The sequence below is a fragment of the Hemibagrus wyckioides genome, linkage group LG22, assembly GCF_019097595.1.
Source record: "Hemibagrus wyckioides isolate EC202008001 linkage group LG22, SWU_Hwy_1.0, whole genome shotgun sequence".
Classification (NCBI taxonomy): Eukaryota; Metazoa; Chordata; class Actinopteri; order Siluriformes; family Bagridae; genus Hemibagrus; species Hemibagrus wyckioides.
This window is the reverse complement of record NC_080731.1, coordinates 13,763,566-13,835,654: the sequence shown is the minus strand read 5'-3', so window position 1 is coordinate 13,835,654 and position 72,089 is coordinate 13,763,566. Positions and strand designations below refer to the sequence as shown.

The 72,089-nt window shown below is 37.5% G+C and overlaps 2 protein-coding genes across 6 annotated transcripts; one reads left to right on the top strand and one right to left on the bottom strand.

The window, feature by feature from the left end:
* The first annotated feature begins 33,337 nt into the window (after positions 1–33,337).
* On the top strand, positions 33,338–48,932 carry LOC131343378 (hemicentin-2). Of its 5 annotated transcripts, XM_058375023.1 has the most exons (20): positions 33,338–33,476; positions 37,719–37,900; positions 40,753–41,025; positions 41,301–41,452; positions 41,751–41,904; positions 42,025–42,214; positions 42,346–42,440; positions 44,308–44,494; positions 44,576–44,673; positions 45,088–45,262; positions 45,350–45,468; positions 45,581–45,742; positions 45,850–45,966; positions 46,077–46,105; positions 46,237–46,303; positions 46,406–46,997; positions 47,062–47,222; positions 47,334–47,403; positions 47,499–47,697; positions 47,864–48,932. In XM_058375023.1, exons 2-20 carry the CDS (start codon positions 37,801–37,803, stop codon positions 48,269–48,271), a joined length of 3,348 nt encoding a protein of 1,115 aa, XP_058231006.1. In that variant the 5' UTR covers positions 33,338–33,476; positions 37,719–37,800; the 3' UTR covers positions 48,272–48,932. The 5 variants fall into 5 exon arrangements, with proteins under 5 accessions (XP_058231006.1, XP_058231005.1, XP_058231004.1 ...); XM_058375022.1 differs by having other exon boundaries at positions 45,088–45,241; positions 46,237–46,997; XM_058375021.1 differs by having other exon boundaries at positions 46,237–46,997.
* A 103-nt stretch (positions 48,933–49,035) lies between these two features.
* Positions 49,036–64,284, bottom strand: ptgs1 (prostaglandin-endoperoxide synthase 1). Its single transcript, XM_058375026.1, has 11 exons — positions 63,965–64,284; positions 63,789–63,884; positions 61,837–61,953; positions 59,490–59,630; positions 57,262–57,405; positions 56,933–57,114; positions 56,725–56,808; positions 55,943–56,189; positions 54,338–54,624; positions 52,968–53,115; positions 49,036–52,287 (listed from the first exon to the last, which is right to left on the bottom strand). Exons 1-11 carry the CDS (start codon positions 63,969–63,971, stop codon positions 51,935–51,937), a joined length of 1,806 nt encoding a protein of 601 aa, XP_058231009.1. The 5' UTR covers positions 63,972–64,284; the 3' UTR covers positions 49,036–51,934.
* Positions 64,285–72,089: the final 7,805 nt, after the last annotated feature.

Genomic DNA, 72,089 nt, shown 5'->3' with positions numbered 1-72,089 from the left:
ATAAATGTAGCATGCAGGACGTCAGCATGCGAGTGTACAAGCACAACAAAAACACGTGTCTGGATGTTTAGCTACTGCTTACTGAACAAGATTATAGCTCATCCCAAACTATTCCAATTCACCATGCACAGATGAAGGCATTGAGAGAAAGTGAGTTTTAAAAAGCACTCTTTTATGCTCTCTTGTCCCAAACCTTTAACTGTGCAAGTCTTGCTCTGGAGCCCCTTCAATTAAGCAGGAAAATTGATGTGTATCATTAATTATGTCAGTAAAACTATAAATCATCTCAGGACGGAGTAATTAATTATTTTACTGGGGTGAGGAACATGACGGAGTGGCGAGATAAATATGGGGGGATGGATAGGGAGGAGAGAGGCAAGAATAAAGGAGTGTTTGGTCATGTGGGACAGGGGCTCACTCACACGCTCTATTTCTCCGGCCACTGGGACGTGACAGAGACGTGGCTGTTCTAGCAAGGACTTTTCCAATGGAGAAGAAAACAATAAAAGCTTGGAACTCACAATTCCTATTTATTTTCTCTCTCTCTCTCTCTCTCTCTCTCTCTCACACACACACACACACATACACACGGAAACATAAAAATATTGGTAAAAAAAGTTCCAAATGTCTTAAACATAAATTGTCTTTTCGTTCTAATTATATATATATAACAATATATTCTTATTAAACAAAAAGTCAAAGTAATTAAAAATAATAATAATACGATAATCTCTGAGGGGAAAAAATGTAATAGTAAAATTAGCATTTTTGTTTACTTTTTAAATGAACTAGTGGAAGTTTTCCTCAAACATAAAAAAATATTTCAATAAAATGCAGAGGAATTTAATTTCTGAGCAGATTCTACAAAAAAAAAGTACAATTACATCACCTATTATGCATTTTATTAATTGTCTTTTTTAAAAACGCACAACTTATAAACTACTACCATATTTCAATCAATAAACCCTTATTATAATTTACAATTATTTTAGATATTACATAAACTAAACAGAAAAGCATAAAATAAATGGCAGTTTTAGTTCCAGAGCCGTGTCAGCACGGGAAAAGAGAGAATTAGCTTGCAGACACACACAGAGCAGAGGTGATGAGAATGGATGCTAACCCCAGACCTTTTCTGTACACACAAACTCGTCCTCCAGAGCTCACACTCCTCACACCACATCACCAGCGAGCTTATCGATCCACTCCGTGGGGAGCTGTGTGCATGTTGTGTGTGTGTGTGTGAGAGAGTGTGTGTGTGTAGGAGGAGAGAAAAAGTAAACACAGCTCAGGATGACAAAACACTGTTCCCACTAGAGACCCAGTGGTCACCCAACTCTCTCCTCCGCAACACACACACACACACACAGTCAGAGTTACAGGAACATAAGCGGGAAAACCTGTGTGTAATATCAAGTGTGCGCTGAGCTGTTTAATCAATAGGATCCCTCTTTTGTTCTCAGGAGGAGTGAGGACTGGTGAAGGACAGGTTAATGCTGAAGGGTCAAGTGATTTCACACCAGCAACGCCAGCCGCTGCCACACTGAGCTCCACAGCGTCTCACCATGATGACATAGTCACTCTGATTTATGGCCTAGAGGACAGCGAGGTGGCAGGAAGGAGTCCACACTGTTATCTTATGGTAATGACATGAAGAAAACACTAGCACAAGACGAAGAGAAGAGACCCAGATCCGCCGTGTGCTTGTTTACATACAGATTATTTTGTGGTTCTAAATATATATTACCTTCTGCATTACTGCTTTAAGTGACCACTGTTACACTGTTATATTAAAATGAATAATAATGAACTAATAATATAATACTCTCATTTTAATACTTTTTTCTGTAATTGAACAGTAACCAGTAAAATATCTCCCCAAAAATTCAATTGTTTTTTTTGGGTTTTTTTTCGCTTGGTCACAAGTGAAAATAAAAAAATGTAATCATATCTAAAAACAACTGGGTCTCTCTCTCTCTCACACACACACACACACACACACGCACACACACACACACACACACACGCACATACACAGGCTGTAATTGTGAAGGAAAAGAGGATGTGTAAAAAGGAAAGCTGAGACAATAGAATTAATGTGGACTCTTATCACTGCACCATTATGTATTGCTTCGCTGTTCCAAACACACACTCCCACATCAAGAAGTGAAACAATGAATAACCGCCACAATGGAATTTACAGTATTGTCTCTAATAGCCACAGGAAATAACCCTGCCATTATCAGTGGGTGGGAATAAAAGACAATGAATAACCCTGATTTTTTTCCCCCCTTCAGGTTTCCTCTACAGTGTGAATGTGGAATTCCTAGTTTTCCAAGTTTTTAATCTTAATACATTTTACTTTACAGTTTTGGGGAAAAAAAATTCTGAGGGTATTTTGAAATACTACTACAAATAATCAGTATAAAGTTTAAATGTTATTTCAATCCAGATGTAAATATTATTTCCATTTCCTATTTAAAACAATCACATGTTTAATAACATATCTCTCATATCAACACGTTTACTAGCCATTAAACTATTAACCATGGCTTGCAGGAATAGATATGGCCTCTTGAAACATGCTCCTGCTCCATAATCCCGAACATTTTAATTCAGAGAATTCTGTTTTAAAGTTAACTTCACATTTTTATATGGTTTACTATATGTTTTGTTTTTGTCTGTGACACGCTGCAGGTGAAGTAGTATGACACACAGCATGATGTTGGTGCTGTATGATCACTCTCTCTGAACGTCAGGAGGAATTCCAGCATCATATCGATCCTGACTCAACGGCTCACTCAGGGGAGAGTCTGTTTTCTTAACCCACTTTACAGTATGCTACGTTTATCAATAGCACTATTCATCCTGGATCCCTGGAATCCCCAATCACACACACACACACACACACACAAACACACACACACTGAGGATCCTCATTTGTGACTGTGCTTTATGAATATTAGCAAGATTCTCCAAAATCTAATGCAAATAACATGGCAGGGACCGAATGTTCTCACAAGTGTAGGACCTTGTGTGGACATTTGGCTGGTTCTCACAAGAAAAACTGTTGTTTTTTTTTGTTTTGTTTTTGTACAATGTGCTTGTATTAAAAAGGAGTTTTATTTAAAAAAACATAGGTAGGGGTTAGATTTAGTTGGAAGCATTGCATTAATTAACTACATTAATAATTATGTCAATGCAAGGATAGTAACATGAACGTGTATATGTGTGTGTGTGTGAGTGTGTGTGTGTGTCTTTATTTTTAGCCCGCTGTGCTAGATGACTAGGCAAACTAATAGGGAAACAATTGCATGTGCAGGATTGTTGTATCTATCATCTTCATATTGTCATCATCAGAAAGCAGAAGTCAGCCCTACATACACACTCTACTCTATTACAGTTAAAACACTGCAGTGTAACAACAGGGCATAACAATCCCCATGACATCACTGTGTAATAATCCTGGACTATTTTCCAGTGGTATGTAATGCTATTTCAATAAGAAAGATTAATGGCCGTTTCATCAATTATTGGAAAAAACAAATGGGTATTAAGAACCGCACAGCTACTGAATGCATCGCAGGTTCTCAGGAAGTGTTAAAAAAAGGCATCAGGGACATTTAAGACGTTTCACTTTTGATGTGCACTTATGACCTGTTTCACAGACAAGCTTATTGATCAAATGAAACCGGCGACAGGGGACCATCTTGAAATGGAGACGTACGAGACCGTCCTGCAAATGCGAGACGATGAAACCACAACATTCGATTTTAACAGGCACGCTTTAAACGGCATTAATAGCCTGGCCAAGCACTCAGTGGATCAATTCCTACTGTTTGTGGAAAGAGAGAGAGAGAGAGAGAGAGAGGAAGTGGAAAAGGATGAGATCCTGGAGAATTCCCCTGGTCTGGACGATGTGTGTTCGTTTTGTCCATCACTGTTTTATTCAGAGGAATCACTCCTCCTTTCCTGCTTGATCTCTAGGTCTAGAAGCACCTAATCTAGCTCTGACTGCAGCTGTGGCCTCTCGCCGGCACTATTAAATTAAAGCACCGCAGCCCATCTATTTAATAAGCACTGTAGCGCATGATTTGAATAAGGACAGTATTAGTATTCCAGCAGAGCCGCGGCTAAAAGCTGCTGACCTTTTCCTCTGCACAGGAGATCCTTGAACACATCCAGCCAAATCACAGTACCCAGTAATAAGCCATCAATGCTAAAGAGTGCTAGCATGTGGGAGGGATTTTTTTTTTCTGCACCCAAACAGCCTGGGCAGTGTACTGTGATCTATCAGCTGGCTCAAATCCAAAAGGTGGAGGGGGGCTCAAAATGGCAGCGTGTAGGATTTATCATGCCATACCCTTTCTCTCTCTCTCTCTCTCTCTCTCTCTCCTCCTGTAGAGTGGGAGGGCTCTTCTTGATACACCATCGATTTATACACACGTGTCGCCGGTGGGAAACTGATCAATGCAGAGAATCAAAATTCCTTGCAAACAATCCCATAACAAATCAGAGCCCTGACCTTTGCTAAGACATATTTAGCCTTTGATGCACACTTGAGGGAAAAAAAAAGTAAGCTTTTTTAACCTGGGCTAAAAACAAACCGGGATTGCTATTGACATTTCCAAAATAGCACTGTTGAGGGCATTAGAGTAGATGAGCTAGTTCTAACTGTTGCCCTTGAATAATAAATTAATAGCAACTTCAGAGGCGCTTGAGAATAAAACCAGTGTTTAAGAAGTGAATGGATCATTTGAGACTTGTTTCGTTTCTTGCGGAGCATTAGCACACTTTTAACACATTCTTGGCTTCGTTCCATGCAGCAATCCTATTCCATCAGTTATGATAAACTATATGGATGACTAATGGCAAGACTGTGATGGGAAATATATATGGGGGATTGGGAAATGGCCAGCTTGGTGTTTTATGGGCTGCTCGCACTGTTGATGAATATTTGTTGGTGTGGAATCATAGCTTAATGTCAGGACACAATTTGTTGCAATTAGCCAGTTGATTTATCGGATTTTCTGGGCCTTGTGCATGGGAACAATTAACACTGTGCACTGTGGCTTTTATTAATGGGGTGCAGCCAGTCTGCATTTTCAACAAAGCCGAGACAAAGCCTGCATACAGCACCGTGAGGTAAGATTCATGATGCGGGATAGCGACTGACCCACACTTGTCATTATGGAATAGACAATTTTCAGTTGTTGCAATCGAGATGATGAGGGTGTGATATTTGAGGAACTGAATGAACAAAAACATTTGTTCAGAAACGATGAGAGATTTTTTTGTTTCAGTGCAGTCATTCTGTGCCTTATATTATATCCCTTATACGTAAGAAATGTATGTACTTATGCTAAGCGATCCAACATGTAGACTAGGAAACTATCTTTAAATAGCATGAAAATGCAGTACAAAAGGCAACAATCACACCAAAGCCCGTCATGCCTTAGCTATAATACAGCATGGCCATTAAAGGCACGCGTTTGTAAAACTATGCAATGAAACAAATAGTTAAAAAGAGCCAAACAGATGTTCAGGCACACAATAACAGGGTTCAAGTGGAGCGGGGTGCCCCTAACTGACTAATAAACGGCCCCAAATGAGTCTGCAATTAAATTTATACACTTGATTGCACTGCTGTCATGTCCAGTACAGTCTTATCGAACACCTGGGAACCATTTCCAAATAAAACCTTGGGAAAAAAATGAAAAAGGACAGGAAAGAGCTGAGCAGAGGAGGCAGACAGGATTCTTTTATAATGCATGGACTACGGGCTAATCTAGACAACCAGGATGGAGAGAAAAAAGGCGTAGAATTGCTTTAACAAAAATGTATAATGCATTTTTAAATGTCTGAAATAGATGGGGTATTGTTAAAAGAAAGAGAGAGACAGAGAGACAGAGAGAGAGAGAGAGAGAGAGAGAGAGAGAGAGAGAGAGAGAGAGAGAATGTCTTCTAATTAATGAATTCAACACCACAGATTTCTGAATGTTTATAATCAGTTCAGATAAATAAAAGAAGAAAAAAAATATACAGAATATACAAAAAATTGATTAAAATTTCATTAAATAAAAAAAATAGTCAAAAGTTAGTCTCATGACCTACCTCAGAATATTATTTAAAATATCATATCAAACATCTAAAACTTCTCTCATGTTTCTTTAAAAATTAAGAAACAGCTTTTTGTCAGTGTTTATAAAACGCGTGCAGCTTCTATTTTAGCTCCTTATCCACAGTATTCTCTCCCCGTCCCCTTAGTGAAAGCTTTCGCTGAGTTGACAGTTTCTCCTTCGCTCAAATATAGCCACTCATGACTCCTCTGTGAAAAGCTGTCTGACTGATCCAGTGTGCTAATAAAGCTCTCTCTGGTCTAACCTTATTCAGTTATAAAACAAAACCCAAAAAATAAAAAATAAAAAAATGTCAGCAGGTTCAGTTGTTTAAGTGGCTGTTTGGTTGTTTACATGTCAAAGCAGGAAATATCAGTCATGTTGTCTAGCACAAGAAGAACAAGATGTAATGTCCGAAAACTAAAACAGTATTGAAAAACATGTTCTTCTTTAACATTTTTTTTTAAACTAGAACATATATTTATTTCAAGGTTATTTAGATTGAATGAAGCTGGATCTCAAATCTCAAAATCAAAATGTGTGTGGTATCTATGTTTAAAACTAAATATATTTGATATATTTACACTTTAATATATTTTATCTAAATATATCTATAATTATCTATTTATGTATACCTATTAGGTTTTTTGTTTGTTTGTTTGTTTTGTTTTGTTTAAAATAAAACTACAAAAATGATCTTATTCAGCTTTTATCCAGTCTGATGACATTTTGGTCTCCCCTCCATCGCTCCCTCTGTATTCTCATATTTTATGATAAATTTAGTAATTTATCATTTTTCATTTAAATTGAGTTTTATATTTAATTTTTTTAGAAATTAAAATTAATAGAATTTATTAATTGTACAGAAAGAATTAATGTCATTTTTATTTAAACATTTTTTTAACTGCCTTTTGTATGAAAAGTGCTATAAAAATAAAAAATAGTAGTAGTAGTAGTAGTAGTAGTAGTAGTAGTAGTAGTTTTATAAATATTTTCTAGATTTTATTTCATCTATGAACTGAACAATTCTGGCTTACTGTATTACTTCACAAACCCCAAAATTTTATTCTGACTTTCATGGGAATTGTTATAGCCAAAAAACTGTGCGCTTTTAGTTCCACCATGAAGAAAGGGCATAAATTACAATGTCAGTGCTCTTATTTGATTATGTTTGCTAATTTTGTGACCTTGTCAAACAATTACCTGGCAATCTTACCTTTTTCTTGAGTTACCTGGTTCACTGAGTAAGTAATGGCATTTTAACTTGGCCAAATTAAGCATTTGTTCTCCAAGTTGCTGCCAAGCAATTGATTCAATATGTGCCATAGCACTAGATACGGCCATTTTCACTCGGTAAAAATAACAACCCAGATTAACAAATAACACATTCAATCCACTTTTCTGTTTAAGGAATATATCTCTAAAAAGCTTTATGTATGAAAAAGACATTTTTACTCAGTCCATGTTTGGCTTCGATCACAGCTTCTTTTTTTTCTCCCCTGACAGATGACTAACAATCATCATTATGGCTGAAATGGTTACCTGTGAGTCAGGCCATAAATCTTGTTAAAATAACCAAAACCGTCTCGCTGCTTTTTTTCCCCCTTAGAAGCAACCTGTCTTGAGTGCAGCCCATCTGTAGGTAGTTAGTGCCGCACTCACCCAGATGGCCGGCAAACACTTTCAAAGTTGTTTCGTCCGCACGTCTAACCTTACAAAGCAAACTAATTAACAGTAAACGCATCGCAGAGGAAGAAGCCATTTGAACAAGGCCCTTTTTTTTTTTGCAAAAGCTCTAATGAGGAGAAGGAGCATGAAGCGAGCTCCGGGTGCCAGAGGTTGTTCCTGGAGCTCAAGGTTTACAGTCTTCTTAAAGAGACAAATAAAAATGTAGGGGTTACCTAGTGCCCTCAGTCTCCGTTAATGCGCCACAAGGTTTTAACAACCGCCTTTGAAAGGTAGAAGGTGGAGCGGGTGGGACCCTAACGTGGGGGTGTTAAGCATGTGTGAGTGAGGTCGAAGGCCTAAGTCACAGGTTTTACTAACTGAATGGTAGATGAGAAAGTTTCAGCCAAAGAAAGATTTATGACTTTGACGAAATGGCATGATTAACTAAATCCTGGCATTAGTAACTGTAAAGATGAAATAAAAATAAACAGGTCAAAATTAACAGCCTTTTTTCTTTTTTTTTTGGAAGATCCAACATTACTTCAATGTTTGTTCAATCAATAAGAAAAACAGCTCTCGGAGAACCTCCCTAACTCAGGAAACTCAATTCACTGAAAGCAGGACGACTCCTTAGAAAGCTAATTAGATAGAACCTTACATGGGCCAACAGGAAATGTGAAACAAGCTCGCTGCCAAAAGTAATAATATTTTCACTGTTTATTTAATTATTTATAAATTTGTTCAGACAGAAGTAGGCTTAATAAAAGCAATCCCAGGGAGAACCACCTGCATTCCAATCTTATCACTGATAGGTCCAGTGGCAAAGTTATTTAATGCACACAATATACACAGCTCCCCAACACAAAATACAATTAATGTGTCCGGTTCAATTCAGTCATTATTGCTGCAGGAATAAACTAGTGTTCTGTGTGGTATATGGCAGAAGGGTCACCTATGATAAACACTGGTCTTAAGGTAGCAAAGACAAAAGCCTATAAATCAACTGATATTCTTGAAACTAGAACACTGAAGTGGCGTGATGTAGTCCATGCCAGGCCTCAGAGACATATTTTAAAAAAATCTTATTTCATTTCCAGGTCTTAGTCACACTTTTCTGATAAATGCTTCACAAAGGCCTAGGCAGCAAAGGAGTGCTGCTTATTCTCTTGACATATTATTTTTCAGTTATTATATATTCTCCCGGCTCACCACTCTGAGAAAATTGAGAGCGTATGCTGTGCAACTGTGTTTCCCTTTCCCTCATTCCATTGAGGGCACTTTTGAGAGAGTGAGGTGAAAAAGGGGGGGAGTGCTGGAGAAAGATAGAAAAACAGAAAGAAGCGGTCTCCGCATGTCGGTTTGCCGGTTTTACATTGACCATAAGTAAGGCGTTCCTTCCTGTTCACCTCTTGAGAGCGAAAGCCCTGCAGCCATATGTAAGCAATCACAGCAAAGACATTCTTTTAGCGTGTTTCCGTAGCAGAGCTATAGAGAGACAGCCGAGGTAAACGTTAACACGTTGTGGGCTTGGAAATCCTCATGAGCTTGTCTCATTAGCAACTAATTGGCACGACTTGCCTCTGTCTTTTGTTCCACGTTCCGTTTGTCTGTCTTTCTTCTTTGGCCTAGCCCCCCTCCCTTCGGGAAGCTAGGGAGTTTGGGGGGTTTCAAGCACATATTTCAGAGCTGGCTAGATGCAGCAGGGGAGTCGATTCCATATTACTGTAACATAAACACTGCTGTCCCACGATTAACCTCGCAAAGCAACCGAGTGCAAAATTGAGCACTCAACCTGCACAACCAAATTAGCTCGGAGATGCAAGGATCTCTCCCCATGCGGTTCTCCCATGGCTTCTCTCAAATGGCTAATACTGGAGAAAAAAAAAAAAAAACATTTCTAAATACTGGACCATTACTATAATTTCCCTGAGTTAGACAGAGCGGTATGACTGGTCAGCTAAAGGCTTGGCATAGTCTCTTAGCTGGATTACAGCTCATATCTACCGGCATCTGATAAATTAAAAGGAAAAAAAAAATCAAGCAACATGTTTTATTAAGGTTTGGGGCCACCACAAACCACCAGAACAGCTTCAGTGTGCCTTGGCAACTGAACTCTACTGGAGAGATGAACAGCATTCTTCCTAAAGATATTCCCTCAGTCTGTGTTTCGATGATGAAGGTGGAGAGCGCTGTCTAACATGTCCGTCTGAAATCTCCCCGAGGTGTTCAACTGGCTTAAGATCTGGTGACTGTGAAGACCATAGCATATCATTTACATCATTTTCATATTCATCAAACCATTCATCCTTGTGAGCTTTTAAACTGTAATATAAAAAGAAATTGTTGAAACTTCTTCTGTTGGTTTTTTTGCAGCTTGAAAAATAAATGAGACAAAAACAAGATACATTTAAGCCAACAACTGAAAATCAGCAGAATAATGTTCTTAGTAGCGTTGCTTAGATTTATTTCCAGCTGTGCAATAGACACATTTAGATGCATCAAGTATCTATTTCAACTAACATGAAAGCACATAGACTATTATTTGTCTGATTTCATACTTTAGATCATCACTTAACATCACCACCAAAGCCCTCTATCCTAGCATATTGTTGTGTGTGTGTGTGTGTGTTCTAACTTACATTTCAACTAAATCGATACCCACAGAAAGTGCTGGTGTTATATTACAACCACTTCCATTGAACAACTCTCGGCCATTCATTGTGAATGTTGACTTTACCTGCATACATGCACTTAAGCGCACATAAAGGAAGGGAAACCCCACAAAGGCTTGTTCAGACCACAGTGACAGCACAGTGTGTCTGTTAGTTTCAACACAAAGATCCTCAAAGAGATTTGATGGTTACAATTACCTACATGCTCTTGAGCGAAAAGCACAGCATTACACGAGGAGGCTTGGGACGAACTCTGACATCGGCGCCTTCATTGCTTTCAAACACCTAAAACAAGCACTGAACCTGAACTCAGTCACCTCGGCCTGAAGAGAAAACAAGGCGAAAAATAAAAAATAAACTGACGACAAAGAGCCAAGGAGCACTGTCTCACCTGCTTCGCGTCTCGCCTTATCAAAATGTGTTTCCCATATTCAAGTAATCAGTTGTGACCAAGAATAACTTTTGATACTTCTAGAGGCATAGAACAGCAGAAATGTGGGTCAGATGGGCCTCAGGGAGATATGAGAAGGTAAGGTAGAGGTTGCACAAATCCACAGTTGTAGCTCGCAAAATCAAGCCCTTGTTCTTAAGTGGTATTGACATTGACCTCGTTGAGTGAAACGGCTCTAACAAGGTATTAACGCAGTAAAAGCTTCCCTCACAGGAAGTGTTAGTACGTATAGTGTGGAGCAAAGAGAGGTCTTCTGTCATTCTTCACTGAAAGGCCAGTCTACACACACAGGCTGCAAACAAAAAAAATGACCTTGTGTTGGATTATAGAGGAAATGTAGGCACTGCTGATTAAAGGATGCTCAGGAGAGTTTTGTGGTTTATCACAAATTCAAGGAAAATTAAGTTAATGTGAGAAGTTCATGTGGAGCGCCAACAATTTATATTATACCAGAACAAGACACAGACTTGCAGGTATTTATAATATGTTCGCTGTTAGTGAATAACTATTTCTGTATAATATCCGTATCTGGATAGCAGGCCTTACTGACACTGTTGACATTTTTCATACACATACATGTACTTCAGCAGCAATATCAACCACAACGATTCCATTCATTGTGTTCCCTGATTGGAACAACATAATTTCCCCAAGAAGGAAATGAGTGTGTATCTAAAAGTTGTGTAAATGTGTGTGTCCAGAGTGTGTGCACACGGTGTCGAGTGTGCAAGGCGCTCATCGAGGAGCCTCATCTGTTCGGCGGCTGCTCAGGGCGGATGACAGGGTGTCACTGCACCAGACAGTGATGGATGCGCCACATTCCATACGCAACTCGGCCAATTGGACACATTAACAAGAGGCACCTGCTTTCCTCCCATGTACAAATCTATTAAAAGATAACAGCAATGGCGGCTTTTGCTCTGTTAGAACATTATAGCTCTGCCTGTAATGTGTGGAGTGAGGCTTATTGCTGAGCAAACAGTGCCATCTAGTGTCCGGAAAAATCTTTCAGTTTACTCAAAAATTGAAAATGGACTACTACTCGTTCTACACTTATTTCATTTCTCATAGTTTTAAATACATGACAGATTATTATTATTATTATTATTTTAGAATATTTTAGCCATATACATGCACACAATGGCAGGTAAAATATAGGCACTTGTCTGTAAAGCAGAGTACATTTGACAGCACATAAACATTACCACAAAACAAGTACGACAAGACCAGAAAGAATCAGCTTGGCTAATGAGTCAAGGACGAAAATAGTGTGACAAAGACTCCAGGCAAAATTTGAATTATTACTCTCTGGAATAAATGTGGAAAATAGTCTTAAAAAAAAAAAAAAAAAAAAAAAAATATATATATATATATATATATATATATATATATATATATATATATATTTATATATATATACATATTAAAGTATTATTAATTATATAGAGTATTATTATTATTATTATTATTATTGATAATAATAATTATAATTATAATAATAATAATAATATAGATAGATAGATAGATAGATAGATAGATAGATAGATAGATAGATAGATAGATAGATAGATAGATAGATAGATAGATTGATTTTTCTTATTTATTAAACTGCAGTCAGGATAAAAACAGTTCTATTTACTTGCCAGTACAATGTCTGCTACAGTTTGAATATTGACAGCACTTACACACAGTGTTGTTCTCTGATTGTAAAAAGCTTTACTGAGTATTATTAGTAAGGTTCTGACACTAATACATTAGTTGAATGTATTAATGTGTTCATGAATGAATGAACCCATGTACTTTAGCATTAAAACAAAATAAGTAAAATCAATAAAAATTAAGTAAAACTTGCACTAACAATAATATTTCTTTTAAATAAAGGAAATAAGCTAAACCAGCAGTTCCATAAACCACATTTATTCCATCAGTGAGTAAAACTGAGTGCACAGTGATGAAAATAAAGCATCATCTTCACTGTTTCAGTTGTTAAGTAGATGAATTCACAATTAAAGCTGAATAAGAAGTTTTAATATTTATTCCAGGAGATGAAAGTTCATTTAGTGAGCACATGCAGTAGGAACACGCCGTAATGTAATTTAACATTTAGGCTGAACAAATTTATTAATGCATGCGTTCACGTACTTTGTCACTTTCTTCTTACTCTTGCTACTTTACTATTCAATTGGATGATTTATTGAAGGTGACATTTATCACGTGGTAATGTTCAATAATGCTGTAAATAATGTTAGTCTTAGCATGAACATTACCCTTTAGTCTATTTAATTATGTGGAATTTATTTGATATGAGAACTGTGAACATTACAGGGCCAAGTCACAAAAACAACACAATACTGCCAGTCTGTGCTGGCCATCAGCTCATTCACTCTCATTCAGCCCCACATTAACATTCTCCTGAAGAAAGACATGTCCTGATTAATGTGGAGATCAGGGCTGTGTTAACTCCTGGTGAGCCGGCCAGATTTCATTTGCACATTCAGATGAAACACACCCACACCTACTTTCCACTCCTTAATCATTCATCACTCATTTGCATGTCTGGATCTAAGCAAGAGGCTTGGACGGTGTATGGATAATATACGAGATTTCAAGTGTTATATTACGTTTTGCTCATATACTCTTGATCTGGTCTATGCAGAAAGTCACCTATAGCCAACTTAAGTAACATAGTGCCACTGTGTTTGTGTATTTCCTCCAAAACAAGCACTTAACAACAGCAGACATAAGTCCAGGTGTTTGTCCGTAGTCGTAAGTGTTTTTTACAGGGACATTGTAAATTTTCCTCCCTCTGGTGGTAATGAAAGGTAAATGATATAAACGCACCCTCGTATAAAAAGAATTAACACTAGGCCAAGGTACTGCACTGCATTTTAAAACAAGTCAAGTGCTGAAGAGTTTTGGAAGACATGCTGGAGGGGTAAATATTGTCATGTCTGACAGTTCGCTTGAGATCTGAGCGTTCTCTTTAATGCAATTTATGGTTGTTTGAGAAGTGACAAAGCACAACAACAGCTTCCTTTTTTCCATGCTCTTCCTTAGCAGTTCTCTATAACCCAGCAGTAAATCTGGTCTTGTATTGCACTGGATGGCTCGAGTTGTCAGATATCACGCAGTGACAACCCTTTTTACCATCATTGTCCTGACAGAAATATGATATGAGGAACTGCGGTGTCACATCACTTAGCGTGATTTACCCCACGTCGCCAGGCGCCATTTTAATCAATCAAACGTGTCACTTTTTTACTGTAATGATCTTAAGGCAGAGAGAACCAGCGTTAAGTGGATGAAGAAAGGCTTATCTGCAACTTGATTTATGGCGGTGCTCCCCAAATGTAGCCGGGGTTCCATCTTCTACCTAGAAACAGCAACTCTATCACACTGGCTAATCACACTGGCTAATGCAGGAAGTCCTTCAGGCCAGAGGGGGAGGGGACACTTTTCTCTTTGTTTGATTAATCGTCAAATCTACAAGCGTCTATAAAATTTTACTGAAAATCACTTCAGTGGCTGATAGAGTAAGCATGCTTTTATTTATTTCATTTATTACATAAAATCTCTATTATATCTAGCTTTTACTTACTGTTCACCTTTGCTTTGCCTTTTCTTTTTCCTGATTTTCCTGCTTGTTGTGTTTTATTTAGCACAACAAAAGTTATAGCAGTAGAATGAAAATTCTATCATTACGGTAACTTAAACAGTATCTGTGGCACCTCTCAGTTCCACCATGTGCATGACTTTTTCTACCTTACGTCTTGAATACTTAAGTCTTCAAGCCTCACAGCGCAAATCTATAGCTTTGTTGCCAGAGTCTCTACTGCATGACCGTTTTTGCTTTATATTTAGCAGTATATGCAAACCTAACCACATTATCTCAGTACATTTATATACAAGAAACAAAGGAAGGTAAATTTCATAATTGAACAACTTTTTCAAATATAGTCCTGAACATATGGGGTGCCAAACGCAGAAAGTTCAATATTTTGTTCTCTCTCTCTCTGTCTTTTCTTTGGTCATTTGAATACATTTAGATACCAATTCATGTCAAATAATAGTTTTCAATTTCTTAAAATGCAGCCTAAAATGCTTTGTTCATTTACTGCCCTATCAAAGGGTTGCCAGGTTTACAACATACAGTGCTAATTTTGGCGCAGGGTTAAAAATATTGGCTTTTTTTGTTGTTGTTGTTGAAAAATCTGTCCTTGGTGACCAAAATCCTACTAATTGATTCAAACCACATGTGCTATGGCAAAGGGAAAATTGAAACATTTTCGTCAGTGTAGATCTATCTACTTATCTAAGTTGTACAGAACTGTTTCCGTTTTCTGTGAAAGTCTAGAAAGACCAAGAAAGGCATTATACGTCTGTAGCACTTATCCTACAAAGGGTTGCAGGGGCACAAACTCATCACAGTACACACAATCACACACTCACACACCCACTATGGACAAAGGAGATGCCAGTCAGCATCTTGAAACGAATATGTTTTCCAGAGGAATCCCCCCAAATCATGAGGAGAACATGCAAACTCTGTCAAAAGGCACTATTACTCATATATGCTATACAGCATGAGTGGGTGTGTTCATTTTTTATTTTAATTGGCAAGTACTGCAGGAGGAAATAGATAGAGCAGTGGTAGAGCTTCTGCTTTCATTTTTCAACGCAAGAATCATGGGCTCCAGCCTGTGCTTGGGAGACATTTTTCATAAATTTCCTCTTTTGGAACCATAAAGTACATCTATCTGTCTATTCTGTAGCTAGCCAAAGTCCAGCTGTTTGTTTGTCAGTGCTATACAAATCCCAAATTAGTGTCCATCAGTTGAGATTGCGACTCAGAAATCCGCAGCTATACTGTCGTGGATACTATAATGATCCTGAACAGATGACCATTTCAGTTGCAGAAATATATTGCAAGAGATGAGTCAGGATGCTCATTTGGACTGCAATATCATCATTATATCTGGTAAATTCTGAAATTCCTCTCCACTATGAAATTACACTGAAGAAAAATAAGTGAATGTACGTGATTAAAAGGTGTAAATTAGTTCTACATGAGTTAACTGTGATTTGCGTTTACACCATTTGTTTTCATACAGCCAGCATCATTTGTTATAGTCCAGGAATACAAGAGGAGGCTGTATCTGCTCACTGAGATGAGGATTGAACTGGTGATGCTACTCACTCCATGACCTGACCATACAACCTGACTGCACTCATTTACCACTAATGCTTTCTTCCTGTCAGTTGAAACATTCTCCCAATTATTCATAATGCTAGTCAAGTATCCAGCATATCTACTGCTAATGGACTGTGTACCGACTTCTTCACTTCTATACATCTCACGGAAGAGACTCATTAAAGGATTTAACGTTTATATTGATGCATCCTGAGGCCAAGCAAATAACACCACCACCCACAGACCTGCTCTTTATCCTGCAAAATTTTTCCTAATCTAGCACAGTCCTACCACCACTACCTACCACTGGTGTAAAATAGCATATAAATAGCATATGAACAGCATATATATATATATATATATATGCTATACTATACTAAATACTAAATATAAATATAAATGTTATGTAAACCTAAATTTATATATATATATATATATATATATATATATATATATATATATATATATATATATATATATATATATATATATATATACATATGTGAGTGTGTATATATATATATATATATTAATATATATTATTATATATATTATATTATTATATATATATTAAATACACACACACACTCACATATATAAATTTAGATTTACATAACATTTATATTTATATTTAGTTCTAATCATTATACTGACTATTACCTTTAAGACTGATATTTAAGATATTTAAGATAAGTATTTAAAGGAAATTAAAAAATTAGATGTTAAAAATAAATATTAATTTAAATGTCAATTTTAATTATATTGTAAAACTAAATATTACTGTAAAGCTTAAATATAAACCTGAAATACAAATATAACTTCAAATATAAATTGTAGATATAAATGTATATTAGAACAATATAAGTACCAATTTTTGTAGGGAAGTGTGGATATATTATTTAATTTAACAGTAATGTAAGAAATGAATTAAATATATACATTTCCCTTCAAATCTCTTGAATGAATTATGAGTGAGAATCATAAATCATTGAGTACATTGCAGACGGCTGACCATGAACACGGCTATGTTGAAACCTGTAAAGATTCTGTGTTCTGTGATGATAAACTGCAAACATGAAACATGAAAATGAACCTGTTACTCACAAGAAGCAAAGGTAGATCAAACTTATGGAAAACCCAATACAACATCCAGATTCTCATAAAATACTTAATGAACTTTGTATTACATGAAAAGGTCACGGTATGTTTATGCCCCACTGCTCTTTGTATTCACAGCTTCATTTATGGCTGGATTGAGTTATTATGCTTTTATCCCCATGGAGAGAGTATTGGAATTTTCTAAAAGAGCAAACCCATAGGTTACCTATTATAGAACTATACACAATCAATAGCTAATTTCTCTGCATTGATTACCACCTGGACATTTAACATGCCCCCCCCCTGGCCAGTATGTGTGTGTGTGAGTGTGTGTGTGTGTAAGAGAGAGATGTTCCCTATTGGCCCCTGTGAGGATTACATTCATTGATCTCATGCTGAGGTCTAAAACATCAGATTGTTCATTAATCTTCATAAAGACTGCCAGGTCTATCTCTGTTTCTCACTTTAGCAACGATGTAAGAACAAACATGTCTTATCAATAAGTGTGTTTATGGCTCCAAGAGATTTAACAATTGTTTATAGGACAGTACTACAAATTAGATTTTTATACTTTGGGGAAACTCATTAATATTATTCAATGAATTTGTCACACTTTTTACGTTACATGGTTATTGTCATTGCTTAAGAATTTGAAGCCATCCACAGAGACTGTTTCATAGATCAGTGTGCTCTAAACTGACTACCCGAATTAAATGATTAAATAAAAAAGATAAATTAAATAATTAAATACAAAAGTAACCTAAATACTTCACAAATGCTTCACCTTTGGTCTAATTTACATTAAATGGCCTAGTGGTTATCATGTTTGCTGTGCAACTATGGGGTTGGGTAAGGCATTCCTGTCTCCATTCTGTGTGTGCAAAATTTGCATCTTCCACTGTGCTTTGGAGGTTTCCTACAAGACTCAAGTTCCTCCCCAGCAAAAAAAAATGTGTTGTAAACTGACTGGCATCTGTATATTGTGAATGTATGTGTGAGTGTGCCCTGAGATTGGCATCTTGTCCAAGGTCTCCCCCAGTGCGGTCCCCAGGTATAAGCTCCAGTTTCCCCGGAACCCTGTATAGGAAAAGTGGTACAAGCTATACATCCCACTACTGAGCTCCCAATGTTCAGAGTTTCCAGTGTGACCACTGGTCGGTGTCTCGTCACTTGGTGGTGCTCACTGATGCTGTGGATGGATCTGTGTGGACAGCCTTTCTGTGTGGACAGAACCATTTGGGGACTTTCACACCTCACAGATCCGCCATTACATCTATCAGCTTGTGACAGAAAGGAAATTAGTGCCTATAATGAACTCAGAAACTACAGTGACCTAATAGTTCCTCATGGGCCCTTGATTGCTGTTGTAGAAAGGACATTAATCAGTTACAGTTACATTATTTACCATCCAGTGTCACCCGGGTTCCCTTCTGAGCCTGGTTCCTCTCAAGGTTTCTTCCTCATATCATCACAGGTAGTTTTTTCTTGCCACCGTCACCACAGGCTTGCTCATTAGGGATAAAATAGGGATAAAATAGTTTAATTATTTAATTTAATATTTTTTTTTCCTCTCCTTTCTCCGTTTCTCTTCTTTTGTAAAGCTGCTTTGAGACAATGTCCATTGTAAAAGGCACTATACAAATAAATTGAATTGTATTGAATCATGCAGATCATTATCAATACAATTGTGTGGAAGTTCTATTTCACTCATCATAACTAACATCAAGTTGACCACATGACATAGATTCATATATACATATTTGATATACACTTGATATATAGCCATTATTTCCATTTCTTCTTTGCATCATATACACATGTACATCTTATAACAGGTCTACAAACAACCTCGTAACATGTCTTAACGGCTGCAGTGAGTGTATTCTGATACTTTTAATTCTGTTCAGTATCTGTTAATACTTTTAATTCTGCACACACAAGAAGGTATTCATGTGAATATTCTGTCTTTATAGAACCACAATGACATACATAACTAGCTCTATGTAGCCACTAGATGGAGACACTGTTCAAGAATCCAGCCCAGAAACACCTGCAGCTGATTCTTAAACTTATACAGTATATTGTTCAAAAGCTCCTGGTTACACAACTCTACTTAACTATATACACTTGTAGAAAGGACTGTATTTAATCACACTCTCTGGTGTCACCCAGGTGAGGATGGCTTCCCTTTTGAGTCCGGTTCCTCTCAAGGTTTGTTCCTCATATCATCTCAGGGAGTTCTTCCTTGCAACATCTGGCTTATTCATTAAGAATAAATATAAATTTTAATTTGAATTTTTGTCATTTTTATTCTGAATTTTTTCCTGTAAAGCTGCTTTGTGACAATGTCCATTTTTAAGAGTACAAAAAAAAATACAAATAAAATCGAATAGAATGTTATCCTCTTCTTTAGTGAACTTTTACAAAATCAACTGAAACACCCCCAGTTTTCACTCTTCTGTTTAAAAAGTATTTCTGTTTAGCATTTGAACTGATACAGCTCTTATGATTACTATAAACCAACTTCATGAGAATGAACTTTAATTAGAAAAATGTAACACAAGTGTCTGTCTTTACTGTGCTAAAAATGGAACACAGTGAAATACCACACAGGAAACAGAAATGAATTTATAACACTGTGATACTTTTATAAAGCTCCTGTCATGTAGACGAATAATTATAATACTGAATATTCCAAACCTACAGTATCATTTTTTTTAATTTTATTTTATTTTTTGAGTGATAAAACCTGGAGAGGTTACATGCTGACAAAAAGCTGCCATGTGGCTCAAATGGTACCACAGCGACACAGGTTGGAACATTCAGCAGACTGTCACTGGTAGGACAGTTGTTGTTAAGATGTTTGGTTCACAAATTTGGAGGAAATAACCTTTGGTTCAGACACAAGATCATTCTAGAAACATTCCTCCGCCAGCCACAAGTTTTTAACCACAGCATAGAGCATTCCCTCTCTTGCTGAAGTAATCCTCAGCACAAAGGCTGGTTTCCCTGATACCATCCGCAGCCTGTATAAATAGGCTCAAATATGTTTCGGGACACTAAGTATTAGGGTGTTCTGTTGCCTGTGGACTTGTGTTTTAAATGTGTCAGTGCCATTTGTAATATAGCTCTAATTTTAGCTGGATCAGCTGTTATATCGGGTACCTAATATTGTATGGTCATAGGCGTATGGTCGCTGCATTTTGTTCACTGGTGGCTTTTACAGCTAGCCACAAGCTATTCAGAGATAAAATGAATCTGTGGCATCTGATCTGAGAAAGGAGAACTACTATTATTTTGTTGGGATTTATTTTCGTTGGTTGATGACTCCATTCATTTGTACCCACCCTCCTGTTGTTTGTTTAATTTTGTGTATCTGCTGAACCCATTAATCACAGTCACAGTGGCTTGGCATCACTGGGGGAATATTTTACTCCTACTTCTTAGTGCCTTGGCCTGGAAATGAGGTATGATTGCTAAGACTATTATTGTGTATATGCAGTGTACAGGTGCTTTGTATGCTATAACTCTGTGGATCCTGCAGATGGTGTGATCCCTGGTGTTAGTTCGTATTTGATTTATGTGATGGTTTTTTTCTTCCTTGTGTATTGTCTTTGAATGGAGTTATGCTACGCCCTGTAGCTACTTAGGTTCCCAACCCAGCTGTGAATGATTACAGCTGATAAAAAGAATATTCTTCATTTACGGTAATCATGCCTCAGTAGTATTCATTCATTTGAATAGCTGTGCAGGACACGCCTATTTCCTGCCCTGGGATTTCCTGCCCATGGTGTGGTGTAGGCTCTGGTTGTTTAATCACAAGAGTTCAGACATCTTTAAACTGTCTGAAGCTTACAAAGTAAATATGTAAAATAATTCCACATAATATTATTGAAATGCTGCATATTTATGGGTTCTTGGAACTGACAAAAGCTAAGCTAACTTTGTTGCATTTTGTCTTATTAGAGCCAATCTCCATTCAATAGTCCTCTCTGTGTTAGTCAGCTGGCTAACGAGAAGTAACCTGAGGGGACTTGTTTATTAAATCAGATTCATAAACCCTAAGTAGACTAGCTAAGAGGCTAATATGAACTACTGGAACTTATTCTGATTTATATTTAAAAATGATAAGTTATCTTATGTACAGTTAGCTAACTAACATTAGCATTAGTATTAATCCAATATTACTTATCCAAAAATAATAAGATACATACAACCAGGTTGTTTATTCCTGGTAAAGCTATGCAACATGTATATGCAGGACAGTCAGTTCTCAAAGCAGAAGAGTTAACACTCAGTTAAATTTGTCAGTGCTAACTTAAGACTTCTGTCAGTTCAGACCAAAGTGGTCATTCTCTAAACTCAAATCAACACTGAAATCAACAAGGTATTTCAGCCTGCAGACCCTCTGCTCACAGGATGCTTTTTGTTTTTCACACCTTTCTGTGTAAGCTCGAGAGACTGGTGTGTGTGAAAGATCAGCAGTTTCTGAAACCAACACACTACGATCAAGGTCTCAGAGATCACACTTTCCCACGTTCTGCTGTTTGATGTGAAGCTTTTGTCTTGTATCTGAGTGATTTTATGCATCGTGCTACTGTTATATGAGTGGCTGATTGGATAACTGCATAAATGAGCAGGTGTAAAGTGTTCCTAATAAATACAGTGGAAGGTAATTGTATTTCTCTGTTTTTGTTAGCTAACATTATCTGGTTTAAGCTTGACAGGCTGAGAAGTAACTTGAAGTGAAATTTTTGTCCATTGATGTAGCAGACACTGCACCCCAAACTTCACATTACTCTGAAAAAAAGGAAACTGGCTACCAGTTAGACTAGCACTACTGTACATTATAATGTTTGGCATGCAGCCCTGTTTATTGACCTGGCTCTCATAGCCATAATCTGTGCAGTACAACACAACCCATGTTACAAAATGTTTTTGAACAAGCGCCAAGGCATTTTACTACTTGAGAGACCTGTGAAACACCAAAATCCTATATCATGTTGGATTACTGTGTGTATTTGAACAAGCAGGGCAATAACTGACAACTACTGGAAGTAGATAACCTTTTCCAAAGATGTCCTGGTTATAATTTAATTGAAGTAGGATAACAGAGGAGGAGGACTAGAAAGGACAGTGCTGAATTTTTCTCCATGGCCTCCATCCTGTGTGGTATGTGTTGCTTCCCCTCGCATCGTAGGTGTTTTCAGGCAGATGGGATATAATCATACAGTACATCATGGATCAGAAAACATATATGTATTTACATGTGGGATGTGGTAGCTTAGTGGTTAAGGTGTTGGACAACTGAATGGAAGGTTGTGAGTTTGAAACCCGGGTCTACCAAACTGCCACTGCTGGGGCCTTGAGCAAGGTCCTTAACCCTCAGTTGTATAAAATGGATGTTGCTTTGGATAAGGACATCTCTAAATGTAATGTAACTTTACAACAAGCACTATAAATAACTGCTGTTCCAGACATCCACAATCCACACTGAATAGTATGAACACAACAAGAATCTCCTGTACAAAGTTGGAAACATTTCATGACCTTTCTATTAACTACCTTCAGCACAGAATCATCTGCAGTGAAGCAAGTTTTGCTATAAAACAAGATTATATGAAAAATATACCTTTTTTTGTTTTAAATAATGATCAGGCATTTCAAGCCTCAGCAGCTGAACCATTTAAGATAAGCCAGACATGACGAGCTCTTTGAAGACATCCAGGATGTTGCAGCTGCACAGGAGATAAGTGGAGAAGAAGTGGAAAGTTAGCTTTATTAATAGAAGAATGTTTTTTGTTGTTTTGTTTTGTGTTGTTGTTTTATAAAACTCAAATCATTTATAATTACTCAACTGTAACTTTGCATGCCATTTGCACACAAAGCTAACCTTAGAGTAGTGCAGTTAAATCGCTGTCAGATCTGGACTTGCATGGCCCTCTCGGGAAATGAGTTAGAGAGTCACAGTCCAAAAGCACACCAAAGCACACCCTGTCCAGAAAAGAAAACTTGATAGAACACATTGCTTTGTTCTAAAATTTATTTGCAAGTTAACAAGGTAAAATTAGCAGATACCTGCTTGTTGACCTGCTTGTTGTGCCACATGAAGCTGCTCCATTCCAATTCTGAATGTTGGCCAACGGTATCTTTAAACATCAGATAACACACACCATGAGTCAACACTTAGTGGTATCTGCTCAACTACTAATGATATGCAATCAGAAAAACTATGTTATCGCAAGACATCTCATGGAAGGTTTGCTGTTAATGAAGCACTAACAAACAAGCACTGTAAACAAACTAGTGATTAAAAAAGATCCAAATGTAAAATTCTCTACCTATATACCATCAGGACAGTGCAGTAAATTTATAATGCAGTCCTGAAATGTGCAATACCACCACTGATAAGGCAGGAACACAGTTTGCTCACACTCCCAGATAATCACTACTTAGAATCTACTCATCTCATTGCTGACACTAATTTCCTGATGATTAGACTGGCATGTTTTGATGGTACTGAACCATGACAGCTTGATCGTTCAAACCCTAACAGACACAAAAAGTACACTTGAACCACCAATAGCTAAAAACAAAAACACAACACCACAAATTACAACTTGCAAGCCAGTTTAATCAAATGTGTTTAGTAAGATCACAGAGGATCAGTTTCTTAGTTGTGTTTTCATGTTAATATAATGCCTGACTCCATAATAATTTGCAGTGACATAGTAGTTAGCTGTGTTACCAGTCTTTTGTCATTAGAGGTTTTCTTAGATCCATTTAACAACTTTTTTTTCTAGTGACTCAAGCTCGATGTATGTAGCCAGTCACACGTAGGTGCAGAGCACTAACTCCTTAGTTTCCTATTACTTACAGTTAAACTCTATTTTTTATTAGGGCACACTAAAAAGGAAGATTGTAACAATAATAAAATAACATTTTATTTAAATTAAAATTATTTAAAACATTTTAAAAAGATTAATTTTACACATATAATATACGTATAAATGATATGTCAATGACTAATACTTGCATGTATTATATGTTTATAACAATTGTGATTTCCATCCATTCATACTGTCAGCTTGCATGCAGTTGCATGGGTGTTGATGTTTCCAGGCGGACGGAATTTCCTCAGCTGCCTACTATCCAGCTCATTTAGCATTTTGGCTTTATTTTGTTTGGTTCGATTAGAGGGAACTTGATGCTGCATCATGGCTGCCTCTATAAGAACGCTTCTTAGTGGAAGTTGTGTCTGATCCTCTGTGTGAAATCACGACAATTTATTGGCTCAGGTAGGTTATGTGCCGAAACGGAATGTGCCAGCAAGTCTTTAAAAGGGCACCTGTGTCAAATTACTCCAGCTTCTTTGTCTTCAGGAAGCACTCTGGGTATGTTTGTGTCGATTGTTTGTCCCATCTGTCTAGATTAGGAAAAGAAGATTTATATAAGAGATTAGGAAAGATGGCAAGCAACCAGCTCAGAAAGGATATGCATCTGTTCTCCCGCTAAATTACGGGGGACGACTCATACTTTTACGTTCATGCATGGCTCTCAAGGGTGCCAGAACTGCAAAAACTTTTCTCTCCGAATGCTCAGCAACCGCTTAGCTGTTTTCTCCAGCCAAGTGCCTGCACCTCATAGCTCAGGGCTCTTGTCTGCTGAGGCAGCGTGGCAAGTTAGATCATGGGTGTCGCAGTTCAAGTTAGCATAGGTGGAACAAGACACAGAAAGGGGTGATCCCCTTTCTCTTGTCCTCTTTCCCTACTCAAATTTTCCTGCTCGAGAGCTTAGTTTTCAATTTCTCCCTATATGAACGAGGAACTATTATTGTCTTCATCAGACTCTGTGGAGCTTGATGTAGGTCATGATTAGCAGTATGTCACTGAATTGCTTTCTGAGAGGAACAGTCAGTGTCATTTGTGCTGTTGAAGGTAATTTTGTGCACTGTTGCTGAGCTAATTCCACCAGCCAAGCACCACATCCTGTGGTGTTTGAAGAGCTCCTGGAGGTGATTACACACGATGTTGAAAAGCTTAACTTAGATTGGCTTAATAAAAATGGTTAGTGTTGGCTGCTCTAAGCTTGACAATTGCTACCTAACTTTGCTACCTATCCTCCACACTGAGGTGTCATAACCATGAGGTGAAGTAAGTATTTAGTCATTGTGGGCCTAGATAAACATGAGTATGTGGTGAAGCCTAGGGTTGAATAAATGCTTACAAGCTTTCTCTCCCCTTCATTGGCTGGATGTAGAAGGTTTGCACTCCCTTTGAAGCCCTTATAGGGAAGGCCTATGTGGCCACAGGTCAGGCGTACCAGTCTGACCTGCTAAAGGAGCTTGTCTGTGTAAAGGGGCTCCTTAAGGAGGTCTGAACTCCACCAAGCCACAGATTTAGCCCTCTGTTCCACAAAGCAGACAGCTCATGCAATCGGCCATTTCATGGCTGCATTGGTATCCACAGAGAGGCAATCTGACAGAGATAAAAAGGAAAGGACAAAACTTTTCTTTTAAATGCCATGATTTCTCCTAAGGGCCTGTTCTTCCCTCACCACAGCGAGAAGCTAGGACTATCAACCAAGTTGCCACCGGCCCCAACCTGGCCTACTGAGGCTAGTAATGCAGGCTGAGCCTTGTCCCCCCATCCCTGGTAAAATCTGGGCCAGGTGTCAGGTTTGTTGCAATAGGTTCTGGATTCTGCGGGAAAAGGCTACAGAATCCAGTTTGCCTCTTGTCCGCCTTGTTTCAAGGTGTGCTGCCTGTTGTTGACACAGGCCAAACATCATTCCTCCAGGAGTATCTTCTCTCTTATCTGAGAAAGGGGCTGTAGACCATATTCCCCTCCCAGATCGAGCCTCTCTTTACAGCTTTACAGCTGGCATTTCTTGATTCCCAAAAAGGACTGGGGCTATTCTTAATTTTGGACATGCATGCTCTGAATTGTATGCTTGATAGAACACATTGCTTTGTTCTAAAATTTATTTGCAAGTTAACAAGGTAAAATTAGCAGATACCTGCTTGTTGACCTGCTTGTTGTGCCACATGAAGCTGCTCCTCTGCCAATTCTGATAGTGAATGTTGGCCAACGGTTTCTCTAAACATCAGATAACACACACCATAAGTCAACACTTAGTGGTTTTTGCTGAGAAGATTTGCTGAGAAGTGTGCTGGGTTCTTCCGTTTAGTCTTATTGCTCACTCTCACAAAATGCATGGAGTCTGCTCTGGCATCATTGCACCCCAGGGCATCCATGTACTCAATTATCTAGACAAGTGGCTCATTTTGGCTCAATCAAGGGGCGTGGCAGCCCTGGATTGAGATGCCATGCTTGCCAACATGGCTCAAACCAGGGATATGTGTGCATTCTCCCTCTCAGTGAAACACCTTCTTGGGGATAGCTTCGGATTCAGCCAGGATGAATCTTCCACTAGGGGGGATTTCATCCTTTCTGCCATAAAGGACATCTGGCTAGGCCAATGCCTCTGTGCCATCCAGGCACAGAGGGTGCTCAGTTCAGGGCAGTAGCTGCCATAGCTATTCCTTTTGGTCTATTACACGTTTCAACTCTGGCTCAGGAGCAGTGGTTTTTGACCTCCCAACACTATTTAGACAGGATGGTGACATGGTGTATGGCCCTCTTGGGAAATGAGTTAGAGAGTCACAGGCCAAAAGCACACCCTGTCCAGAAAAGAAAACTTGATAGAACACATTGCTTTGTTCTAAAATTTATTTGCAAGTTAACAAGGTAAAATTAGCAGATACCTGCTTGTTGACCTGCTTGTTGTGCCACATGAAGCTGCTCCTCTGCCAATTCTGATAGTGAATGTTGGCCAACAGTTTCTTTAAACATCAGATAACACACACCATAAGTCAACACTTAGTGGTTTTTGCTGAGAAGATTTGCTGAGAAGTGTGCTGGGTTCTTCCGTTTGGTCTTATTGCTCACTCTCACAAAATGCATGGAGTCTGCTCTGGCATCATTGCACCCCAGGGCATCCATGTACTCAATTATCCAGACAAGTGGCTCATTTTGGCTCGGTCAAGGGGCGTGGCAGCCCTGCATTGAGATGCCATGCTTGCCAACATGGCTCAAACCAGGGATGTGTGTGCATTCTCCCTCTCAGAGAAACACCTTCTTGGGGATAGCTTGGGATTCAGCCAGGATGAATCTCCCGCTAGGGGGGATTTCATCCTTTCTGCCATAAAGGACTGTCGGAGAAAATATAATATACCCAGCTTTGAATTATATACCTAGCCTTAAAAGTAGCTTAAGTGCTAATGTACTCAATGCTCTAAGCTCTGACTTGGCAATATTCTGCCTAAAGAGTAGTGTGTATCTATCAAGAATAATTTAGCCATTTATTACGTAGTAAGTAGTTAACTCTGATTAAAAAAATAGCTATAATAATCAGATATAGCCTCATAGTCTTCATAATAAACATGCAGAATTATTAATGGCAGCATGCTAGCGTAATAACCACACTGGGACTGAAGGAACAGAAAAGAGGAGAGATTTATTGAAACATTAGGAGTTACAACTCAGTCAGCCAGCCTATCCAATGGGATCAGTGGGACCGGAGGGTCAGTTGTAGAAGACGGAATCTCGGGATCCTGAGGAGAAGTTGGAGAATAATCAGTGGGAGAAGTTGGGGGCGAATAGTCAGGAGAAGACTGAGGAATATCATGAACACTGTAAGGCATAGGCACAAATTCAGGAGAAAGTTGGGGAATGTCAGGGGAATTAGGAAATGAAGAGGAGTCAGAGGAAGAATCATTAGAGGAAATCTCAACAGGGAAATCCTCAGTCTGGACGCCTTGAGAGGTGGTGCGTGTCCAATGCCAGTAGAAGGTCTGAGTAGACTGATCACAGGTTGTGGGGTGAAATTGGGTGCTCTGATCAAGACAGACGGTATCTCTCACGATATGGTGAGCGAGGTAAGGAGACTCAGGAATAGAGGATTCAGATAGGTGCTCCAGGAAACCAGTAAGTTCAATGGCCAAACAGGATAGCTGATACTGGAGATAGCGTCGCAGAGCACCCCTGGGACTTCTCCGGAAGATAGCGCGGCGGGCTGACTGAGCTAGAAAAAAATAATGGGAAATGAGTGAAGTGAGTGAAGTGCATATTGCGTGACTATGTAGTCAGCAAAAGAGAGCGTGTACTAAGGCAGGAGGAACACAGTGTGGGAAGTAGGCCAGGTCACTGTGACATGACAGTGATAGGCAGGTAGAGGAGACAATAGCATTGGAATACTAGCAACCAACAGTGATGAAAAGAGGAAAGGATATGAGGCAGCTTAATGGCACAGCTTAGTTTAAAATTAGTAAAACAAAACTTAGATCAAGTAGGTAGAGAGAAAAGTCATCATGACATAGAGGAAGAGAGCAAGGTACTTACACATTGTTGTGGGGGGCAACACGCGAGGTCAGGATGAGCCGAGGAAGCACCTTTAAGAGGTGATGGTCAAATGAAGTCAATAAGGAAGTGGCGCCTATAAGTAAGCGCCAATTTTTATAAAAATGGTTGACTTAGCCTAAAAATAAGGGGAACTGGTGAGGAGGAAAATTGACGTCATCGAGGGGAGGATGGTATCAATTTAGGGGCGGTATCGGGACAAATGCGAAAATAATGGGAACTGGGAAAACGTATGTAAACTAAGGAAGGAGGGACTAAAGTAGCCATACACTGAATATAATGGGAAATTGCTGGAAATATTTAAATTAGAGAAAAGGAGGCGCCCCGGGGCGCCTGGGGTATAAGTAGAGGGGACTTTTTCGGGGTTTTTGAGACCAGCTGCTCTCTTCAGATATGCATGTTGTTGACTGCATGACTGAATAAAGAAACCTGCTTCTTCTCATCTGTTGACCGAGATCTCTTTTATTTCGGCTAAGTTTTATAGATTGTGGAGGTTATTGAGAAAGCTAAGAGTAATAGATACAAACAAAATTCCACCCTGTGATATGTCCACTCGGAGGGGGCTCTGAGTTCCGACAGGACATCTGGCTAGGCCAATGCCTCTATGTCACCCAGGCACAGAGGGTGCTCGGCTCAGGGCAGTAGCTGCCATAGCTATTTCTTTTGGTCTATTACACGTTTCAACTCTGGCTCAGGAGCAGCGGTTTTTGACCTCCCAACACCATTTAGACAGGATGGTGACAAGAGGTTCTGTTGGTCCACAGGTTGGTCCAGTGATTGGTGGATGCCCTGGACTATAGACATAAGCTTGCTTTACAATTATATATCTTTGTACAAAGAAGTGGTAGCTCAGTTATTCAAGGCATTGGACTACTGATCAGAAGGTTGTGAGCTAGGCTCTCTACCCTCAACTACTCAGCTGGGTAATGGTGTCTGCCAAATACCATAAATGTACAATAAGTTTCTCAGCCTAATGGATAGTAGAAGATGCATGCCATGCCAGGAAGTCTGTGCTGCTTCTCCCAGTCACCAGTATATCATCAGTGTGATATCTCCAAACACATTTTCAGTTGTTCCTTATGTGCATTGGTTACTTCTAGCTTTGTGGCAGCTGATCTTAACTGCCTTCTGCTGATTAAGAGCAAATATAATTCTACCTACATACAGCATGTATCTGGTTGTGTGAAACTGGACATCTGCCTGGATTCCATGTCCTTCACAACCAGACAAGAACTCTGCAAGAATTTTCCTTAGAAAGATGTCTGCATGAAAGCTGAATGTCTTTTATTTTTGAATAATATGTCACTATATATATCTGTAACTGTCCAAGCAAAAATTAGCAAGAACCCTCACTACTGATATTGCAAAAAAAAAGTTAGTAGTTAGTAACAAAAGGTCTGGAAATATGTTTATTAATCTTATATTTGTATATTGTATTTATAATTGTTTCTTGAAAGCACATAGTTACACGATTGCACTTGACTACATACAGTTATAAAAGGGAAATGACTTATAATCCTACTCTCTGGTGTCACCCAAATACAGATGGTTTTCCTTCTGAGTCTCGTTCCTTTCAAGGTTTCTTGCTTATATTGTCTCATTAGGGATAAATATGAATTAAAATTTTTAATGACTTTGTCATTTTTATTCTGATCTTTCTGTAAATCTGCTTTGTGACAATGGCCATTTTTGAAATAGCTATACAAATAGTCAAAGTGAATTGAAATACATTTGCTTTAATGTAATCTTAAAAGAAATACAAGAAAAAATTGATATTTTACTTATTTAAGACATTTACTTGTCATGTCATTTTTTTGTAAATGCATTCAATTTGCAGGCATTTAACTAACTGTAATTGTTATACAATGTTACGGTTAATTAATGGTGCATGAAATGTGAATTGATTTATTAATGCATGTCCCAGCCCAAAAAGACCCACAACCAGAGGGGTTAAAAATTGACCTGCTAGAAGTGCTTAATAAATAGACATCAACAGAAATCTGGTCAGTGTTAAACCTGACACGTTTTTGAAGAGTTATTCTAGCCTGTTTATTAATAACAATAATAATAATAATAATAATAATAATAAAATAGAGTTACTGTAGCTCAACTCTCAAGTTTTTTTTTTTAATCTAAGTGTGCCTTAACACTACTTACAGTGTAAAATGTTATTTGTGCAATTAGCTGTCACTTTGCTGACTATTTCATTTTTAGCACAAACGACCTTCACATATGATCTTCAGGATACAATTAAGAAGCTAAGAGGTGAAAATGCATACCTGCAACATCGCTTGGAAAACCTCACTCAAGCATTGCGCGAGCTAAGAAAACTCCTGGATCACTCAAAAGGTGAGCACCAGTCATCCTAAAAAATAACTTCATGCTGCCTCATTGCCTTTATATTATTGAACTCTTTGCTATACAAATGAAAATATAATATAGAGGATAATTAATGTATTTTTGAGAGACATTCATAAATCAGAGAAAATTATACTTATAGGAGAAACTGTGCGATCATCTGTTGCTGTTAATTTCAGATCAAGAATTTTCCAAGAGCAATGTAGATCATGACAGTGACCAGATACATGCCTGGAATGCGTGGATTCATAATGGTAATAAAAAATAATAAAATGTTGCTTTCTCTGATATTATATATTACATATCTTTCACACACTGAAAGACAGAAACACACTGATTGTCTCATTCTCATTAAACCTCTGATAAAATCTTTCATGCTGTGTTTACAGGTATTAGTGCTGAGACACATCACCTGATTGAGCAAGCTTTCTGTTTGTCAGATCACAATTTTGCCACTGCATTCCTTCCAGCACACATCCTTATTGTTATGTCTTGTACCATCATGTGTAATTTCTTGTTGTTCTAGCTTTGTAAAATGAATGTGGCACATTACTGTACAAATGGTGCATTCAAGTTTATAAAACTTTATTATTTCATTTAATACACAGACATGAAAAGGTATTTAATACTGTGTGGGTGATTGCATGGTTGTGGCACAATTTAGCCCCAATAACTCTTAAAATAAAAATTAATCTCTTAAAATTATTGGTTAGCATACATAACATGCAGATTTTGTGTGTGTGTGTGTGTGTGTGTTATCTTATCTCTGGCAACAATCTTATTTATTCTAAGGCAATATAATATATTACATTATATTATATATATGTATATTATTATATAATTCTATATAAAAGAATAATGACTTGTTAGTTATAGAGTAATAGAGTGGAGATTGTGGTAAGGGAAACTTGAAACACATGTACATGTACACCCATGGAATTGTGTAGTGCTTCTATAATACACCAGCCATCTGAGCTATGTTTGCTTATACTGTCTTGAAGCAGAATAAACATGACTTTCGTGAATCTCAAACTCGAGCTGTAGGTTGCACTATTCAGCATTTACACATTTAAAAATTACTGAGAACGTTAGACCATCTGAATAAAGACATTACGTTGTTTTTTGTGAGCTTTATCTTATTTTTCAGACTAAGCAACTTAGTAACTTAATGCTTTCAACCACAATCTGATATTCAGGACATGGATGTTTTCTGTTTTGTGATTTTTTGTGTCATTTTTGTGATTTCTGTGTTTTGCGCTCTTCATCCCGTTTCCTGCATGTGAAGAGGAGGTGCGAGCATCTGACAGATAATTATTACAGCTCCATAAAATGGCTCTGAATAATTTCTCTTTTGGTGAGTTTGTGTGTTTGATGTTCCACACTGCAAACATCACATTAGCTGGCAGAATTGGTCTTTGTTCAGTTAATTAAAATTGCAGTCTTGCATAGATTAGAAATCGGGCTATTTAATTTACATTTGATTGTGCTGAATTGGTAGGGCAAAAGAAGTCAATTTACATTTGCAAAGACTTCTACTGGCAGAATGAACAAACAACGAGCATGGTGGCTGATCACGGTCTTGTTTTTTGAGTGTGTTTGACATGCAGTATTGTTTAATGTCTTTAAAATGCAGCACCACCCCCGTGTTTTAAAGTATTACCCTGTATATGTTATTATTATCTGAGAACTCAGATAGCAGCATGGCACTGACATTTCTGTGAATTCAATACAACTGATCTTGCATTAAAGAATATATGGTCTGGGTTTCACTGTGAAAGACACACTCATACAAGAGTGGCATGGCTTACAGGCTTTAGGCTGCTAAGCGGAATATGTGCAAGATTTGGAAAAAGTAGAAATCTGTTACTTTAATTATTCAACATTTCCCACTCCCACTGTGTCCCTGCATCACTCTGACTTTCCTGAATCATACACAATCAGTTCATCAGTAAGTCTGCTAGCAGTAATAAGCCTAGTTACAGAAATACATCTTACTTCTGGAATATACACAATACACTACATGGTTTGCTAATTTGCATATTTACTTTGATTAAAATATTCCTTCCTTGTTATTGTAAAAGTGGTGTGTTATTGTAAAACTGAGGCCCATTTAACTCAATCTAACTTGAACTTGGCATACTGCTTTGAATCGTATCACTGCATTCACTCGGTGTTTCTTGTAAAAGGAGTAAATGAGTGTTTCGTTTGTGGACTTGTCATTTTGTGCAGTGTGGAAATCAGGCTTGAATACATGCATGAGTGCCGCTTTAGTGCTCTCATATTATTCTAAGCCTTTTGAGCATCTCCAGGCTGTGAGATGAACACATCTCCCTTGTGTTGTGCGCTTGTGTTTGTGTGCGTGCTTGTTGTGTGAGTGTGTGTCTGTGCGTGCACCCGCACGGTGATCTAACCCTACGCACTTGTGAAGAGGAGAGTGAATGCACAACAAGGTAGCTTGCAGAGATGCTGCACTGAAGCTGAGCACTTTCTCATTTACAGGTAAGTCCCCTTTGCTTAATGCTATATGCATGATAAATTAAATATTTGTATTCTACCATTGTGAAATATTATCATTATCTGCAGTCAGTTTTATGTGAATTTTGTGATGCATTACAATTTCTTTTTAATTTGCTTGTCTAACAATCCCCAACTCATTAAAAGTTCAAGCTTATAATTCTAGCGTTATGAGAAATGTTTGCTTTCATTGCTCACGCATACATCCCATGTGTCCTGTATTAATCTTTTGTTATATACAATATACAGTTATATAGAGTTATCAGTTATAGTTCAGAATATACAGTTGAATTTTGAACAAATAAAGTGTTAAAATGAGAAAAGATTAGATAACATTTCAATATTATCTAGCTTTACATCAGCATATGTTTCTCTGCAGATGTGCATCTGGTTATTTGTAATTATGCACATACCCTGCACCTCTCTACTACAAAGCAAATGCTAATATTATCATCTACAATTATCCAGATACTATAAATAGGAGGCTACAGATGGTAGCTATGAAACTGATCTGCTATTTGTAATATCAGCTTAATGTAGATTTTGCTAGTCATAGTAATTATCTTTTTTATGAAGCCACAGTATAGCATTTGAAAATTCATTTTGTTGCCACAGATTGTAACATATTGCCTCTGTTATGATTTTTTGCTGTCATGGTTTGGGTCAACCTATCCTCTTAAATTGAAGAGTCACTGAAAATTAATATTTTATTCACCGAATCTCAACCCAGTTGAAGACCTATGGGAAATTTTTGACTGATGTGTAGAAACTATGTATCAGTGCTAAAGCTCTTTTGTGGGGCTTTTCAGAACTTGTCAGAGTTTTAAGTTATAATTAAGACCTTTTGCACCAACAAAGTTTGCTTGTAAAGTATAAGATACTGTCATATGAGTCTAAACGCAGTTTAAAGCCTACACTAGGTGTAAATTAGCCCCATGTGTTTTGAGCTATGTATGTTGTTTACACTCAAAATTGGGATGCTTTTAAAATGATAGTGTGTTTTTGTCCCTGCTTCCTTGCTGTAGATATCTTCATGACAAAACAGATCATATTGAGAGACTATTTTTAGAGTTTGGTAAAAGAACCAACTAGTTTCAGGGAAACTTTGTCCTCAGCTCTAGCAATCCTGATGACCTCAAATCATTGGTGAACAACCTGAACTTCAAAGCTTGTCACTTTTATTTCATGTCTTGATGAGTACATGGTTTATTATTATACTTTTTTTCTGGAGAATGCTGAGGAACACTATGGCACTCACTTTTGTTATTTCTTCATGACTGCAGCTTTGAGACTGCATTCATTTAACAGCTTATGTTGTTCATCCTTTGGCACCACCACCTTTAAGCATTCATGTCCCCTTACTAGTGACCCTGTGTATATGTAGTCTGGAGGTGGGTTCCATTCTTTTCCTCTCCTCACTTTGCATTAATGGGTCATAGCTTTTAAGGTTTTTTATTTATTTATTTATTTATTTTTATTTCTACCAACTGCAGTAGTGTGGCTGCATCTGCTAATGTGGTCTACTGGGTTAATGGCTGTCCCTTGTACTGTCAGCTATGGAATTACTGCTAAAACAATGACAGGTTTGCCAGTCAGTTTCATCCTCTGTATTTTCTGCTTGCTGCTTTCTCTACATCCCCTGTTGTCTATCCAGCCAGACTGTGGTGACATACTACTAATATACAACTCTGTAATCCTGAAGCACTCCTGATTGTGCAGTCAGCATCTGAACATTCTGAAAGCCAGGTTCCAAATATATGCTTGCTGCCTCAGAACTGACCCCTAAAAATGTTTAGCTTGTACATCTACTTCATTAATTGCATACCCCTGCTGATGCTGACTTGGCATGCCTAGCTGACAGATTTGTACTCTCATTGATTCAGTAATACTAGCTCCACAGTTCACAGTGAACTTCACTATGCCACAATGCTAAAACTTTGTTGAAAGCTTTAATTCAAACACACCCAAAATCCAGGAAAACATACTGAAGCTAGTAACTGTACAGTGTTAAGTTGGTCTGGGTCACATACGTACTGAAAACTCTATGCCCAAATATCTTTAATCTTTAGCCTTTGACTGGAAGGATCTTTCAGCATCCCATGCACATAGACTCAAGACAGAGTTTAATAGTGGAGAACAGTTTCTTTAGTTGATGTGGTATTACTATACAAAAGCCTGTTCTGGTGTTTAAAACAGTTCAAACTGCTGAATTCAATTGTCAAAGTAATTCAACTCTATTGAATAGATTGTAATTATACCTTTTTGGGACAGGGTTTAGCATTGTCCCATTCCTGAATGCTAAATTATATTTGTGGAGAGAGAACTTAATTAAAACATTAATGAACTGATGACAGCTTTCATTTAATGGGGTGTTGTGAAGCCAAAACAAACACACACCCCCAGCTCTTGGCATTAAGTCCCATTAGCTCACCCACCCGCTGTCTCTGCTTCACGCCAGATGAGTCATGGTTCTCAAGTACTCATTCATGACACTGCAGTCAACCATTACAGAGCTAAGCACTCACCACATACTGAGCGACTACAAGACATTAATGAATTTCTCATCATGTAGTAATGATGGCGTGTAGTTAGTTAACTACTTTTATTGGCCACAAGGTGGAAATTTGTCTCTGGATTCACTATAGAGTATAAACAAGGACATCAACACAACAAACTAAAAACAGTGTAAAAAAATCTTAATATATATGCATTATACTTCAGCTTTATTTACATATATTCTCATATGTCCCATATGTCTATATTTATATGTACATGTGTGTGTGTATGTGTGTGTGTGTGTGTGTGTGTGTACACCTACTCTTATGCCCTAAATTCAAGACTCAGCATTTAATATTAAAGTATTTAGTATAGTTTAGTAATAATAATAGTAATGTAGTATAGTAATAATCCCCTCAACACACTCCTGGCTTTCTGTTCTTGTTTCATTTGTGTGTGATGACACTGTTCGTCTTAAAGTGTTTTGTGTGTGTGTGTGTGTGTGTGTGTGTGTGTGTGTGTGAAATTTCATGAATTACAGCTTTAAATGTTCAGTACCAGCTTCAAAATATGCCCCAATGTGCTGCTAATATTTTATCAATACAGTCATACAGAAATGAACAGCTTTACTCTATTTTAATTGATTAGTAATTGATTAGCATTCTATTTTAATTGATTCGTAATTGATTCATACTCTATTCTAATTGACTAGCAATTGATTAGTACTCTATTTTAATTGATTAGTAGTGTCTGGGATATGTGAAGCTATACAGATGTTTTATTCACTATACTTGTGTGCTGTTTTTATCTTACCCCCATTATAAACATGCTGAATGATGTTCAGTGAAAAAGACTTTGATGGATTATTTGAACATATGGATAGATTAGATAGTTGTGTGAGTGTGTGAGCTGATGGACCAATGAGTTACAATGTGTAGATTTTATAATGATTTTGTATAATGCTTTTTTTTTAATATAATGATCAAATTTCTGAAAAAGAAGGACTATAATGTTTATTAATAAGTGCAAAATCTTCACCTTATATTTGGTAGGGTTTTTTTTGGTGTCTTATGGACACCTCTGCTTTAGCACTAGTCAAATTAGGTAATCATCAAGTCTGTGAGCACCTTACATGGACACAGTTATTAAAGCCCACACGATCAGACAACAAGCGTTTCTTAACAGGCTCGCTAACTGATCCTCTGGGTACAAAGCAGGCCTGTTCTTTTCATGTCACAATCGGCGAGTGGAGGGGCTGCGGCTGCGCGGACTAAAGTGGCCAGTCCATTGAAGGCACTAAAGAGGCATGTAGTGTACAAAGCATGGGTTGTGATAATGGTGCCTGTAGCACACAACCAAAATAGGAATATTCAGTGAGCCAGAGAGGAGAGGCCAGCTGCTGGGACTGTGTTGTTCGGTGGAGGGTCTTACTGGCCAGTAAGACTGATATCGTGCTAAAAAACAGGATAGAAACATATATTACATTTGGTTACTCATTAAATAATAATAATAATAATAATAATAATAATAATAATAATAATAATAATAATAATAATAATAATAATAATAATAAAACACACACACAATACCAATATTTAATTGATATCATTAGGCAAATTGTGTCATTCCATAAAGTATAAGTGGGAAATAACTGCTAAATAAGTAATACCCAAGAGATGCAATACAGTAAATGCTGTTGTGTCTGGGTGTGTGTGTTTTGTTTTGTTTTAGAGCACCGACACCACCAACCAGATGATGAGCTATGCTATGGATAAATGTGTACAAGTGAACGGCACAGTGGGAGAGGGCTAGCATGGTGTCTGCTCTCCACACCTCGGACCAGATGATTTGGCCAGTCTGGCTGATCCTATTCTCCTGTTCAATCAGCATCACACCATCTCAGTCTGAACTAGGTACGTACGGTGAAAATAACAAGATAAACTATATTAAATATACTAACAAACTTATCTTCTTCAGCTAAATGTGGTGATCTGCTCAGTTTTCTGGTGCACTTCTGACCTATAAGGTATCTGAGTAATGAAATTCAGTGTGTCTGATTTTTAACAGATTCTCAATACATCTCCGCCTCTTTGCACCTGTCTCTGGATTATGTAACTTTATTGTGGAAAAGAGAGGCACATCATTTCAGATCGACAGAATCCAGAACTCTAGATTCAGCATTTTATTAAGCAGTGAACACATTTGCACACCTGTTATTGTATTTTCTGAGAGTTTGATTTCATTTGTAATGATAAGGCCCTGATTGCAGAATGTGTCGTATGCTAATTTTGCATTTGTTTGCCAACACATTGGTGTTGCTTTGACTGTAACCTAGCAACAGCAGACTTCAAACTACCTGTTTCCACAGAGTGGGATGTGTGTTCACCGGGAGCTTTTTGCTTTAAGAATTAGGTTTAATATTTATATCGCAAAGTATGAAAAATAGATCATTTCTGAGGAATCACAGAATTTGTATTTGTGTGTAGTGTATGGATAGTTTTTTTTTTTTTATATATATTTTCTGGTTCTTATGTTTTTTAATCACTGTTATTGTCACAGAACAAACAAAATAATATTGAACAATAATTGAATCAAGAAACCTAAATCTCAGATACTTTAAATGTGGGTGCTCTTTATGGATAAATATATTAAGCTCATAGAGAAAACATTTAGGCTTCTTTCTAACCTTGCTCGACTGCCAATAGTTAAACTGATGCAGTGATAAAAATAGTCTGTCTACATCTGTCTGCCATGATAAGTGTGATTTCCTGACAGAAGCCACATTCAGTGAGGTTATACAGTGAGGACTTCAGTGAATCAAAATTGTGCACATTGGTGTTCAGACCTCAAACACAATCCTGGACTTAAAAACCATAAAATGTATGTTTTGAGATGTAAATATGTTGGAGCTGCCCAAACTATGAAGTGGTATTTAAGTATATACATAAATTTTAATTTATTAATAGTATTGTCCCTTAAACACATATGACAAGGAGTTATTATCGTGTGGAGGGCATCATCTCCTAATCAGATACATTGATTACCTTAAAGACCAACATTTTGGCTGGATAAAATAATTAATGAACTGAAATTAGCTTATGAACTGAATTAATCATGCAGCAATTGATATGAACAATTTTGAACTCAAGTCTCTATTATCAGTGAACAGCAGATGAAGATAGACTTCATGTTAAAACCTGATGTTAATGTTTGACATAATGTTCATGTTCACTTTTTGAACATATAGTACACAGTTATAGAAGGAAAATGATTTATTATCACACTCTCTGGTATCACCCAGATGAGGACGGCTTCCCTTTTGCTTTCTCTCAGGGTTTCTTCCTCATATCGTCTCAGGGAGTGTTTCCTTGACATTGTTGCCTCTGACTTGCTCATTAGGAATACATTTTCAAAATCTTTATAAAAAATGTTTATATCCTGAATTTATATCTCTCTGTATAGCTGCTTTGTGGCTTTTTTAGGTCCATTGTTAACTGTGCCAAATACAAATAAAATAGAATTAAGTTAAATCAAGTGAGCAGTAATCATCAAAGTATTCAGAATAATTTTCAAATTGTGGCCATGTTGTCATAACATCAAATTAGCTATTGAATTTTATTCATTTGACATCTCAATATAATTATTTAAATGCATGATAAAATAGCATATTATCCATATGAACATTTAGTACGATTGTGTGCAGAAAATAAAATATTAATTAACTGGGTGTGCTGGATCAACTGATATTGTACTGGTTTTAATTACAAACAAATTAACCCATATTGTTAAACTAAACAAATTTTGCAGTGATTAATAAACTCTTTTAGGCATGCCTACGAAAGCAAAATCTGGCAACCTCAGAGCCGTGAACCAGAATGAATGTCATGTTTTGATTAGGTTTTTATATAGCTACATATAGTGTATATAACTACAACTCTAATTTCTAATCAGATGACTGACTCTGAAAGTAAACACAAAATAAACTTGAGAAAACTGAGAAAAACTTCACAGAGGTGTTTTAAAATGTTGAAAATTAATAAACATAATCAATAAATAATAATTAAATGGCCTCCTGGTGGTCCAGCGGCAGGCTCCCGCACTCTCATTGCCGCAGCCTGGGTTCGATTCCCGGGCAGGGCGCCACCCCAGCCACTGAAGAGTTGACCCTCAGTGCCAGTCCCAAGCCTGGATAAAAATGGGAGAGTTGCGACAGGAAGGGCATCCGGTGTAAAACCTGTGCCAAATCACGCAGGTCGATTGGTCCGCTACAAACAGCGGACCCTGCAAGTGTGCGGGACAAACGCTAAGGAAAAAATAAATAATTAAATATAATAAATAATAATGTCATCAATAGAACACAACTGATTAAATTAATTAGCAATAATGTAACTAATGTTTAAATTCCATAAATGACTTACAGTATATCACGAGTAAGTGTGACTCATTTCCTGTAAATGAATAATTATTTAAAATTTGGTTATTGTTGCTCTTCCATAAGTAGATTAGGTTATAAATGTAGAGGTAGGCAAGGCATTCTTCAGTGGAAAAGGATTGAAATATTCTTGAAATTCTTTACTTCTGTTCTGTGAAAATAAGTCAATTTTGTTATGTTCAGGAAAACCTGTGGTTTTCAAGAATATATAGTAGAAAATGTACCATGTGACATTGCCACACATATACATTATTTAACTTATATATATTATTATGCTATCTTAATCATAATACTCTGTTAACATATTTTTAAATATTTTTCTCTGTTGTTTAGTGTTCTCAGTCCAACCGAAAGATGGTGTTGGTGTTCTGAACAGTCCTCTAATGCTGCACTGTGCAGTGTATGACACAACCACACAGACTGGACTACCAGTGAAGTGGGAGAGATGGAGGATTGGAAATGGAGGATTGGCAGCTGGAGTTCATCAGATGGCCAACGGCTCTCTGTTCTTTTCTTGGCTTAAAGAGGAAGATCTAGGAAGATATGTTTGCAGTGCAAGGAAGGGAACCAAACAAATCAGAAATGTTGTCACGGTCAGCAAAGCATGTATGTACCATCAACTAGAAGTGCTGACTTGGTTATTTTCAGGACTGGACTTGCACTAGAAGTATAATTTATTTACAGTTTGGTATAGAAGCTGGGTCTGTAAAAACCATTTAATCCAGCTGCCTTGTCAGTCACATTTACTGTGTTTTTTATACTCATAAGGAGAAACTACATGGTCCATCTATCAATTAAGCTGTGTAATAAGTGTCAGTCTATACACTTATGCTGGTGAATTCTTTGGTCTCCCACTGAGTTTTGGTTTCTGTCTCCTGCAGATTTGGAAAATGTGTTTTTCAGTCCTCAGTCTCAAAGTGTAATTAAGGGTCAGGACGTGTTTTTCCAGTGTGTGTCAGGAGACAGCTCTCCACCTGCTCACATCTCATGGCTGAAAAACAGCAAAGCTTTTAACAGAGGAACTCAGATACAGGTACTGCATATTTCTCTGAACACACAGGGTTTTCAATTTTTAGCACTTCCAGAATTGCAATTTATTCCTTGTCCATTAGATGTCATTACAAATTTTTGGTACTTGGTTACAAAATATAAAGTAACTGAGATTAAGAAATGTGGATCATGTTCAGGTTTTCATATAGTTTGGGGGTGAGTATGGCGTAAAAGTTTTTTGGAGAAATGAAAATTATGCATCTTTTCAAAAGATAATGCTGAGATGGGCTGTATAGATGGCTGTAAATTCTTGTCTGTCTGCATGATTTATTGTTTTATAGGGTCAATATGGAGGGGGGAGTCAGAGAAAGACCTCAGGCACCCTGCACCTGACTAACGTCACCAAGGAAGACCAAGGCCATTATGTCTGTGTTACCCATAATCCTCTACTGAACATGAGCAAAGAGAGTGGTACAGCTACCCTAATAGTTGGAGGTATGTGGTCATTTATGCCTTCCACTTAACCAAAAAAAATGTTGCCTCCCTTTTTTGTAACACCGGTCTATTGTGAGATTGTTGCCTAAACATGCTGCTATTTTCTTTTTGTACTTGCAGGACATAGCATGAGTCTTGAGATCATTCAGGGTCCTGAGAATATCACAGTTGCTGTGGAAATGGCAACGGCCATGCACTGTGTAGTCCGTGGTTTCCCTACTCCCAAAGTGCAGTGGTTCAAAGATGACCAAGTGTTATCCAATACATCGAGATGGGACCTGCATGATGATGGACAACTTCTTGTTTTTGGGTGAGATTAACCCATCCTTATTCATCACTAGAATGGAATTTTGAAAAGAGATTTCATTGAGAAATATTTGAGTGTGTCAAGTTTGTCTGAAATTATTGAATGAAAAAAAATCAGTTCTGTATTTCCCACAGGAGAGTTTTGCCAGAAGATGAAGGCTTCTATTACTGTGAGGCTAACAATGACAAGGAGAGACTCAGATCGCAGTCTGCCTACCTCCTTCCTGCAGGTACCACCATTGCTCTCTTCCAAAAAAATTATTCATGTGTACAAACCAGGTACTCATGAAGTCTGTACCCTTAGTATTACATAAAAGTGAATAGCAGTACATAAACCTTAACTGGAAGTCACTGGTCAGGGGTAGGTTCTAGTGAACTGGATGGTTGAATGACCAGAGTCACTTTCTAGGTTTGTTTTTACAAATGTGGGTAAGAAATTAAAACCATAAGTGACCTATTGATACAAAAGTCATACAAATCCAGGGAGTCCTTACCAGGTTTTCAGCTGGGGTCATGCCACTTTAATCTTGGTCTCATCTGTACAAAATCCATAAGATGAAAATCTATACTCAGAAAAGACATAGATGTAAAACACATTTCTCGGCATTTAAATACCTTCAGTCGCTGTGTCACATTATGAACCCATTCCTAAACTAATTAAAATATTCTATACATTATAATAGATCACATATTATAATAGGTTAATCTTTAATTGCCTGAAATGTCATAAATGTAGGCAGTTACCATTTATCTATAGTCATAGTCTTTTAAAGTCTTGTTTATGTAAACCTGGTCAACAGAATTTCATTAGCTAGCCCATGTGGCATGACCCAGTATACATATTGGAGGTCAGTAGTCACAAAGGCCATTTTCTTCTCTCAGATTATGACCAATTCAATTTAATTTCTATAGCACTTTTAACACTGGACATTGTCTCAAAGCAGCTTTACAGAAATATAAAAATTCAGAATGAAAAACTGAAAAGATTGAAATCTAATGTATATTTATTTCTAATTTGCCAGCCTGAGGCAATTTTTATATACAATAAGCAGGCAAAGTTTGGTGAACATCTTAACTGTTCTCCTTAACTAGCAAGTACAGCAGGGATAATGCATAAAAAGACTTTAGCATATGACCACTGCAGTCTAGACAGGGCCTGAGTCCACATCCTACATTTCCACATTTCTTTTGCATGAGGCAAAATGGGCTCCATTGCAATATTCCCTACGTATTCAATGATATAATAGGCTCATTTGTTGACATTCCAGGATAATATTGTCCTGTATTACCTCATGGAAAATGGTTGACTGGCAGTTTGTTGATGAGTTCATGGCTCATGAAATGTCCTCCACCAGTCATAATCTAGGCTGAAACAGGAAAGGGTCCTCAGTCCAAGAGATAAAAGAGTGATATTTATTTTGACTGCAAGTAGTAATTATATAGAGAGTGTTTTTAAGCCCAAGGTGGTAGGTGTAGGTAACCTGGATTTCTGAAATAAAAAACTATATTTTATCTCTGATACATATAGTTGTTCTTCTTCTGGCCTTCTGTGAACAAGATGCATCAGTTCTGTGTGTGATGTCTGCAGTACTGAAAGATGGTCACAGTCATAGTCATCTGCATTCTCTCAGTGGCCTTTGGATAGAGAGTAGAAAGACTGAGAGTAGTGACTGAGTCATTTCCTGCCATTTTAGTCAGTAATTCTTGGATTCAGCCCCTGCATTACATAGTAAAAGAAGCTAGAGCCCAAACTTCCATAGCATATGCTGAGGCGGAAGATGAACTTTGTACTCATGACACTGTTCATATGTACTTTGATGAACATCAGTCTCTGCAGGATCCATATTAGGGTGACATCTTGTAAAGCAGTAAAGCAAGCTTGTGCCAATTGCAGATTTTATTAATGAAAATTAATAATTAGAGATTAAAAAAAACAAACAAACAAATGAGCAAAAATGGAGAAAAAAATTCAAAGGGCATAGCAAAACAAGGAAAACAGTAAACAGCCTGTAAATTGATGTGCTACTATCAGGTGAGACATGGACTTGGGACACACATCTTAATGATTTCTTTTGTTATTTCTTTTGTACTTCATAGTCATGGACTGGACCTTTGTCCTCCAACCTGTCAATAAAACAGTGAGGAAGGGTGACTCAGTGACTCTGCACTGCAGCCCTCCTCACAGCAGACCCCCTGCACAAATCACTTGGTTTAGAAACAACCAGCTTCTCCAATCCAGGTCACACATCTCCGCCCAGGCCACTGGAGACCTGCTCTTTCACAGGTGCTTGTGAAGTTGGTTTAGGCAAAACACAAGTTATGTTTGTTGCCTTAATAATGTATGCTGTAAACCATTTCTCTTTAGTGTTCAAGAAACAGACAGGGGGTCGTATTTTTGTCGAGCTTCTAATTCCTTTCTACAAAGGTCTATAACCTCTAGAATGATCTTCCTGGAGGTTCTAGGTATGGTACATTAAATAGTTTATGATACTTTTATTGATTATGCATAGTTGCATTATACTAAAGTAGAAAAAAAATTCTAGTTTAGTGCAACTAATGAGATGAATGCAAATTTTATTTCTAAAAACAAAACATTTATTGTTAACATATTAACTCCTAAAGTTTGCTTTAAGGATACATTTATATTTACTAAATGACTATACCTACATTCTTTGTAGAACGCTTTTTTCACCCATTAACTATGGGGGAATATAACACTTTCCACTTTACTGTATGAAGTGTAGGTTATTTGGCAGTATGCAATTATTTCTATCATTTTATCAGTTGTTTTCAAGCATGATTAATTTTTCGACTTTATTTCCTAATTTTATACCAGCTTGGGATCATTGTTTGTTCTTCTTGTGGTCATCTTGACAGCTCCTCCATCCGTGACTATCTGGCCCCTGGCGGTGATTTCTGCAGTGGGAGCGGAGGTGGTAATTCAGTGCCAGGTGTCAGGACACCCTGATCCCTCTATTGAATGGTCAAAAAGTGGCCAGTCTGTAAGAACAGGAGGCAAAATTACCAAGGGGTATACATTTGGATTTTCCATGTAAATCAGTGGCTTTTGGTTACCATAGGGAATGTTATATAGAAAATGTAACAAATCCCAGCGATCATGGTGCTACTTTATTCACAGGGTGAGAAATGCAACTCTTTACATCTCCTCAGTGAGAATCTATGATGAAGGTTTTTACACATGTGCAGCCTCCAATACTGTGGGACAAGATAAGAAAACTATTCGCCTACAAATAGCTGGTAAATTCCACCATGTCAAATTATTCCTAATGTAAGATCATGAATGGTTATTCAGTGTGCTGAGAATTTTTTTTCTTGTTCATGCTTCATGGACCTTTAAAATGCTTTTCAGCAAAGCCTGTCATTGTGTTATTTTCGGGATCAGTGAACGTGTCCAAGGGAGCCAATATCATTCTCCCATGCCAAGCAGTTGGAAACCCTCCACTGAAATACAGCTGGCACAGAAGTGCTCTTCAGACACCTCTATCACTTTCATCACGCATACGCATTGATGGCAAGAGATTCTGGAAATCGTTTTTTTTTCTATTAAACTATTTTCTTCTGAATGTGTTTTCATGAATCTAGAATGCTTTGCACTTTGAAGAGCTTTTTGCCCTGCAGATAATGAGACCCTGCACATCTCTAATGCCCACCAGTCAGACGCAGGCGAGTATTACTGCATTGCTGAAAACAACCTAGGTCAGGACAGAAGAAAGACCACCATAACAGTTTTCTCTGGTAAATAAATTCTCTTACAGAGAACATTCAATTTTGCACCAGCCATGCAATCATCAATAGTTCAATACCTTTATGCTGTGCTCTAATTGATTTCATCTTCTAACTTGAAGCTGATCCTGAAGAGGATTTTTTATCTACAGTGAGTAGCATATCACCACACACACCATCATTAGGGTGTTCAGTGGTTCTGTATGCTCTACAATGCAGACAGATAAACAGTATTTCTTTTGAGTGAATACTCTAGGTTTGTTTTATTCACAAATATTTTAGATCCCAGAAATCAAGCCAGAAGATCCTACAAATCCTACCAATGAACAGAATTTAAAATCTTATAGAGGTAAAATGAATCTATTCAACAGCCTATATCTGTTATTTGTGTACTGTTTGTCTAATGTCTTTATAAAAGTTGTGAGTGATTGTTTTAATTTCACATCTATAGATATTTACCTGAAGAACTCACCAACACATTCTATCAGTGTTCCTACCCCATTTTCCTCCTATACTTCCGTCACTGATCATGACAACGCAAGTAACACGGGAGTAACACAGAAATACAAAGACCTCTCAAGCACACCAGGAACACAATTGGTCTTCCCTTACTCCAAAATCCTAGAAACACGTACACAAAAAAGACATGTACATGTTACTCCAACTAATCTGATCACCCAGCATAAAGATGAGATATTACGCCCAAGCCACATACAACCTGAATCACTGTCTGCACAAAATCAGACCTTCAATCAAATTTCTCTCCAAGGATTTTCTGAGCAGCACACAAGTTCACAGCAAGACCACTCCTCTCATAGCTCAGTGGTTCAGGCTCTTGAACTAACTCAGACCTCTGGGTTCACATTGTATGATATGAACAGTGTCACCAGTGCAGCTCCTGTGGAGGTCCACCAGTTTAGGAGTCAGCCTGCTGAGCAGCTTACAGTCACCAAGGCATCCCAGGCAAATAATACTGAATTATTGGAATTGTTGAATAAAAACACCTCGAAGGCTCCCATGAGGACTACAGACAACAATGCCAGGTAGTATATAAAATTTAAGGATTTTTGTTGTTCTGACCATGTTCTGATAACAATCGTTTAATAGGGAGAAGAGGAAGTCACAAAGTTGGCTACCTGTGCTGGAAAAACATGACATTCCAATTGTAGTTGGAGTGGGAGTTTCCTTGGCATTCATTTTCATCACAATGGCTTTTTATTCATTGTTCCGGAAAAATGACCCGGTAGCCGTTACTACAGGACGAGCAGGCATGCTAAATTTCTTTATAATCTAATCTAAAATCATTGTCCTTCCAAGAGCATTTAATGAATGATAAATGAAAATATTACAAACCAAATAATGACACTCTTTTACTAAAGCTCTCAGAGGCCTTGGTGGCCCTTGCAGGCATGGCGAACGCCTTGCAATCGAAAGGACATATGATAATAAGTGAGTTTAGTTAATTTTATAATGCCAGCCTCAATTCATCCTACACTTAGCAACTGAAATGATGTTTACAATTTTTTCACTGGTGTTTGCTGCAGAGCATTTGAGGATGACAACATGGTTGCTGTTATCGAGCAAAGCCCAAACACATCTGAGATGAGAGCTCATCCCCCAACATCAAGTCCATCCACCTTGCTAATGGAACCATCTTATGATGACACACAGGAAGACGTCCAGCCAAGCCAAGACATGCCAGTCATAGTGGAAACACACTCAGAGCCCTCTGAGGAGGAGCAGGTCAGTGATGATGGCATGTTCATCAGTCATGGCTGGTTGTGATATGTGATGGGAGGGCAGTTGTTGTCCAAAGTCATAGCCTAGATTTTTATTCCAGATGATAGACAGTATTCATCAAATGTTAAAAGTGTATCAGATGAGCAACTCTGTAACTTCTGTACCTCAGTTAGAGACCTCATTTGAGGAAAGCAAAGCCACGCCCTCTCTCCCGTCTGATGCCCAGCTTCAGTGTATGGAAGACTGGAGGAGCCAAGATCTGGGGCAATGCCAAAGGGATGCACCTTTACCACCCTCTTCCAACCCTTTGGGCAGTCAGGAAGAGGGTCTCCGTTCTTCTCTGACACTGCAGACCAGTGATTCCTCCTCCACACCAGTACACCACAGTATCAGCCTCTCACATGCCTCCTGTCCTCTCTTGCTGTCCCATTGTGTCACCCTGGGCATGACATCTGTTTCTGTTGATGTGCACTTCTACCCCTCCAACCCTACACAGTATGGGTCTCTGAGACCGCCGAGCAATTCCCAGCATGAGCACGATCAAAATGCTCGGTCTACTCACCATGGCAAATCATGAATCATGGAAAAGAAATTCTCTGGCAGGGCCAATACCTACTTGAATGCTCATTGAAGACAACGACAGACATGTCCCACTCAGGACCGAAGGCTGTTATTAAGGTTTCTTTGTTTCTTTTCTGATTTATAAGGTGCTGTTGGTTTGCTTATTTTTTCTGCATTTATAATTCTCCTGTTCTACATTCCTGGTTATAGTATGAGTACATCATTAAGAAACAAACAAAAGAAATCATGTCTATCAAATGCCAAGAATATGTTATTACTTAAAAAAAAAGAAACTATGTATATATGTGCGCTTTAGAAATGACATTAAATGATATAAATTAATAATATTTAATTTAATTTTATTGCAACATGTTTATTTGATATTAGGATAGTAACAGATATTTCTTAGAGAATGAATGTCCCAAAACTAGCTGCATGGGTTTGCAGTTAAAATGTTATAAAAGAAAGGTGCATGAACGAAGCATTAGGATTTTTCGAGTGCAAATCAACATGACTGTTACAGTTACATAACCAAAGGATGTGCTACCTTACCACTGAACAAATCTGTTTTATGTTAATATCAGCAGAATTATATAAAATATAAAATATATATAAACTATAAATTCAAATCTTGAGTTCATGTTAATATAACATTTAATAAAAATTAGTTGATGTTGTATTTGTTCTGTTTTTTTGTTACCAAATTTAAAGAGGCCTCTGTAAAAATGTAAAAATGGGCCAAAAATTTCCAAGGGTAAATAATATTCACAAACAAGTCTGTAAGTTATTCAAGCCCATCAGTCTATCAATTTATTTCATGAAAAGCCTTTTGTTCTCAGAACTCACAAGTATGAGTAAACAACAAATAAAATCAAAACAAACAAAAACAACAAATAAGCAAACAATCTGGAAACAATCCTTTTGCCTATAATCTTATACTGTCATATCCTGTTAATTATCATTTTCAGTCCAATGATCACCAGTATATCCTTGTCCTTTATTCACAACTGCAGCAGTTAAATATGACCTTACAAATGACCTCTTATTAATTCATCTTAAATCAGTGCTTCAGAAAGGACATTTGCTGTAATAAACAAACCTCAGTGTCATCATACATCAAAAAACACCTGTCAATATCCCACTCCTTAATGCAATGCATGACTGGGCAGAACACTGATTGCTGGTTACAGGATTTACTGATATAAATCAACCTGCTATTTGCCAATACTGGCCATGGATCCAAAATTCACTCTGACAACATCATTGATTGATGTATGCTTGAAAGCCATCCAAAACTAAGCACTGCTTGCTTTTTTAAACCAAAACTCAAGCTATTCTAAAGTATAATAATTATAAAAAAAAATGAGTCTTGTCCTACAAAGGACACACACTCACGGGCCACTTTAATAACTGTACACATACACATTAATGTAATTACCCAATCAGCCCATCATGTGGCATCACCATGTACATACAGGTCAAGAGCTTCATTCTGACCATTGGGGTTGGTTAGTTGTTGGTGCCAGACAGGTCAAAACAGAACAAATAGACTTGTGTGCTACAGTAATTCACATGACCATTCTTTATAACTGTGGTAAATAGGAATTGTGCTACAGCAAAAGAGCACTGTTGCCTCATGTTCCTGCTCTTGACTGACAAGTGAAACCCTGAAATGGTCTTCTGCTGTTGTAACCTGTCTATATCTGCATGTCCATATCTACATGATATTATGCCACATGATTCGCTAACAGCTTGAATGAGCAGGGGTACACCTATTACAGTGGCTGGTAAGCGTACGGCACAAAGGACTAGCACTACAATGGAATGTAGATGATGCTCTGCTGCTTCAGTGTGAAGTTAGCACCTCACAAAGAACCTTTTGTGCCCAAGTGTCATTCCAATACATTACACTGTGTCTGATATGTAAACATTTATCACTGTTATGTTTTCATTTGTGTAGTTATGCTGTGGGAAATTCCTTAATGACCCAGAGAGTACAAAGACATTTGAATATAACATTTCACCTTTTGCTGACTAGATGACTCATTCACTAAATTTCTCTATAAATATGTGGTTTTAAATTAAAAGGCACCTTGAAGATCCCTGGGGAAAATATAAAACACAGCCTTATTCATAAGGCTGCTACAAGTAGAGGCATGTGCCAATTACAGTGAGGGAAAAAATTATTTGATCCCCTGCTGATTTTGTACGTTTGCCCACTGACAAATAAATGATCAGTCTGTAATTTTAATGGTAGTTTTATCTGAACAGTGAGAGACAAAATAACAACAAAAAAATCAAGAAAAACACATTTCAAAAAAGTTATACATTGATTTGCATTTTATTGAGTGAAATAAGTATTTGACCCCTTTGCAAAACATGACTTAGTACTTGGTGGCAAACCCTTGTTGGCAATCAATCAATCAATCAAAAAAATCAGACATTTCTTGTAGTTGGCCACCAGGTTTGCACAAATCTCACATCTCAAGGAATTTGGGCCCACTCCTCTTTGCATCCACGACCCATTTTCAATGCCCTGGCTGAGGGAAGGAGGTTCTCACTCAAGATTTGACGGTACATGGCGGTACATGGCATCGGTACATGACGGTACATGGCATCGTCCCTTTGATGCGGTGTGGTTGTCCTGTCCCCTTAGCAGAAAAACACCCCCAAAGCATAATGTTTCCACCTCCATGTTTGACGGTGGGGATGGTCTTCTTGGAGTCACAGGCAGCATTCCTCCTCCTCCAAACACGGTGAGTTGAGTTGATGCCAAAGAGCTGGATTTTGGTCTCATTTGACCACATGACTTCTGCATCATTCAGATGTTCACTGGCAAACTTCAGATGAGTCTGTACATGTGCTTTCTTTTGCAGGGGGACCTTGTGGGCGCTACTGGATTTCAGTCTTCCATGGCGTAGTGTGTTACCAATTGTTTTCTTGGTGACTATGGTCCCAGCTGCCTTGAGATCATTGACAAAATCCTCCAGTGTAATTCTGGGCTGATTCCTCGCCGTTCTCATGATCATTGAAACTCCATGAGGTGAGATCTTGCATGGAGCCCCAGACCGAGGAAGATTGACAGTCCTTTTGTGTTTCTTCAATTTGGGAATAATCGCACCAATTGTTGTCACCTTCTCACCAAGCTGCTTGACGATGGTCTTGTAGCTCATTCCAGCCTTGTGTAGGTCTACAATCTTGTCCCTGACATCCATGGACAGCTCTTTGGTCTTGGCCATGATGGAGAGTTTGGAATCTGATTGATTGCTTCCTTCTGTGGACAGGTGTCTTTCATACAGTTAACGAGCTGAGATACTGTAATCTCAGCTCCTTACCTGTATAAAAGACACCTGGGAGCCAGAAATCTTTCTGACTGATAGGGGATCAAATACTTATTTCACTCATTAAAATGCAAATCAATGTAGATTTTTCTGGATTTCTAGGATTTTTTGCGTTTTTCTGGATTTTTTTTTGTCAGTGGGCAAACGTACAAAATCATCAGGGGATCAAATCATTTTTTCCCTCATTGTATATTCAAATGATAATATTCAGCACAGTGCACTAATTATAGCAGGTACAGTAGTTAAATATAATTATGACGTTAATGTAAAATCAGCTGACTGTGTAAACACATACTGGGACAGCCTGGTTGTCTAATTCTCTTACATCTCTATATTGGCTACAGTTCAGCATGAGAGCCATCAGGGTTTTTCTGCTGATAACCTGGTGGGGGAACATGGAAGGATACATATGGACACCACTTAGTATTGAGACAAACCAGACTTTTAAGGGTAGCAGAGTTGACAATATCAAAGCCAGTTTGACCTCCAAATGTGCTGGGCTTCCAGTACTCAGGTGAACATATGGGGTTTCCCATAAGACCTTTTAAGGAAAATGGAGCCCCAATTTCTACCATGCTCTGTCCAAATATTGCACCAGGACGTGTCTTCTCTATCAGCAAAGCCGGATAAAACTCGAAAGCGTCAATGTCTCCATAGAGCTCTTCCAACTCGCGGGCAATCTCCTTATTATCTACAAAAGGAAAATAAATGACTTGTCAACACAAAATAAGAAAAGTAGTTTAGTGTAAGCAATTTATTTGATTATGTAATATTTATATAGCCAAATGGAACAACCTATTAAAAGTTGTAGCTTAAAGTTGCAAATGCTTAATTTTAATACTTAAGCTGAAATATAATTCTCCTTAACCCAAAATATCCCGAAACTGCTGAATAGTAAACTGAATGCTTTGATCATTTGCTCATTTACTGTTTGACATCTCAATCAGAAAGGTCATGTTCAATAGTGACTTCCTAAGGGTTCATTTACAGCACTACTAGGTGGTTCATTACGAGACTAAAAACAGTATAATTAAAGTTTAGTATGGAAATGCATGTTTTATGTAGTGCAACAACATCATTATATTATGTAGTGCAATAAGGTCTTCTAAAAATTCAACTTATTTGGATGTTTTTTTATGTCTAATTTTTATGCTTTATGAAGAATACTTTCAAAAGATTTAAAATCAAGTCATACTATCTGTTTTTACTAAAAATATAATGTAACTGCAATAGCTGGGGCACCGTATGTCCGACCTGCTCTTATCTGAACTCCACAGATTACCTGAGGCTTGGTATTTTTCACAGTAGATATATATATTGAGTGTAATCATGTAGTAATATCAGTTGTAGCATTAGAAATATTTTAAATACCTGTAAATTCATAGAATGATTTGTATGGTTTCAGGTTAAATCTTTTGCGGTACTCATTAAATGGCTGCAGTCGAAGTTGCCTAGATTCTTTAATGACTCCTTCAGCTACTCTGGCCACTACATGTGGCAAATTATGCCCACCTCCAATCTGGGGAAAAAAAACACACACAAAGAGAGAGAGAGAGAGAGAGAGAGAGAGAGAGTGTCAGAAACATGCCAGTAACTTATATATTAATAAATCTCTGACTTTGGGAAGCGAAAATCTGTTTTGAAGTTTTGAATGCATTAAACTGTATTTTCCCTTTATTTCTCGGCAATTACTAATATCACATTAAACTATTTACTTATGACTACACAAGTTACTTATGACTACACAACCTCTGGCTAAAAATGAATAGTCTGAGTTGAAGCTACAGTTTATTAGGAAATTGACAAGCAAGCAACGTTCCCGCAGACTAAAATATTACACATTAAAAAAAAAAAAAAAACACCACTTCCTGTTTCAGGTCACTCGACATTACAGACACCACACTGAAACCAACCACAATGCTGATGAGTATAACAGTGTATGCTGTCACCAGATAAAGGTAAATTCACTGTTAAAGCTAAACAAGTCTACATGGCATGTCTGTAAACTAGGGGAGGAAACCACCAAACAGACAGGAATCAGACCCCCATATCTGTAGACGTGTGGCAAACATCTTAACCAATAAGCCAATGCGCCCCTCAACTGTGCTGACATACTTTTCAATTTTGTATAAAGCTGTCTATATAACTGAAACTCAGCCTTTCTAAAATGATCAGTAATGAACAAAACTATGTTGCCTCCAGGTCAAAATGGCTCAGTGCAAATATTACTCCTCTCGCTGCCTGAGTTGAGAATGCCTGTACCAGTGTGTAAAAATATTCAAATGTGTCTCCCAAGTGGTGCAACAGAAATGTCTTGTCTCTATTGTCAGGAAATTGCACACATGAATTCCAAAGATGCCAAAGCCATCTGGGGCCGGCAGCCAATGGAGCAAAAATGACCACAAATACTGTTTGCTTCTGCAGGTTTCAATATTTTTAATTTTCTAGTCTTGATGTCTTTGACAATTATTCTAAAATATTAAGAGTTGTTGAAACGTCCAAAAACAGATTTTCTATATTTCTCAGTAGATCATAAGCACCCTGTTTCTCAGAACTCTCGGCCATTTCTTGGACCATTACACCAGTCACAGTGAAAATAACCACATGCTGATGATAATCTGCAGTCTAGATTTTTTTAATATGTATTATCAATACATCAAACCTGACTCATCAGTGAAACTTCCAAAGATGAAAAAAATAATGATCAAAGATTGAAAGGTCAAAAGACATGCAGCTTTTACCTGTCCTGCTGGCTGAGTTGAGAAAGCATGCACCAGCTTTTCTATTCCATAGTGGGTGAGTATGGAGGTGTTGTATATAAACTTATCATAGGCGATCTCCGTTCCTTCAATGAAGAAGCTGTTGGGCATGAGTGGATGCCAGTGGTAAAGCTGATTGAACTCCAAGGCAATGCGGTTCTGGTACTGGAACTGCGAGCTGAAAAGCAGGGTCGGATCGAACTTCAGCTTTAGGTAGTAGCCACTTAGGTGCTGGACATAATCCTCGATCACTATCCGGATAGTCTCACCTACAAAGCGGGCAATTGAGCAAAAAAAAAAAAAAGACTAAATAAAGTACTGATATTATCTCTGGGCAGTTGCTCATGGCCATAGATTGTAATGTGGAATAATGACATTAATAATCACATAACAGTAATTAAACTAATCATGTGGTTTATGCTACAGACTGAATTTTTTGAGAAACTTCATCATGCATTCAGTCTAGCAAAGTTTTTGTGCTGTTTTTAACTTTGCTCAATTAAGGCTTGCAAAGCTTGTCTCACACACACAGAGCAGCTAATATCATTAACCAGGACTGCTAGGTTTTAGCAAAATTTCCAGCATAAATATATCCCAAAACCACAAAAAATACCCTAAAAGTTAAGCACAAACTAAATTTGGGCACTGGACAAGTGAAGTCATAGTTTCCTTTACATTTTTCTTTTTCTGTTTGTCACAACCTTTGTTTCGGAATCAAAGGTAACAATAGTGCACACACATTTCTGATGTACAGACATCTATTGTAAAATCCCCCTTTCCCTTAACCATCCTATGCAATATATTTTTCTATACAAATGGATCTTTGTGGCCATTGTGTATTTTAAACTAGTCCAGTTTGATGTCAGTGATGTTATCTTGACAACCCTGTCATAAGCTGCCCTGTCTGCTGCTCCAATTTCAGTGATAATTTTCACAAACTGACCATGGGGCAGAGAAGCAAGCAAATCAGTGGAACATTGGCTTATATCTGTCAAATGTTTTAAAAATCTGTTGTCACTCACAAGATGTAATTAGTAATTGAACAGAATTATGAATGTGGAATGGCTGATACACAGTATGTGGTATATCATGGACACCGATAGAAATATAGTTTAGACAAATATGATATTATACAAATAAGATGAATTTTAAATAATATTTGATATTAAATGAATATTCTTTAATTAATTTATAATTTATTTGAAATTGACATCATGTCAGGTGTTTTCTCAAACCAGGGACTAGTTTTTCCATTCCAGATCATGATATTAGGGTGAAATACTGCTGTTTTCTCACTCAGTGCATACAATATTTTCTTATACAATATTATGTGTAACTGAGACTGCCACTGTTTTAGGCATACTCTGTACCATATGTGCAAATAGCATGAAACTGCCTAGGTAGTGTTTAATTTATCTATTTTCCTAAAAGATTACAATTCCATACTGTGAAAGCACTACAGTGTTTTTTTTTTATACTTGTAATAGAATCAGTTTCTGGTTCTTGTTTGCTTCCAGTAGCACACATGACAAGTGCTGAATAACAGAGAAGCAAAAAAAAATGCTTCACCAAAATGCAATACTTCACCAATAATAATAAGTCTGGTGGTCTGAAAGAGTTGCTCATCCCCCCAGCTGGGATGCTCTTTCTTTAGGATGTCACACACACGGTTGTGTTCACGCAGCCACAAGGTGGCATACATGCTTAAGCCTGGCAACAGCCCAAAAACCTCCTGGCCAATAGCTATTTGCTTTTCTGGTGGAACTGATGCAGGGTAGTTCATGTTCACGTTGGTGTCTGCCACTGAAGGTGGGTACATCTCTCCGTTTATCATCTGTACAACACACAGGGCATTAACATTAAAATTCAATTCAATTTATTTGTATAGCGCCTTTTACAATGGACATTGTCTCAAAGCAGCTTTTCAAAAGAAGAAAAATAGAGAAAGGAGACAAAAATTATTACATTAAATTAAATTATTAAACTATTTTATCCCGAATGAGCAAGCATTAACAGTGAAACAGCAGTGACAAACCCATATAAACCTGCACAGTAAATGAGAAATTTCTAGAGGAGGGAAAAGTAAAGCATTAGGCTGGTGTTGAAACCTTCCCTCATTTTTCTTATCTTTTGATTATATTTGAATTTATGCAACTTTAATCTCTAGACCTCAGAAGGAAGCGTAACCATGCCTGCACACTACACAAAGTAGGGCACAGCTTTGGAAAAAAAAAAAACACTTTCTTGATGATAATCTCTAAAAGATATGGCTATATCAGCTAATAAGTAGATGGAGCCTAACAACAACAACATAAAATATGTTCAGCAGATTTAAGAACATGCCAGACATTTCACAAGAGTAACGGTACCTGGTACTTCAGCTTCCCGTCTTTGTGAAGTCTAAGACTTAGCTGCCGTGCAAGGTTATCTCCATAAATATGCCCAGCATCCACCTATTTACAAGATCAAACATAAGAATGAATATTATACTCATTTGGAGAGGCAGACTGTTAGACTATAAAACCATGTGTTCTACCTCAACCTAACATCCTCCCCAGATCTTCTGTAAAAACTCACCCCATGGCCAAGACCTTTGGTAAAGCCAAGCCCCATTCGATTGTGTGTTTTGAAGAACTGGTGAGTGAAGTGCTGAGCAAAAAACCCAAACATCAAATTTGTGCCCTGGGGGTCTGGCCTGAATTCCCGCCTCAGTAAGAACTTCTCCACCAACAGCTTAGGATCTGGAAGCTCCATTTTTCCTGCAAAGGGAAAAATCATTAGCCTTAACAGCTGGGGAAACTGAAATTAGGCTGGGAAAACAGATATTAAAAATAAACTCAGTTTTAAAGTTTCTGCAGTATGTAAATAGATTATTTTTTACAGCCAAATATCTTGGGCTACCCTACCTCTGACACCCATAGGTGTTGGACAGTCTAGTGGCACTGGAGGCAGGAGTCGGGTGTAATAAGTGGTATTGGAATAAGATTCCCAGCTCAGGTAGCCATACTTGGAGTTATAAGTTGGAGGGCTGGGAATCAGGTCAGACCGCACTGCAAAAGGAGACAGGGTTAAGACAATGAGAATACTGTGGGGGAAAAATCACACACCTCTAGCAATTCTCTGACTTCTCTGAATTTTCTTTGCAAAACTACTACTATGTTTCTGCTGTATGCTGCCACTGTTCTCATGTTTTAATAGAGCTTTAGGGCTTGAGGACTGTTATTGGATCTTGAAATTTAAAAAAAATCTTTAGATTTTGCATATTTAAAAACACTATTAATAGTGGGTTTGTCACCATCATGTGAACTTTCTGGTAATTTATTTTAAAACTTGCTTTACTGTTCACACCTTATTGTTTATGCAGGCTCAGTCATTTCAGTGTGTGTGTGTGTGTGTGTGTGTGTGTGAGAGAGAGAGAGAGAAAGAGAGAGATTTTCTAAGCAGACTCAAGACAGTTGTACAAGCAAACTAAAGGAAATTTCACCCACTGAGTATAAAGACTTTTTCAATGGCCTGGGTTGATGTTACATATCTCCTGTGAACAGCTCTGCAAAGGTTAGTGGAGAGCAAATGCATAAAGGCTTAAGTGCCAGAAACCCTTGGCAGCAGCAGAGAGATGTGAGGAATTTGAAGTCTTTCTGTGGAGAGCATGAATTTCCATAGCAGTTGGGGGTTATAAAGACACTGGACTACATACATTGCATATGTTAAGTTTAACTCTGATACAAATTGCCATGACATAGAATAGGATCCTTTCTAAATAGTAATTCTCACACCAAACTACACGTAGGCGGCAAAACGGGCCACTCTTACTGGTGGGAATTACTACAGGAAGTGATAAAGCAAGTTTTAGTCTCAAACAGAAGCTAAGTAAATACTAGCAGGAAGTTCTGTCTATGGAGATTTTCTCAGCAGATCTGTAGCACAGAACTTAGCATGAGCACTCTACTAGCTAAATTCAAAGTAGCCAAAAAGAGAAAATTAAAGTAAGCTCAGACAATATTGCCAACATTTCATGCATTCTTTATTTCTGTGTAAATATGCCTTGGACCCCTCTTTGTTGATGTTCATTTCATCTCCAAAATGCACTAATGTTGAAGCATTGATCATATTTTTTTTTATTTTGAAACCCCCCAAATCATTTAAACCTACAATGTCTGAGTGCACAGGGGCAAATACATGCTACCTACTGCACAAACAGATTAGCACAAAAAGCTGAAGCTGCTTTTCTCAGTATTAGTGTCTGGTTTCATGTTTAGATTGTGTTTAGATTGTGAACATTAAGCAGCTGCACACATGAAAAGGCAACACCCTTAATTTTTTGTCAGCTTTTTAACACTTCAGTTATAACAGCTCCTCCTCTTCTCAGTTTGAGGCCAGTTTTTGGGCAATCATCACCCTGGTAAAATATTCCCTAATAGAACAGTCTCATTGAAAAAACACTCAAAAACTGTGATTGCATTTTACTAAGCAAGCCAGAAGTGATCTTTGCTGTATAGACTTCTCAAGTAATGAATCTTTAAAAGAAATATAGTCATCCTAATCAAGATTATACTGCTTAATAATGCTTAATATTCTAATTTTTATTTAGAATAAGTTTGTATTCCTTTACATTATAGATTAAGGAAGTGTTTTTTTAACAGCTAAATATAAACAAATATATATTATGAATGAATGAGTGAATCAAAATGAATTGGCTCATCAATATCATTTATGGTTTTTTATTGTGCTTAATTATTTGAAGTCAAATCAACCCTGAATAGGATTAATCATGTACAATTTTACTATTTACAATTGTTGGATGCTGTGTGGATTCAGCCACACATTCAGAAATTAATTGCTTAATACCATCACTTTTAATCTAATGATTAAACAATAAAACATTACAAAAGTGTGAAAAGTGTCTATGTATGTGGCTGAGATTTTGATTCAATCACATAAATAAAGGGAGCAAACCAAAACTATGTTACAAAACTTAATCAGTGAGGAAGGAGATGACTAAGCTCTGCCTTTTCCAAATATTTATCTTGGACATTGCACTGAAGGCTGAACTGTTGTCCATTGTAATCAGTCTGAAAGTGTCTATGGATAATTTCTAAGGAAGGAAAGAATACTAATATTTTAGATAACTGACCTGTGAGGACCTTGTACATGATCCAGTCCCTCAGGAAGGTTTTATTGATAAGATTCCATAGCCAGTAAAAATGGGTTAAGATGTAGTGTATGACATCAGGACTTGGCTTCATGATCTCGACAACTCTGGACCAGAACTCAGCTGTAAGGATGACAAGAAGAAGAAAAAACACATCTGCTGAGATCACACATCTGTATGTACTGCAGTTTGCTTCAAATGGACTGAAATTTCTTGTGAAGGTCTGAGATCTGTGTCCAGCTGTTTTACAACAGCAACATGTAAATAGAAGCCAGTGGTACAAGTTAAGTCTATGGAGAAATGTCTGATAACTGTATGCTGTCATAATCATGATGTATCATAAATTTACTTAGCCTCTTGCATTATGTAATAATATTATCAACCAAATCATTACAGTACTCCACACAAAAAGGTCTAGCCAAACTTACTGGCAGTGATATCTGATAGAAACTTAAACTTGGATGCTCTTGTTTTTGAAACCCTAACCCTAGACACAGGCCCTAAGCATACAGGTGCAATGTGTACAGAGTATATTGATAAAACTAGTAAACTTCTCTACACAAAACCCATTCAAGTCCAAATCTTTTAGCAGTGTTATTTGATAGAACTGTAAAAAAGTTGATGTGGTTTCTGTAACCCTAACCATAGCCACTGGCCCTGTGCCTATAGATGTATAGCAGTTGAATGATTTCAGTAGTCTACATGTAAAGTAATTGTCTTCCAAACAATTTGTTAGTGTTATCTGATAGAATCTCACATTTGGTTGCGAAATATAACTACACTTTACATTGAAAAATAATTACAGAACTATTACACAATCAGATTAATATTTTTTATATGAATCCATTTAATGTCTTATGACTGAAACATTGTTTTATTTCACCTTTACTCCACCCGGAGTGCACATGTTCATCTGTATGAAATATCTGGAATCTTCCCAAGTTCATATGTTCAATAGGAAGCTGTATCATCTGAACTTACTGAAGATCACAGGAAACAGAAATGTTTTCTGATTCTTTTTTTCTTAATTTTAAATGATATTGTAATTTTGACTGATCAGATCCCTTCGCAAGTACAAAGCTGGGACATAAATTGTAGATTAGATGTAAATTATAAAATAAAAAAATAACTTTAAGGAAAATTTTAGAATGTCCTTAATGTCTTCATTAGCATGGATCCTAGTTATGCAGATTTTGTGTATTTGCTAGTTCTATAAAAAAAAAACTGCTTCTAGGAAAGGGATCTCCGCTTCAGTATGCTGCTTTACAGCTTTGCCTTACAGTATACATTTTTGAGTGAAAAACCTTCAGAGTTGAACATAGGCATTATGCGATTTTTAGTATGTAGCATTTCTGAAACCCCATAGGACATGTCGACATTCAGAAATAAAAGTTAGAGAGCAAAGAGTGAAATCACACAGTCAACATTATCGCTATGTATTTACAACATTCAGTCATGACAAATTTTATTATAGATTCAATCTTGTATTCTGTCTTGTACCAAGTGAAAACTCGTTTGCAACCAGAAGAATCAAAGTAGCAAAATACAAAAAAGAAAGACATCTACATCTTTTGATAAAGGCTAAGCAGCAGTTACAGCTGCTATATCAATATCACGAGGAACAGCCTGAACAATATTATCAGACTGTATTTTGATTAGAACACAACAGAATATTCCCAGGTTTCTCATGAACGTCTGTTTAAACAGATACTGTTGCCAAGTTCACTTATTCACCTGCACAACCACACAACCGCAGCCAGATTTATCTTGATAGCTCTTACACAACTAATCTGAAAATCTGACCATGTGCATGCTGTCCAACTGGATCTCACAGAGATTATAGCTCATACCAAAAAAATGATCCAGCTTCTGAGGATAAACATCTTATTGACTTAAAAATGCATGTAACAATTTCTTTCAAAGAAAATATTTAGCATTTAAAAAACATTACATTACATATCAACTACTAGGTAATAACTGCTGGTGGAGTACATTCAACACATTCGTCATCTGCTCCGGCCTCCAAACAACTTCAAACATTCATCATTTACTACTTAAGTCTCCTACACTGTTACTTCACATGCAGTGAAGACCTCTATGTGTTCTGGGCCTAATATCTGCTATAAAGTATTTAATGTGATATTATTGCTACTAGTTTTTTTTTTTAAGTAAACACTGATTTCATGCTATATAAAATTAGACATAATCCAGTAACTATTCCGTTTTGTGAACATATGTAGACACACTAGAAGTTAATGAACCAGAAACAGGATCTAATAAAGGCCCAAAACAGGAACAGAGTACACAGGAAATCAAAAGGTCTACTTACGGGTAGTGCAATTTTTCCCATAATACCCAGTTCTGGTGCAGTCACACTGGTATTGGTCTAGCCCATATCTCATGCAGATTCCCCGGTTCTGGCAAGGGTAGTAGCAACAAGGATTCACTGTAAAAACAAAAAAAAAGAAAAATATAACAAAAATTTTTAAAACCAAGTATCTGAGGAGTCACATTTAAAGCAGGATTTTTAAATATAAAAATGTATGTAATGCACAGTTTCATGGATTCAGTATATAAAAAACATAAACAATTTCCCCAGCGTTGCCACTTGGTAGTATAAAATGGTAGTATAAACAGAACTGAGCCTGATAAATGTTTATGACCCACATGGATCACCCTCTTGTCACTGTTTCAGGACTTCCGCACACTGCTTTAATGATTGGCATAACCCTAAAATAACATAACCTCTAAATGAATTGTGGTTATATGCGTTACACAGGAGATAACCAGACCCTCACTTAGTTCATCTCAGTGGTTCCTCTCACACATTCCCAGGATCTTCTCTTGCCAAAATGTTCACAGGAACTTTGCTCTAGACATGTTCTTGGTGATAAGTGCTGCTAATTACTGCCCTTCAGAGTCACACTGTAAAGTCCAGCATCTAACGTTGTGAATGAATTTAGAAGGCACAGTGGCAAATTGGAAAATGTACATATTAGTATGACAATTGACATCATAACAAACCTGACACTTTTTTTTCAAAACCTAAACTGTTTGCAATTTATCTAATAGTCAAACTGAATAGAGAACATTGCAATAAATAAGATGATAATTTACAGTTCTAAAGTTGTACAGTGTTCAGTAAGCGTTCAGTGACCAATACAGGACTACTATAATGCTACAGTATAGCACTACAGCAGGTGTTCAGTAACTTTTTTTTACTTTTTTGACTATATGTAGAAATCTTCAATAGCGCATTTAGAGAACTGGTGGTCATACAAAAAATATTTCATTCATTCTTCTTCAGTAAAAATTCCATCCTGGTTATGAGTACTGTAGAGCCTATCCTAGGAATTCGAAGAAGCAACACTACTGGATGGCTGCCATGCACACATACTCACATACACAGTTAGACCCAGGGACACTTTTAGCTTACCTAACCTACCTTTGAAATGTCTGCGACCATGTGATTAATGCGATAACAGAGTAAGATGCAGCACAACCCATCAACCAAGTCGCTGTATGTTGTGCTGTAAGTAGCTTGCAGTATAATTTTTCTACCAGAGCGTACAAAATTTAAATAAAATCTAATTTTAAATCCTGCTGCTCTATAGTATTAATACTGCACATAACTACAAATTACTTGCAAGTAGTTAGGATAGAGAGGAATTTAAAGCTGGACCTGCAAACTCGTGGGTACCTCTCATTAATCAGTATAAAGGTTTCCAAACTAGATCACTTTTAGGAAGCTAAGAACGTAACTACTTTACTATCCCCCTTTAAAGAACATTTTAAGTGTGTAGGCATTCCTTCAACCCTGCAGCAGGTTTTCTGAGTAGTTTGATAACATACAGATAAAATAAGGAGGCTACACAGACACAGATCATCTGAAACGTCCCACGCAAGACCAGACCTGCTCTTTATGTCATGCATACCAACAGAGGGTTAAAGAATGAATGAGCAGGTTTTTCTCCTTTAAGACTGTTCATGTGAGTTCCAGCATTACAAGCACACAATTACATTTACTTGAATGATTTGATGCCTACAGTGCTTTAATAAATAACTAGCAATAACCTTGTATAAGTGTTTTTTCAGTGCTGTTTTCCCAGAGCTTTTCTGTTTACGTTATTTTTTTTCCTATTCTCTCATGTCTAATGTGAAATATCTGTTAGATTAAATTGCAAAGATTAGATATCTGATGCAAACCTGTTATCCAGATATATACAGTATACCTACAAACTTGTAGGCTGATTCCTAGTATCTTGTCCTCACAGCACTTACCACTTTTTACTGGTGATGAGTGTTCTTCCTCGCCCATGCATAATGTCCATTCCTGCACCAGAGTCCAAGACCACAGGAGGAGAAGACTATTCACTGCTGCAGACGAAACACACGTACTGAAGTTATTATATATCAACCCATACACACAAATCTGGCCAAAGATTCCCAGCGCTTACCGTTCATTGTAGAGTAACAGGAATAAGAGGTTTAAAAAATCCAACCAAAATCCAAAAATACGCTCAGAAGTGGATGCAACAGATGGAAGCCAGTCGCCGTACTTTGTGCGTAAACACGCATGAGTTTGTTCTCAGCTGTGCGCTTTCACTGCAGTGTTCTCACCATGAGATGCTCAGCCGAAGTAAACAGTAAGTAAACAGCTGTCAGACGCCAAAAGTGCTTTACGAGCAAAGATAAACGGAACTTACTCCGCAAGATGAATTCCGCTTTGCACGTACAGCACATTCATACTTAGACTGAACTCATCGTCCTCGACTCCAAATATTAAAGCGTTGGAGACAAGTGTCGGATTACAGGGGGGGCTGGAAATGAGTGTTTTTAGCGCCACCACGTGATAGATCCTTTGCCATATCTAGACCATGGTTTACCCAAACCTAATAGAGAATACTGCAATAAATAAGAGGATAAATTACAGTTTTAAAGTTGTACAGTGTTCAGCAAGTGTTCAGTGACCAATACAGGACTACTACAGTGCTACACAATAGCACTACAGTATAACACTATAGCAGGTGTTCAGTGACTTTGTTTTACTTTTTTTGATTATATGTAGAAATCTCCCATAGAGCATTTCCTTTCAGAAATTTAGAGCTGGTGGCCATCCAAAAAAAAATTCGTTCATACTTCTTTAGTAAATATTCCATCCTGGTTATGGGTAACAGCTATTAATCCTCTCAAAATTTGTTTTTATGAGCAGGACATTTGTATTTTTAGTATTTTATCGTATATTTGTATACCTACTGTCATTGAGAACACGAGCAAGTTTGCATCTTTTCATTCACATGAAATCAAAACAAACCAAACAAAATAACTATTTATTAAAAGCTATAATTTTAGTAAAAGGCAAGCGATTCTGACAATATTTAAAAATATAGAAAATAGAAGTCATACTTTTGGCTTTTAAGAAAGAGTCTTGATGAAACTTTTTTGGCATGTGACTTATATTTTAGTTTTTACTTTTCCTTTAGTTGTGTAGTTGTTTTCAGCAACAGGGATGCACATACATTATGAGACAATGTAAATGTAGATTAAGTGTATCATTATTATTACTCCAAATGAGTTAATGACACAAATAAAATTACACATATAACATTGTCACCACACAGCTTAACCTTTCTATTTGTATAGCACTTTCAGCAATGGACAAACATGTGAAACTTAAAACTTCACTTTTAATATTATATTTAGACATGCAAAATGAGGTTCAACAAAGTGAGACAGGAGAAGACAAAGTTGCTCACAGTACAATGAAAGTAAAAAAGAGTAAAATAAAATATAAGAATTGAAAATAAATATACATAGTAAGTTCAAAGTACAGATGCCGTACAGTGAATGAATTTCCAAACTTATTGAAATACATTGTTCAAAATACATTATATTGCCAAAAGTATTCGCTCACCCATCCAAATAATCAGAATCAGGTGTTCCAATCACTTCCATGGCCACAGGTGTATAAAATCAAGCACCTAGGCATGCAGACTGTTTTTACAAACATTTGTGAAAGAATGGGTCGCTCTCAGGAGCTCAGTGAATTCCAGCGTGGAACTGTGATAGGATGCCACCTGTGCAACAAATCCAGTCGTGAAATTTCCTCGCTCCTAAATATTCCACAGTCAACTGTCAGCTGTATTATAAGAACGTGGAAGTGTTTGGGAACGACAGCAACTCAGCCACGAAGTGGTAGGCCACGTAAACTGACGGAGCGGGGTCAGTGGATGCTGAGGCGCATAGTGCGAAGAGGTCACCAACTTTCTGCAGAGTCAATCGCTACAGACCTCCAAACTTCATGTGGCCTTCAGATTAGCTCAAGAACAGTGCGCAGAGAGCTTCATGGAATGGGTTTCCATGGCCGAGCAGCTGCATCCAAGCCATACATCACCAAGTGCAATGCAAAGCGTCGGATGAAGTGGTGTAAAGCACGCCGCCACTGAACTCTAGAGCAGTGGAGACGCGTTCTCTGGAGTGACGAATCGCGCTTCTCCATCTGGCAATCTGATGGACGAGTCTGGGTTTGGTGGTTGCCAGGAGAACGGTACTTGTCTGACTGCATTGTGCCAAGTGTAAAGTTTGGTGGAGGGGGGATTAAGGTGTGGGGTTGTTTTTCAGGAGCTGGGCTTGGCCCCTTAGTTCCAGTGAAAGGAACTCTGAATGCTTCAGCATACCAAGACATTTTGGACAATTCCATGCTCCCAACTTTGTGGGAACAGTTTGGAGCTGGCCCCTTCCTCTTCCAACATGACTGTGCACCAGTGCACAAAGCAAGGTCCATAAAGACATGGATGACAGAGTCTGGTGTGGATGAACTTGACTGGCCTGCACAGGGTCCTGACCTCAGCCCGATAGAACACCTTTGGGATGAATTAGAGCGGAGACTGAGAGCCAGGCCTTCTCGTCCAACATCAGTGTGTGACCTCACAAATGCGCTTCTGGAAGAATGGTCAAAATTTCCCATAAACACACTCCTAAACCTTGTGGACAGCCTTCCCAGAAGAGTTGAAGCTGTTATAGCTGCAAAGGGTGGACCGACGTCATATTGAACCCTATGGATTAGGAATGGGATGTCACTTAAGTTCATATGCGAGTCAAGGCAGGTGAGTGAATACTTTTGGCAATATAGTGTATGTAGCAGCAGTGAAACAGAAGGCAGAAAGATGTCAGACTATAATGATACAAGTTATACAAGTTATTGCATGTGTAACAATTGAAATAGTGCAGTATAAAAACAAACTAACTATTTCAATAGTTTAATATTTAAATTGTGCAATGTAAAAATGTATAGAATAAAATAACTCTGATGTTTTGTTCTCTGCTTGTTATCGTAAGCTTTATACATCTTCTCACATACTAAATTTGAAAGGTTAGATAAAGTAGGTGTTAGAAAATAGCAAATTTGGGTCTACTATTTTTTACATTTACAGTTATGGCATTTGACAGTCACCCTTGTGGCAGTATCTTTTATTTTATAAGAGAGTCTTAAGACATTGCTTCCTTTACACTGTTCACCTATACACTAATATACACATAACATTAAAACCACCTGCCTAATATTGTGCATATCCCCCTTGTGTAGCCAAACAGCCCTTGGAATTCAGAAATTGAAGGTCTGCTGTGGATATTCAACACCAAGACATTAGCAGTCCTGAAAGTTGCGAGGTGAGGCCTCAATGGATCAAGTTTGTTTGTCCAGCACATACCAAAGATGCTCAGTTGGATTTAGATCTAGGGAATTTTGGAGGCAAAGTCTACACCTTGAACTCTTTGTCATGTTCTCAAACCATTCCTAAACAATTTTTGTAGTGTGGCCAGACACATTATCCTGCTAAAAATGGCCACTGCCGTTAGGGAATATAATTGCCATGAAGGGGTGTATTTGGTCTGCATAAATGTTTAGATAGGCAGTATGTGTCCAAAAAACATCCACATGAATGCCATGCCACAAGGTTTCCCAGTACAACATTACCAAGAGCACGTTACAGACCGGCCTTCTGAATGTACAGTTACATTACCAAATAAGCTTTTAGACTGAAAAATAAACCTGCTATTAAAGTAACTTAAGTAACTTCTTAATTTGTCAGACTAACAGCATACAATCTTGAGGGACACAGAGATAATGAAAACATCCAGCTCTGAAATGACTCTGAATAAACATTTACTAATAAACTCCCACAGTGCTGTACAAACTCTTACAACATTAATTTGCATACAGATAGTTTTCTATCAGGGAAACACAGTGGTACAGCAGGTATTGTTGTTATGTCACTGCTCCAGGTTCAGGGCTTCGGACCCGAGCACTGTTTACTTCCTGCATGATGTTTCACACGTTCTTGTTCCTTGTCCATGTGTGTTTCTGCTGAATATTCTGTTTTGCTTCTACTTTGGAAAAAGATGCTGCTAAATTAATTGCTTCATCATAATTGACCCTAGTCTCAGTGAGTGTGCCAGTTCCCTTTGGAGAACATCTTGTCTGCCTTTGCTTCAATGTTCCTGTTATATTCTCTAGTAACCTTTGTCACTTTTGACTGAGAGTTGGGACGGATGCCCTCACTAAGACCTCATTTTAAAATTCACAGTTATTTGCAGAGAATTTTGTTGTGTTTTGGTTTGGCTGGTGTACAAAGTAATTACTTTTGAGATTTGCAAGTTAAGAGCATGAGATAGATGATTACAGTTCTTCCATAATTAGGGTGGTTAATATAAAATGGCTGGGATCTCAGTATTAGTGGCCTGGTGAATATAGCAGGAAGTCTAGACAGCAGTCACACAGTTGAGGCCAGTCTGCTCTGCATGAAAATACTGTGGTTAAATTAGATACATTTCATCTTGTTTTGTCAGAAAGAAGCTACCCTGTGTTTTTTTATTCTACAATTAGACTGAACAGTGGTCTCTTCTAATTACAGTGGCACTGTTTCTCTGGGGTGCAGCTCATTAACAGCAAACTCAAAGCCTAAACAAAGTTGTCTTTGTAGAATATATTTAAACACAACCAGCTGAATGGGTTTTGTCTTTAAAGATCTTGTTTCATTAAAAAAAAGTGAAAACTATCTGTGATGTCAAAAAAGTAGTATTATGTATTTTTACACATAAACTATAAAAAATGATCGTTTCTCATTTCTCAAGTCGAGCAGTATCACTTTCCATCTTCACTGTTTCAGGAAAGAGGCTTGGCTCCAGGTGCTAGAGGAGTGTACTGCAAATGTTTGTACATAGCAATGAAACTCTGAATAATACAAAGCCCAGAACTCAGTCAAACCCTGGGACTGACAGGACTGTAGCATGTGATGGGTGAGTAAAGTAAACAATGGAAACCTTAGTATTTCTTGCTTTTAATAACAGTTAGCGAGATACATAAATGTAAGTTAATGTGAGGTAATTAGTGCAGTAAAAAAGAAGTAAACACAAGGTTTTTGTCACGTGAAAGTGCAGCTTTCTCTAACACTGCTACATCAATATTATGATGTGAAGGGAACAAGCAGTAGTACTTCCTTTTTTTTTATTTATAAACTTTTCTCCGAATGTTTGGTCTGTGAAACATCTTTGCATTACTACACCATCTGCTACATCAGAAACCTGGAGTGCACACATGGGATTAGTTTCATTTTTCCACACACAAAAATGCTATAAATAAACAACAACCCAGAAATCAGTAAAGAATGATGTTTCAAACTATCCTTAATTTATATGTTTAAAAACCAAGCACAAGGAACGATATAGAAGATTTAAAAGAAACAGACGTTAGATTTGTTTTTGTTTTTTGTTTATTTGTTTGTTTTTTAATCAAATTAGCAAAGTAGTTTCATTTAAAAAAATAGTGAATTAAAAATGCAAAAGCATTGCTTAAAGCTGGATGATCCTGAGCTGTCGTCAATCATCCTGGACATCTGGGGATATACTGTCATTCCAAAGTAATATACACAGTTGCTGGGTAGGAATGGGCAGGACGTATTTGTAAACATCATATGCCAGCTCGAATATTCTATATAGCCAAAAAATTGTAGTAACAATCATATTCGAATGTGGGCATTCCCAAAGCTGTTTCAATTCAATTCAGTTTTCAGGATTTGTACAATGTGTTAAACATTGGACATAGTCAAAAAAGCAGCTTTAGAGGAATATAAAAATTCTCAGATAAGATGGTGGGGAAAAAAAACTCTCTAAGACAAAATGAGGAAGAAGCCTTGAGAGGAACCACACTGAAAATGAAACCTATCCTCATTTGGGTGACACCAGACAGAGTGTGATTACAAATAAGTTCCTGTCTATAACCGTGCAATTGTGTAAACAAGAGCTTTTGAGCAACCTATGAGCATCAATGTCATTTCTGAAATCATTATAGTTTTAATATGAATTTCTTTTTACCAAAGCCATCAAATGTTTGATGGTGGAGATTCAAGTGCAAAACAGCAATCCAAAGCCACTGCTCATGAGTAGCATCACAAACTACATAATGTAACGATGCTACTTTGGCATCCCATTTACTGTGCAGAACCCACTGTAGCAAGCAGCCCTGAATCTTTTTTATCTTTCAAATCATTATTATCAGAAGCTAAACATGATGCCAGCAGCATGGTGGTGCATTGCTTCTTCACAAGTCCAGGGTCCTCAGGTTACTCTCTGTACAGATTTTTTGTGCTTGTTCTTCTCACCAGGTCTGCTTGAAAGTTCTCCAATTACCTCCCTACAATCTCTACAAAAGGTTGAAAGAAACAAAAGTAAAGAAACAGGGCGGCTCAGTAAAACAAGCCACGTTCCATTCTCAAATTAAAGCAACAAACAGCAATTTGCGGAAAATATTCAACTCATGATCCAGATGCCCCGTGGAGGTTTTTCGCCAAGTTACTATCTTCTATTTCATTTGACAAATTAAGCAAGCTAAGTCTACTTCAGAACAACATATTTCCCAAACCATCTGAGAAATAATCTCCCATGGAAAGGCTGAGTAACAAAAACTAAAAAAAAATGTGTCTCCTTTGTTTCCCATGAACTTTTGGGGATAAAATCTTTTTGTGTGGATTTTGAGATGTAGTTAGGGTGGATAAAACCTGGCAACCTGGTATTATTTACTCACTAGCAGCTCCCTGTTTTGTAGGAATCTAACATATATGGTAAGTTATATAAGTTGCTGATATGGAATTGGTTCTGTTTTTTTCCCCTAGTTAAATGCTATCCTATGCTATTCTGATGCAGATACAGTCCACAAATCTCTGATGCCCAGACTCTACAGAAACCTGGAAGAAATTATATACATATATAATAAATAAATAAAATAAATAAATTAACACCAAGTTAATCATACATGTATGGACATGTAACTGGGCTAGTCAAGGTAAGTATTTAAATGTCTAATGAAGTACTGTTGAATTAAAGTGCATCATTTGTGTCTTTAGCAATTAAAAATCAGATTAATATATCACCCTGCAATTAAGCAAACCCTATTAAGCAAGCATGCTATAATGAAGGGTTCCCCAAACTTTTTTGTACCATGGACCGGTTTGATACCGGACAATTTTTTACGTGGCCTGGTGGTGGTGGTGGGGGGGGGGCTTATGGGGGGTTTTGGGGTCATTTCAGCATGGGTCAGCTTGCAGACTTATGCCGAGTTCACACTGCACGATTTTCAAAGTGGTCGGATCACTGTTGTTTTCACACTGCACGATTATCTGGGGGAGCATTCAGTCGCTGCTGTGTTCATATTACAAAATGAATCGGTGATAGGAGGTTTCACACTGCATGAATTCACAATAGGAAGACCTGTCGACAACTCTGTCTGGTCCGCAAACTACATTTCACAATCAAATGCAAGTGAGAAATGATAATGCAAGATCACACGTGAGGTCAGAGTTCTCGCTCAAGACTGGAAATGGAACCCCACAAAAAGTTCTGTGTGGGGAACAAGGATTGTGTTTTCTACATGACTGAACAAATGAATCATTTTGCAATGTGCTGCTGCTGATGCGGCTGGTCAAGCAAATGTTTCTGCTTTATTTATGTTTTATGTAATTGTAAAGCTTATTTATTCTGATATAACTATATTTAAGACATTTTTTCTGATAAAAACCTATACTGTACCTAAACTTAAACTATACCCAAACTCTATTAAACTATAATATTATGCTCCAACCAAAGCCATGTTGGCTGATATTGTGGTCTATAACTCTGTATCTTTCTTTCTCATTGGCTGTAGGTCATCACCGAGGTATTTTTCAGTCAGAACTCCCTTCACACTGCAGGATTTCGAGCGGCCGACAGGTCCAGATATTTAGCAAATATTTCACGGGCATCTGCGATTCTCTCAGATGATAACTTTGGTAATTGACACACACACACACATATATATATGTATATATATATATATATATATATATAGAGAGAGAGAGAGAGAGAGAGAGAGAGAGAGAGAGAGAGATAGAGAGAGAGAGAGATAGATAGATAGATAGATAGATAGATAGATAGATAGATAGATAGATAGATAGATAGATAGATAGATAGATAGATAGATAGATAGATAGATAGATAGATAGATAGATAGATAGATAGATATTTGCAGCTCTGTACCAAATGATCCATTTG

Bases quoted from the DNA above. Each gene is read 5' to 3' on its own strand.
- ptgs1 (XM_058375026.1), bottom strand. The intron at 61,954-63,788 runs GTAAGTGCTGTG...TTGTTTTTACAG, and splicing joins CTCATCACCAGTAAAAAGTG to TGAATCCTTGTTGCTACTAC. The intron at 54,625-55,942 runs GTGAAGTATTGC...CCCGCTTTGTAG, and splicing joins CACCAGACTTATTATTATTG to GTGAGACTATCCGGATAGTG.
- LOC131343378 (XM_058375021.1), top strand. From the start codon at position 37,801: ATGGTGTCTGCTCTCCACACCTCGGACCAGATGATTTGGCCAGTCTGG. The intron at 42,441-44,307 runs GTACCACCATTG...TGTACTTCATAG, and splicing joins TGCCTACCTCCTTCCTGCAG to TCATGGACTGGACCTTTGTC. The intron at 44,495-44,575 runs GTGCTTGTGAAG...ATTTCTCTTTAG, and splicing joins GGAGACCTGCTCTTTCACAG to TGTTCAAGAAACAGACAGGG.